Source organism: Salmo trutta, chromosome 15 (genome assembly GCF_901001165.1).
Source record: "Salmo trutta chromosome 15, fSalTru1.1, whole genome shotgun sequence".
Classification (NCBI taxonomy): domain Eukaryota; kingdom Metazoa; phylum Chordata; class Actinopteri; order Salmoniformes; family Salmonidae; genus Salmo; species Salmo trutta.
In genome coordinates this window covers 8,240,057-8,311,512 of record NC_042971.1, presented here as the reverse complement: position 1 = coordinate 8,311,512, position 71,456 = coordinate 8,240,057, and the positions used below count along the sequence as shown (strand labels likewise).

Genomic DNA, 71,456 nt, shown 5'->3' with positions numbered 1-71,456 from the left:
CAGTATACTGATTCTCTGAGAGTGAGGCAGATATATATTATTACTGAATTAAACCTAGCAGTACTACTGATTTCTCTTAGAGTGAGGCAGATATATATTATTACTGTATAAAACCTAGCAGTACTACTGATTTCTCTGAGAGTGAGTTAGATATATATTATTACTGTATTAAACCTAGCAGTACTACTGATTTCTCTGAGAGGCAGATATATATTATTACTATGTTAAACCTAGCAGTACTACTGATTTCTCTGAGAGGCAGATATATATTATTACTGTGTTAAACCTAGCAGTACTACTGATTTCTCTGAGAGGCAGATATATATTATTACTGTGTTAAACCTAGCAGTACTACTGATTTCTCTGAGAAGCAGATATATATTATTACTGTGTTAAACCTAGCAGTACTACTGATTTCTCTGAGAGGCAGATATATATTATTACTGTATAAAACCTAGCAGTACTACTGATTTCTCTGAGAGTGAGGCAGATATATATTATTACTGTATAAATCCTAGCAGTACAACTGATTTCTCTGAGGCATATATATATTATTACTGTGTTAAACCTAGCAGTACTACTGATTTCTCTGAGAGTTAGGCAGATATTATTACTGTATTAAACCTAGCAGTACTACTGATTTCTCTGAGAGGCAGATATATATTATTACTGTGTTAAACCTAGCAGTACTACTGATTTCTCTGAGAGTGAGGCAGATATATATTATTACTGTGTTAAACCTAGCAGTACTACTGATTTCTCTGAAAGGCAGATATATATTATTACTGTGTTAAACCTAGCAGTACTACTGATTTCTCTGAGAGGCAGATATATATTATTACGGTATAAAACCTAGCAGTACTACTGATTTCTCTGAGAGTGAGGCAGATATATATTATTACTGTATTAAACCTAGCAGTACTACTGATTTCTCTGAGAGTGAGGCAGATATATATTATTACTGTATAAAACCTAGCAGTACTACTGATTTCTCTGAGAGTGAGGCAGATATATATTATTACTGAATTAAACCTAGCAGTACTACTGATTTCTCTTAGAGTGAGGCAGATATATATTATTACTGTATAAAACCTAGCAGTACTACTGATTTCTCTGAGAGGCAGATATATATTATTACTATGTTAAACCTAGCAGTACTACTGATTTCTCTGAGAGGCAGATATATATTATTACTGTGTTAAACCTAGCAGTACTACTGATTTCTCTGAGAGGCAGATATATATTATTACTGTGTTAAACCTAGCAGTACTACTGATTTCTCTGAGAAGCAGATATATATTATTACTGTGTTAAACCTAGCAGTACTACTGATTTCTCTGAGAGGCAGATATATATTATTACTGTATAAAACCTAGCAGTACTACTGATTTCTCTGAGAGTGAGGCAGATATATATTATTACTGTATAAATCCTAGCAGTACAACTGATTTCTCTGAGGCATATATATATTATTACTGTGTTAAACCTAGCAGTACTACTGATTTCTCTGAGAGTTAGGCAGATATTATTACTGTATTAAACCTAGCAGTACTACTGATTTCTCTGAGAGGCAGATATATATTATTACTGTGTTAAACCTAGCAGTACTACTGATTTCTCTGAGAGTGAGGCAGATATATATTATTACTGTATAAAACCTAGCAGTACTACTGATTTCTCTGAGAGTGAGGCAGATATTATTACTGTATTAAACCTAGCAGTACTATTGATTTCTCTGAGAGGCAGATATATATTATTACTGTGTTAAACCTAGCAGTACTTCTGATTTCTCTGAGAGGCAGATATATATTATTACTGTATAAAACCTAGCAGTACTACTGATTTCTCTGAGAGTGAGTTAGATATATATTATTACTGTATTAAACCTAGCAGTACTACTGATTTCTCTGAGAGGCAGATATATATTATTACTGTGTTAAACCTAGCAGTACTACTGATTTCTCTGAAAGGCAGATATATATTATTACTGTGTTAAACCTAGCAGTACTACTGATTTCTCTGAGAGGCAGATATATATTATTACTGTGTTAAACCTAGCAGTACTACTGATTTCTCTGAGAAGCAGATATATATTATTACTGTGTTAAACCTAGCAGTACTACTGATTTCTCTGAGAGGCAGATATATATTATTACTGTATAAAACCTAGCAGTACTACTGATTTCTCTGAGAGTGAGGCAGATATATATTATTACTGTATAAATCCTAGCAGTACAACTGATTTCTCTGAGGCATATATATATTATTACTGTGTTAAACCTAGCAGTACTACTGATTTCTCTGAGAGTTAGGCAGATATATATTATTACTGTATTAAACCTAGCAGTACTACTGATTTCTCTGAGAGGCAGATATATATTATTACTGTGTTAAACCTAGCAGTACTACTGATTTCTCTGAGAGTGAGGCAGATATATATTATTACTGTATAAAACCTAGCAGTACTACTGATTTCTCTGAGAGTGAGGCAGATATTATTACTGTATTAAACCTAGCAGTACTATTGATTTCTCTGAGAGGCAGATATATATTATTACTGTGTTAAACCTAGCAGTACTTCTGATTTCTCTGAGAGGCAGATATATATTATTACTGTATAAACCTAGCAGTACTACTGATTTCTCTGAGAGTGAGTTAGATATATATTATTACTGTATTAAACCTAGCAGTACTACTGATTTCTCTGAGAGGCAGATATATATTATTACTGTGTTAAACCTAGCAGTACTACTGATTTCTCTGAAAGGCAGATATATATTATTACTGTGTTAAACCTAGCAGTACTACTGATTTCTCTGAGAGGCAGATATATATTATTACTGTATAAACCTAGCAGTACTACTGATTTCTCTGAGAGTGAGTTAGATATATATTATTACTGTATTAAACCTAGCAGTACTACTGATTTCTCTGAGAGGCAGATATATATTATTACTGTATTAAACCTAGCAGTACTACTGATTTCTCTGAGAGTGAGGCAGATATATATATTATTACTGTATAAAACCTAGCAGTACTACTGATTTCTCTGAGAGTGATTAGATATATATTATTACTGTATTAAACCTAGCAGTACTACTGATTTCTCTGAGAGTGAGGCGATATATATTATTACTGTATAAACCTAGCAGTACTACTGATTTCTCTGAGAGGGAGGCAGATATTATTACTGTAAAACCTAGCAGTACTACTGATTTCTGAGAGGCAGATATATATTATTACTGTGTTAAACCTAGCAGTACTACTGATTTCTCTGAGAGGCAGATATATATTATTACTGTGTGAAACCTAGCAGTACTACTGATTTCTCTGAGAGTCTGATATATATTATTACTGTGTTAAACCTAGCAGTACTACTGATTTCTCTGAGAGGCAGATATATATTATTACTGTATTAAACCTAGCAGTACTACTGATTTCTCTGAGAGGCAGATGTATTTTATTACTGTGTTAAACCTAGCAGTACTACTGATTTCTCTGAGAGGCAGATATATATTATTACTGTATTAAACCTAGCAGTACTACTGATTTCTCTGAGAGGCAGATATATATTATTACTGTATTTAACCTAGCAGTACTACTGATTTCTCTGAGAGTGAGACAGATATATATTATTACTGTGTTAAACCTAGCAGTACTACTGATTTCACTGAAAATGAGACAGATATATATTATTACTGTGTATAACCTAGCAGTACTACTGATTTCTCTGAGAGCGAGACAGATATATATTATTAATGTATAAAACCTAGCAGTACTACTGATTTCTCTGAGAGGCAGATAAATATTATTACTGTGTTAAACCTAGCAGTACTACTGATTTCTCTGAGAGTGAGGCAGATATATATTATTACTGTATAATACCTAGCAGTACTACTGATTTCTCTGAGGCAGATATATATTATTACTGTGTTAAACCTAGCAGTACTACTGATTTCTCTGAGAGTGAGGCAGATATATATTATTACTGTATTAAACCTAGCAGTACTACTGATTTCTCTGAGAGTGAGGCAGATATATATTATTACTGTATAAAACCTAGCAGTACTACTGATTTCTCTGAGAGTGAGGCAGATATATATTATTACTGTTTTAAACCTAGCAGTACTACTGATTTCTCTAAGAGGCAGATATATATTATTACTGTGTTAAACCTAGCAGTACTACTGATTTCTCTGAGAGGCAGATATATATTATTACTGTATTAAACCTAGCAGTACTACTGATTTCTCTGAGAGACTGATATATATTATTACTGTGTTAAACCTAGCAGTACTACTGATTTCTCTGAGAGGCAGATATATATTATTACTGTATTAAACCTAGCAGTACTACTGATTTCTCTGAGAGGCAGATATATATTATTACTGTGTTAAACCTAGCAGTAATACTGATTTCTCTGAGAGGCAGATATATATTATTACTGTGTTAAACCTAGCAGTACTACTGATTTCTCTGAGAGGCAGATATATATTATTACTGTATTAAACCAAGCAGTACTACTGATTTCTCTGAGAGGCAGATATATATTATTACTGTATTTAACCTAGCAGTACTACTGATTTCTCTGAGAGTGAGACAGATATATATTATTACTGTGTTAAACCTAGCAGTACTACTGATTTCACTGAAAATGAGACAGATATATACTATTACTGTGTATAACCTAGCAGTACTACTGATTTCTCTGAGAGGCAGATATATATTATTACTGTATTAAACCTAGCAGTACTACTGATTTCTCTGAGAGACTGATATATATTATTACTGTGTTAAACCTAGCAGTACTACTGATTTCTCTGAGAGGCAGATAAATATTATTACTGTGTTAAACCTAGCAGTACTACTGATTTCTCTGAGAGTGAGGCAGATATATATTATTACTGTATAATACCTAGCAGTACTACTGATTTCTCTGAGGCAGATATATATTATTACTGTGTTAAACCTAGCAGTACTACTGATTTCTCTGAGAGTGAGGCAGATATATATTATTACTGTATTAAACCTAGCAGTACTACTGATTTCTCTGAGAGTGAGGCAGATATATATTATTACTGTATAAAACCTAGCAGTACTACTGATTTCTCTGAGAGTGAGGCAGATATATATTATTACTGTTTTAAACCTAGCAGTACTACTGATTTCTCTAAGAGGCAGATATATATTATTACTGTGTTAAACCTAGCAGTACTACTGATTTCTCTGAGAGGCAGATATATATTATTACTGTGTTAAACCTAGCAGTACTACTGATTTCTCTGAGAGACTGATATATATTATTACTGTGTTAAACCTAGCAGTACTACTGATTTCTCTGAGAGGCTGATATATATTATTTCTGTATTAAACCTAGCAGTACTACTGATTTCTCTGAGAGGCAGATATATATTATTACTGTGTTAAACCTAGCAGTACTACTGATTTCTCTGAGAGGCAGATATATATTATTACTGTGTTAAACCTAGCAGTACTACTGATTTCTCTGAGAGACTGATATATATTGTTACTGTGTTAAACCTAGCAGTAATACTGATTTCTCTGAGAGACAGATATATATTATTACTGTGTTAAACCTAGCAGTACTACTGATTTCTCTGAGAGGCAGATATATATTATTACTGTATTAAACCAAGCAGTACTACTGATTTCTCTGAGAGGCAGATATATATTATTACTGTATTTAACCTAGCAGTACTACTGATTTCTCTGAGAGTGAGACAGATATATATTATTACTGTGTAAAACCTAGCAGTACTACTGATTTCTCTGAGAGTGAGGCAGATATATATTATTACTGTGTTCAACGTAGCATTACTACTGATTTCTCTGAGAGTGAGGCAGATATATATTATTACTGTATTAAACCTAGCAGTACTACTGATTTCTCTGAGAGTGAGGCAGATGTATATTATTACTGTATTAAACCTAGCAGTACTACTGATTTCTCTAAGAGGTAGATATATATTATTACTGTGTTAAACCTAGCAGTACTACTGATTTCTCTGAGAGGCAGATATATATTATTACTGTGTTAAACCTAGCAGTACTACTGATTTCTCTGAGAGTCTGATATATATTATTACTGTGTTAAACCTAGCAGTACTACTGATTTCTCTGAGAGGCAGATATATATTATTACTGTATTAAACCTAGCAGTACTACTGATTTCTCTGAGAGGCAGATATATTTTATTACTGTGTTAAACCTAGCAGTACTACTGATTTCTCCGAGAGGGAGATATATACTATTACTGTGTTAAACCTAGCAGTACTACTGATTTCTCTGAGAGGCAGATATATATTATTACTGTATTAAACCTAGCAGTACTACTGATTTCTCTGAGAGGCAGATATATATTATTATTGTATTTAACCTAGCAGTACTACTGATTTCTCTGAGAGTGAGACAGATATATATTATTACTGTGTTAAACCTAGCAGTACTACTGATTTCACTGAAAATGAGACAGATATATATTATTACTGTGTATAACCTAGCAGTACTACTGATTTCTCTGAGAGCGAGACAGATATATATTGTTACTGTATAAAACCTAGCAGTACTACTGATTTCTCTGAGAGGCAGATATATATTATTACTGTGTTAAACCTAGCAGTTCTACTGATTTCTCTGAGAGTGAGGCAGATATATATTATTACTGTATAAAACCTAGCAGTACTACTGATTTCTCTGAGGCAGATATATATTATTACTGTGTTAAACCTAGCAGTACTACTGATTTCTCTGAGAGTGAGGCAGATATATATTATTACTGTATTAAACCTAGCAGTACTACTGATTTCTCTGAGAGGCAGATATATATTATTACTGTGTTAAACCTAGCAGTACTACTGATTTCTCTGAGAGGCAGATATATATTATTACTGTGTTAAACCTAGCAGTACTACTGATTTCTCTGAGAGACTGATATATATTATTACTGTGTTAAACCTAGCAGTAATACTGATTTCTCTGAGAGGCAGATATATATTATTACTGTGTTAAACCTAGCAGTACTACTGATTTCTCTGAGAGGCAGATATATATTATTACTGTATTAAACCAAGCAGTACTACTGATTTCTCTGAGAGGCAGATATATATTATTACTGTATTTAACCTAGCAGTACTACTGATTTCTCTGAGAGTGAGACAGATATATATTATTACTGTGTTAAACCTAGCAGTACTACTGATTTCACTGAAAATGAGACAGATATATATTATTACTGTGTATAACCTAGCAGTACTACTGATTTTTCTGAGAGTGAGAAAGATATATATTATTACTGTGTAAAACCTAGCAGTACTACTGATTTCTCTGAGAGTGAGGCAGATATATATTATTACTGTTTTAAACCTAGCAGTACTACTGATTTCACTGAAAATGAGACAGATATATATTATTACTGTGTATAACCTAGCAGTACTACTGATTTCTCTGAGAGCGAGACAGATATATATTGTTACTGTATAAAACCTAGCAGTACTACTGATTTCTCTGAGAGTCTGATATATATTATTACTGTGTTAAACCTAGCAGTACTACTGATTTCTCTGAGAGTGAGGCAGATATATATTATTACTGTATAAACCTAGCAGTACTATTTCTCTGAGAGTGAGGCAGATATATATTATTACTGTTTTAAACCTAGCAGTACTACTGATTTCTCTGAGAGTGAGGCAGATATATATTATTACTGTATTAAACCTAGCAGTACTACTGATTTCTCTGAGAGTGAGGCAGATATATATTATTACTGTGTTAAACCTAGCAGTACTACTGATTTCTCTGAGAGGCAGATATATATTATTACTGTGTTAAACCTAGCAGTACTACTGATTTCTCTGAGAGGCAGATATATATTATTACTGTATAAAACCTAGCAGTACTACTGATTTCTCTGAGAGGCAGATATATATTATTACTGTGTTAAACCTAGCAGTTCTACTGATTTCTCTGAGAGTGAGGCAGATATATATTATTACTGTATAAAACCTAGCAGTACTACTGATTTCTCTGAGGCAGATATATATTATTACTGTGTAAACCTAGCAGTACTACTGATTTCTCTGAGAGTGAGGCAGATATATATTATTACTGTATTAACCTAGCAGTACTACTGATTTCTCTGAGAGGCAGATATATATTATTACTGTGTTAAACCTAGCAGTACTACTGATTTCTCTGAGAGGCAGATATATATTATTACTGTGTTAACCTAGCAGTACTACTGATTTCTCTGAGAGACTGATATATATTATTACTGTGTTAAACCTAGCAGTAATACTGATTTCTCTGAGAGGCAGATATATATTATTACTGTGTTAAACCTAGCAGTACTACTGATTTCTCTGAGAGGCAGATATATATTATTACTGTATTAAACCAAGCAGTACTACTGATTTCTCTGAGAGGCAGATATATATTATTACTGTATTTAACCTAGCAGTACTACTGATTTCTCTGAGAGTGAGACAGATATATATTATTACTGTGTTAAACCTAGCAGTACTACTGATTTCACTGAAAATGAGACAGATATATATTATTACTGTGTATAACCTAGCAGTACTACTGATTTTTCTGAGAGTGAGAAAGATATATATTATTACTGTGTAAAACCTAGCAGTACTACTGATTTCTCTGAGAGTGAGGCAGATATATATTATTACTGTTTTAAACCTAGCAGTACTACTGATTTCACTGAAATGAGACAGATATATATTATTACTGTGTATAACCTAGCAGTACTACTGATTTCTCTGAGAGCGAGACAGATATATATTGTTACTGTATAAAACCTAGCAGTACTACTGATTTCTCTGAGAGTCTGATATATATTATTACTGTGTTAAACCTAGCAGTACTACTGATTTCTCTGAGAGTGAGGCAGATATATATTATTACTGTATAAAACCTAGCAGTACTATTTCTCTGAGAGTGAGGCAGATATATATTATTACTGTTTTAAACCTAGCAGTACTACTGATTTCTCTGAGAGTGAGGCAGATATATATTATTACTGTATTAAACCTAGCAGTACTACTGATTTCTCTGAGAGTGAGGCAGATATATATTATTACTGTGTTAAACCTAGCAGTACTACTGATTTCTCTGAGAGGCAGATATATATTATTACTGTGTTAAACCTAGCAGTACTACTGATTTCTCTGAGAGGCAGATATATATTATTACTGTATTAAACCTAGCAGTACTACTGATTTCTCTGAGAGGCAGATATATATTATTACTGTGTTAAACCTAGCAGTACTACTGATTTCTCTGAGAGGCAGATATATATTATTACTGTGTTAAACCTAGCAGTACTACTGATTTCTCTGAGAGGCAGATATATATTATTACTGTATTAAACCTAGCAGTACTACTGATTTCTCTGAGAGGCAGATATATATTATTACTGTATAAAACCTAGCAGTACTACTGATTTCTCTGAGAGTGAGACAGATATATATTATTACTGTGTTAAACCTAGCAGTACTACTGATTTCACTGAAAATGAGACAGATATATATTATTACTGTGTATAACCTAGCAGTACTACTGATTTCTCTGAGAGCGAGACAGATATATATTGTTACTGTATAAAACCTAGCAGTACTACTGATTTCTCTGAGAGGCAGATATATATTATTACTGTGTTAAACCAAGCAGTTCTACTGATTTCTCTGAGAGTGAGGCAGATATATATTATTACTGTATAAAACCTTGCAGTACTACTGATTTCTCTGAGGCAGTTATATATTATTACTGTGTTAAACCTAGCAGTACTACTGATTTCTCTGAGAGTGAGGCAGATATATATTATTACTGTATTAAACCTAGCAGTACTACTGATTTCTCTGAGAGTGAGGCAGATATATATTATTACTGTATAAAACCTAGCAGTACTACTGATTTCTCTGAGAGTGAGGCAGATACATTTTTACTGTTTTAAACCTAGCAGTACTACTGATTTCTCTGAGAGTGAGGCAGATATATATTATTACTGTATTAAACCTAGCAGTACTACTGATTTCTCTGAGAGTGAGGCAGATATATATTATTACTGTGTTAAACCTAGCAGTACTACTGATTTCTCTGAGAGGCAGATATATATTATTACTGTGTTAAACCTAGCAGTACTACTGATTTCTCTGAGAGGCAGATATATATTATTACTGTATTAAACCTAGCAGTACTACTGATTTCTCTGAGAGGCAGATATATATTATTACTGTGTATAACCTAGCAGTACTACTGATTTCTCTGAGAGCGAGACAGATATATATTGTTACTGTATAAAACCTAGCAGTACTACTGATTTCTCTGAGAGGCAGATATATATTATTACTGTGTTAAACCTAGCAGTTCTACTGATTTCTCTGAGAGTGATGCAGATATATATTATTACTGTATAAACCTAGCAGTACTACTGATTTCTCTGAGGCAGATATATATTATTACTGTGTTAAACCTAGCAGTACTACTGATTTCTCTGAGAGTGAGGCAGATATATATTATTACTGTATTAAACCTAGCAGTACTACTGATTTCTCTGAGAGTGAGGCAGATATATATTATTACTGTATAAAACCTAGCAGTACTACTGATTTCTCTGAGAGTGAGGCAGATATATATTATTACTGTTTTAAACCTAGCAGTACTACTGATTTCTCTGAGAGTGAGGCAGATATATATTATTACTGTATTAAACCTAGCAGTACTACTGATTTCTCTGAGAGTGAGGCAGATATATATTATTACTGTGTTAAACCTAGCAGTACTACTGATTTCTCTGAGAGGCAGATATATATTATTACTGTGTTAAACCTAGCAGTACTACTGATTTCTCTGAGAGGCAGATATATATTATTACTGTATTAAACCTAGCAGTACTACTGATTTCTCTGAGAGGCAGATATATATTATTACTGTGTTAAACCTAGCAGTACTACTGATTTCTCTGAGAGGCAGATATATATTATTACTGTATTAAACCTAGCAGTACTACTGATTTCTCTGAGAGGCAGATATATATTATTACTGTGTTAAACCTAGCAGTACTACTGATTTCTCTGAGAGGCAGATATATATTATTACTGTGTTAAACCTAGCAGTACTACTGATTTCTCTGAGAGGCAGATATATATTATTACTGTATTAAACCTAGCAGTACTACTGATTTCTCTGAGAGGCAGATATATATTATTACTGTGTTAAACCTAGCAGTACTACTGATTTCTCTGAGAGGCAGATATATATTATTACTGTGTTAAACCTAGCAGTACTACTGATTTCTCTGAGAGGCAGATATATATTATTACTGTATTAAACCTAGCAGTACTACTGATTTCATTGAGAGGCAGATATATATTATTACTGTATTTAACCTAGCAGTACTACTGATTTCTCTGAGAGTGAGAAAGATATATATTATTACTGTGTTAAACCTAGCAGTACTACTGATTTCACTGAAAATGAGACAGATATATATTATTACTGTGTATAACCTAGCAGTACTACTGATTTCTCTGAGAGTGAGACAGATATATATTATTACTGTATAAAACCTAGCAGTACTACTGATTTCTCTGAGAGTGAGGCAGATATATATTATTACTGTATTAAACCTAGCAGTACTACTGATTTCTCTGAGAGTGAGGCAGATGTATATTATTACTGTATTAAACCTAGCAGTACTACTGATTTCTCTGAGAGGCAGATATATATTATTACTGTGTTAAACCTAGCAGTACTACTGATTTCTCTGAGAGTGAGGCAGATATATATTATTACTGTATTAAACCTAGCAGTACTACTGATTTCTCTGAGAGGCAGATATATATTATTACTGTGTTAAACCTAGCAGTACTACTGATTTCTCTGAGAGGCAGATATATATTATTACTGTGTTAAACCTAGCAGTACTACTGATTTCTCTGAGAGGCAGATATATATTATTACTGTATAAAACCTAGCAGTACTACTGATTTCTCTGAGAGTGAGGCAGATATATATTATTACTGTATAAAACCCAGCAGTACTACTGATTTCTCTGAGGCACATATATATTATTACTGTGTTAAACCTAGCAGTACTACTGATTTCTCTGAGAGTGAGTCAGATATATATTATTACTGTATTAAACCTAGCAGTACTACTGATTTCTCTGAGAGTGAGGCAGATATATATTATTACTGTATTAAACCTAGCAGTACTACTGATTTCTCTGAGAGGCAGATATATATTATTACTGTGTTAAACCTAGCAGTACTACTGATTTCTCTGAGAGTCAGATATATATTATTACTGTGTTAAACCTAGCAGTACTACTGATTTCTCTGAGAGGCAGATATATATTATTACTGTATTAAACCTAGCAGTACTACTGATTTCTCTGAGAGGCAGATATATTGTATTACTGTGTTAAACCTAGCAGTACTACTGATTTCTCTGAGAGGCAGATATATATTATTACTGTGTTAAACCTAGCAGTACTACTGATTTCTCTGAGAGGCAGATATATATTATTACTGTATTAAACCTAGCAGTACTACTGATTTCTCTGAGAGGCAGATATATATTATTACTGTATTTAACCTAGCAGTACTACTGATTTCTCTGAGAGTGAGACAGATATATATTATTACTGTGTTAAACCTAGCAGTACTACTGATTTCACTGAAAATGAGACAGATATATATTATTACTGTGTATAACCTAGCAGTACTACTGATTTCTCTGAGAGCGAGACAGATATATATTATTACTGTATAAAACCTAGCAGTACTACTGATTTCTCTGAGAGGCAGATATATATTATTACTGTGTTAAACCTAGCAGTTCTACTGATTTCTCTGAGAGTGAGGCAGATATATATTATTACTGTATAAAACCTAGCAGTACTACTGATTTCTCTGAGGCAGATATATATTATTACTGTGTATAACCTAGCAGTACTACTGATTTCTCTGAGAGTGAGACAGATATATATTATTACTGTATAAAACCTAGCAGTACTACTGATTTCTCTGAGAGTGAGGCAGATATATATTATTACTGTATTAAACCTAGCAGTACTACTGATTTCTCTGAGAGTGAGGCAGATGTATATTATTACTGTATTAAACCTAGCAGTACTACTGATTTCTCTGAGAGGCAGATATATATTATTACTGTGTTAAACCTAGCAGTACTACTGATTTCTCTGAGAGTGAGGCAGATATATATTATTACTGTATTAAACCTAGCAGTACTACTGATTTCTCTGAGAGGCAGATATATATTATTACTGTGTTAAACCTAGCAGTACTACTGATTTCTCTGAGAGGCAGATATATATTATTACTGTGTTAAACCTAGCAGTACTACTGATTTCTCTGAGAGGCAGATATATATTATTACTGTATAAAACCTAGCAGTACTACTGATTTCTCTGAGAGTGAGGCAGATATATATTATTACTGTATAAAACCCAGCAGTACTACTGATTTCTCTGAGGCACATATATATTATTACTGTGTTAAACCTAGCAGTACTACTGATTTCTCTGAGAGTGAGTCAGATATATATTATTACTGTATTAAACCTAGCAGTACTACTGATTTCTCTGAGAGTGAGGCAGATATATATTATTACTGTATTAAACCTAGCAGTACTACTGATTTCTCTGAGAGGCAGATATATATTATTACTGTGTTAAACCTAGCAGTACTACTGATTTCTCTGAGAGTCAGATATATATTATTACTGTGTTAAACCTAGCAGTACTACTGATTTCTCTGAGAGGCAGATATATATTATTACTGTATTAAACCTAGCAGTACTACTGATTTCTCTGAGAGGCAGATATATTGTATTACTGTGTTAAACCTAGCAGTACTACTGATTTCTCTGAGAGGCAGATATATATTATTACTGTGTTAAACCTAGCAGTACTACTGATTTCTCTGAGAGGCAGATATATATTATTACTGTATTAAACCTAGCAGTACTACTGATTTCTCTGAGAGGCAGATATATATTATTACTGTATTAAACCTAGCAGTACTACTGATTTCTCTGAGAGTGAGACAGATATATATTATTACTGTGTTAAACCTAGCAGTACTACTGATTTCACTGAAAATGAGACAGATATATATTATTACTGTGTATAACCTAGCAGTACTACTGATTTCTCTGAGAGCGAGACAGATATATATTATTACTGTATAAAACCTAGCAGTACTACTGATTTCTCTGAGAGGCAGATATATATTATTACTGTGTTAAACCTAGCAGTTCTACTGATTTCTCTGAGAGTGAGGCAGATATATATTATTACTGTATAAAACCTAGCAGTACTACTGATTTCTCTGAGGCAGATATATATTATTACTGTGTTAAACCTAGCAGTACTACTGATTTCTCTGAGAGTGAGGCAGATATATATAATTACTGTATTAAACCTAGCAGTACTACTGATTTCTCTGAGAGTGAGGCAGATATATATTATTACTGTATAAAACCTAGCAGTACTACTGATTTCTCTGAGAGTGAGGCAGATATATAGTATTACTGTGTTAAACCTAGCAGTACTACTGATTTCTCTGAGAGACTGATATATATTATTACTGTTTTAAACCTAGCAGTACTACTGATTTCTCTGAGAGGCAGATATATATTATTACTGTATTAAACCTAGCAGTACTACTGATTTCTCTGAGAGGCAGATATATATTATTACTGTGTTAAACCTAGCAGTACTACTGATTTCTCTGAGAGGCAGATATATATTATTACTGTGTTAAACCTAGCAGTACTACTGATTTCTCTGAGAGGCAGATATATATTATTACTGTATTAAACCAAGCAGTACTACTGATTTCTCTGAGAGGCAGATATATATTATTACTGTATTTAACCTAGCAGTACTACTGATTTCTCTGAGAGTGAGACAGATATATATTATTACTGTGTTAAACCTAGCAGTACTACTGATTTCACTGAAAATGAGACAGATATATATTATTACTGTGTATAACCTAGTAGTACTACTGATTTCTCTGAGAGTGAGACAGATATATATTATTACTGTATAAAACCTAGCAGTACTACTGATTTCTCTGAGAGTGAGGCAGATATATATTATTATTTTGTTCAACGTAGCAGTACTACTGATTTCTCTGAGAGTGAGGCAGATATATATTATTACTGTATTAAACCTAGCAGTACTACTGATTTCTCTGAGAGTGAGGCAGATGTATATTATTACTGTATTAAACCTAGCAGTACTACTGATTTCTCTGAGAGGCAGATATATATTATTACTGTGTTAAACCTAGCAGTACTACTGATTTCTCTGAGAGTGAGTCAGATATATATTATTACTGTATAAAACCCAGCAGTACTACTGATTTCTCTGAGGCACATATATATTATTACTGTGTTAAACCTAGCAGTACTACTGATTTCTCTGAGAGTGAGGCAGATATATATTATTACTGTATAAAACCTAGCAGTACTACTGATTTCTCTGAGAGTGAGGCAGATATATATTATTACTGTTTTAAACCTAGCAGTACTACTGATTTCTCTGAGAGGCAGATATATATTATTACTGTATTAAACCTAGCAGTACTACTGATTTCTCTGAGATATATATTATTACTGTATTAAACCTAGCAGTACTACTGATGTCTCTGAGAGTGAGGCAGATATATATTATTACTGTATAAAACCTAGCAGTACTACTGATTTCTCTGAGAGGCAGATATATAGTTTATTACTATATTAAACCTAGCAGTACTACTGATTTCTCTGAGAGGCAGATATATATTATTACTGTGTTAAACCTAGCAGTACTCCTGATTTCAGTACTACTGATTACAGCTAGGTAAGCTAGCGCGCTACTCTACCAGCAGCATCCTAGTTATCCAAGCTAGTCGGTACAGCTAGGTAAGCTAGCTAGCTACTCTACCAGCAGCATCCTAGTTATCCTAGCTAGTCGGTACAGCTCTGTAAGCCAGCTAGCTACTCTACCAGCAGCATCCTAGTTATCCTAGCTAGTTGGTACAGCTAGGTAAGCTAGCTAGCTACTCTACCAGCAGCGTCCTAGTTATCCTATCCTCCCTCTCTCGTTGACGGATGCTGGCTACCTCTGTCTGGTTCTCCTCTCTTCACTAGATGGACGGTAACTTTAATGTTTAACCCCTCTGTGTCCAAGGACCAATCTTTTGAATATTATTTTTGGGGCGCCTCAAATAGGCTGGACACATGACATTTTTTTTTATTCTCAGCTGCCTCACCAATGTCTGTAAGTAAATTAATAACTTTTAATTGCTAAATATTTTCAATAGATGGCAGCATAAGACCACGAAACGTCAGTTATTTGCTAACGTTACATGCAGCAATATGATTCCCATAAAATAGCATGCAACCACAGACTATATGTCCCATGATTTTCTAAAATGGTCACTGATTAACATGACTTTAGTTAACTATATATCTCGTATTAGGACTGTGTTGCTTTTGGGAGAGCAACAAAACAGTGACTATAGCAGGTATTGAACCCCGGGTAAATGATCACTACTCAGAACCTCAACCTCAGTATACATACATTATAAAACATCATCTTAATATCTGATATTGGGAGTAAACAACCTCGGAACAGAAAAGACGAGCGCGTCTTCCAGTCCCCCAATAAATGACATAATTCAACCCTCCCGGTTAGTAAATTTACCTCAACATTTGACCTTTAAATTAAATTTACCTCAACATGCCCCTGGCTTGCTCGAGAAGGCAGAGCAGGTCGATGCTGGTTGATGAATTAGAGAATGAATGTACTGGGAAAATACGTTTTTCTCGACCAGAGGTGACTGAATTAATGTTCAGGCTTAATGATTATCGTTATATTAATGAAGTGTAAAACATGAGCATAAAAACAGGTAATAATTAACATGAATCATCGTTATATTACTTCACAGTAATCTGTTAAATGCTTTTTCAGTCCTTCCTCTTGCGTTAGCAGTGTGTAAAGGGACAGAAAGTAGCGTGGGGAGTGGTGGTGTATCCAGGGAGAAAACTAATCTAATCTTCTGAAATTTAATTTGTGGTCTTATGCTCCCATCTATTGGAATTATGTAACAACTGCAGTAGTGCTGAAAAATGTGTTATTCCTTACTAAAGTAGTAATTACTGAGAATTACTAGTTAATTTTATCACTTACAACCATAAAATAACCACTTATACCATAACAAACAATTAAACTGACATAAACCAAAATCCCTATAAATGTAGTTATTTAGTTAATTACCAAATTGAGCCGGTCGGTCACATTTGAGAGTTAGGGAGATATATAGCATTTTGCATAAAAAAACATGATTTTTGTCTCTCTGAAATGAAACCATCAAGTGAAAGATTATAAACAAATCCTTGTCTGTGAGAGATGTAATAATTAATACATAATTTCTTTAAACAATAAAAGATAATAATTAATACATAAACAATAAAGAATAAAAGCTCATTTCTGAAAAGTGATATAAAGCGTTTTGGAATGAAACTCTTCTTATGTTTCCCATCTGAGATCAGAGTAGATGAGAGATGTAATGTTTGTCTCTGTTGTGTTGAAGACCAATCAAGCAGGAGAGACCAGCCTCCCGTGTACCCAGCTGTGTTTCCATGAAGAGTGACAAGTCTATGGAACAACCTATAAACTTTAGAGAGGGAGACTTTTCTACTGAACAAAGGTAAGAAGAACTCATGGTCAGTGAGTTAAACAACACTGTCTCTAGTCATTTCTCCTCTCCCATTTTCACATTTATTGTTGTTGTTTTCATAATCCATAGGCTAATCCTTTAGTCCATTTTCACAGTCCTAAAACAATATTAAACAAACACAATGTTCCCTCCCTGTGTGTGTGTGTGTGTGTGTGTGTGTGTGTGTGTGTGTGTGTGTGTGTGTGTGTGTGTGTGTGGTGTGTGTGTGTGTGTGTGTGTGTGTGTGTGTGTGTGTGTGTGTGTACTCCCTGGTTGATTAGATGTAATCTCATGTTTTGTCCACAGAAACCAACAGGAGATATCAGAGTCAGAGATTCTCATTGGTCAGTCTTCCCAGAGTCAACAAACAGACCTGGACTCTGTATTCAGTGTATGTGATCCTGTTATGAACATTTGTTTTGTTTTCCTCAAGTAAAGTTGATCTGTCAATCATTCATTAATGTGTTAATGAGAAAGCATTTCTTCTCTTGCTTAACTTATTTACTTGATTTATTTCAGTTGCTTGAAGAGAAAATTATGACATTTGTGAAGAACGAGCTGAAGATGTTCAAGAGGATTCTTAGTCCAGAACTCCCAGAAGGCTTTGAGAGTCAGAAGCAGGATGAGGAAGTGGTGGATGCTGAAGATGAGAAGCAGGAGAGCAGTGCCAGAGAGGGGGCTCTGAAGATCACACTGCACGTCCTGAGGAAAATGAACCAGAAGGAGCTTGCTGACACACTGGAGAAATGTAAGATCTGTCTGCCTCATGTTGAATGATGTTTTATAACATTTAAAAGCTGTAGCTAAAGTACAGCTAAAGTAGCTGTGTAACTCAATGATATTGTAGCAGCCTTAACACAACACCTAGTGACCTCATCAAGTAGCAGCAGGGATGTGTTGATTAATTTAGAGAGAGAGACAGAGAACATTAATAATACCATCAATAATTCCAATAATAATATAATCAGTCACACCAGTCTGTAATTCATTATGAAAACATTTATACAGTCAGTTAAGAGAATAAATGATTATAATTTAAAATGTTATAACAGTCCAACAATACTGTAGGCATTAAAACAGACGGAATATTAATATCCTCTGTGTTATTTCTTCATTCAGATGAGCTTGCTGTGATTTGCCAACGTGAACTCAAATCTAATCTAAAGAAGAAGTTTCAATGTGTATTTGAGGGGATCGCTAAACAAGGAAACCCAACACTTCTCAATAAGATCTACACAGAGCTCTACATCACAGAGGGTGGAACAGGAGAGGTCAATAATGAACATGAGCTGAGAGAGATTGAGACAACAACCAGGAAACAAGCAAGACCAGAGACTGCAATCAAATGTAACGATATCTTCAAACCCGTAACTGGACAAGACACAGTTTTCAGAACTGTGTTGACAAAGGGAGTCGCTGGCATTGGAAAAACAGTCTCTGTGCAGAAGTTCATTCTGGACTGGGCTGAAGGAAAAGCAAATCAGGATGTCCAATTTGTATTTTCATTCCCTTTTCGGGAGCTGAATTTGATGAAAGAGGACAAACACACTTTCATTGAACTTCTCTATCACTTCTCAATGGAAACCAAACAATCAAGAATCTCCAACTACAACAAGTACAAAGTTCTGTTCATCTTTGATGGTCTGGATGAGTGCCGACTGCCCCTAGACTTCCAGAAGAACAAGATCTGTTGTGACGTCACAGAGTCAACCTCAGTGGATGTTCTGCTGACAAATCTCATCAAGGGAAATCTGCTTCCCTCTGCTCTCCTCTGGATAACTACCCGACCTGCAGCTGCCAATAAGATCCCTTCAGGGTGTGTTGACCAGGTAACAGAGGTACGAGGGTTCAATGACCCACAGAAGGAGGAGTACTTCAGGAAGAGATTCAGTGATGAGGACCTGGCCAGCAGAATCATCTCACACATAAAGACATCAAGGAGCCTCCACATCATGTGCCACATTCCAGTCTTCTGTTGGATTTCTGCAACAGTCCTTGAACACATGCTGAAACATAAGAGAGAAGAGATGCCCAAGACTCTTACTGAGATGTACACACACCTTGTGGTGTTTCATACCAAACAGAAGAATGAAAAGTATCTTGGGAAAGAAGAGACAGGTCCACACTGGAATAAAGAGAGCATTCTGTCACTGGGAAAACTGGCTTTTCAACAGCTTGTGAAAGGCAATCTGATTTTCTATGAAGAAGAACTGAAAGAGGCTGGCATTGATGTCAATGAAGCCTCAGTGTACTCAGGATTGTGCACACAGCTCTTTAAAGAGGAATGTGGGCTGTACCAGGACAAGGTGTACTGCTTTGTCCATCTGAGCATTCAGGAGTTTCTGGCTGCTGTATATGTGTTCCTCTCATTCATCAACAACAATGAGAATCTAATTGACAAACTGCAAACAAACGACAAGCCTGAAGTTACTTTCTACAAGAGTGCTGTGGAAAAAGCCTTACAAAGTGAGACGGGAAACCTGGACCTTTTCCTCCGCTTCCTTCTGGGCCTCTCACTGGAGTCCAATCAGAAGCACTTACGAGGTCTACTGACAAAGTCAAGAAGCAGCTCACAGAGCCATGAAGAAACAGTCAAGTACATCAAGAAGAAAATTGGGGAGAATCACTCTCCAGAGAGGAGCATCAATCTGTTCCACTGTCTGAATGAACTGAATGACCATTCTCTAGTGGAGGAGATCCAAAGCTTCCTGAGAACAGGAAGTCTCTCAAAACCCAAACTGTCACCTGCACAGTGGTCAGCTCTGGTCTTTGTGTTGCTGACTTCAGAAAAGGAGCTGGATGTGTTTGACCTGAATAAATACTCCAGATCAGAGGAAGGTCTTCTGAGGCTGCTGCCAGTGGTCAAAGCCTCCAGAGCTGCTCTGTGAGTAAATAAAATGACATTTAAGAACTAATCATCAGGAAGAAATATTCAGTTTAGAGAAAAATATGTATTATAATATGTATATAATATTATATTGAATAACATATTGAATAAATGCATTGATTTTAACATTTGTATAACATTATGACCGTACAATTCTAGGAGACGGACGATTAATCTATATGTTGGAGAGAATAAACCAAATGCATCTACCGTTGTCCTTCTACACTACTGTTGTTAATTTAACAGTGTGTTTGTGAAGTCATGATGATCTCTTTGTCAGGCTGTCAGGCTGTGGAGTCACAGAGGAAGGCTGTGCTTCTCTGGTCTCAGCGCTGGAGTCAAACCCCTCACACCTGAGAGAGCTGGACCTGAGTAACAATGACCTGAAGGACTCAGGAGTGAAACTGCTCTCTGCTGGACTGGGGAATCCCCACTGCAGACTGGAGACTCTGAGGTCAGTATTCCTGTAGTTGGTCAACAAGTGATAACTGTTCACCAGATCCACATGTGTTTACCAGACACACATAGTCCACACCATGTGTTTGGACAGTGAAGCTTACAGTTTTAAATTTGGTGCTATGCTCCAGCATTTTGGATTTGAGATAGAATGTTTCATATCAGGCAACAGTACAGAATCTCACCTTTTATTTATTTATTCATATATTTTACCATTTAGAAATGCACTTTCTTTACGTAGTTCTCCCATTTGAAGAAGTCTATAAGTCCTAATTATTTGGCCAAATTCACTGATATTGTATTAAAGTAGTCATAAGTTTAGTAGTTGTACCATATTCCATGCCCGCATTGATTACATCAAGCTTGTGATTCTACAAACTTGTTGAATACATTTGCAGTTTGTTTTGGTTGTGTTTTAGATGTTTATCCTAATAGAAACCGAACGGTGAATAATGTCCCGTCATTTTGGAGTCACTTCACTTGTATTGTCAGTAAGAAGACAATATGTTTCTGAACACTTCTACATTCATGTGGATGCTACCATGATTATGAATAATCATTAATGAATCGTTAATGATGATGAATGAGAAAGTTACTGAGACACAAAGGTCAGAATAAATGCTAACCTCTCCTGTTATTGGTAATGGTGAGAGGTTAGCATGTTTTGTTGTAGCCTCTGTTATTGTAATGGTGAGAGGTTAGCATGTTTTGTTGTATCCTCTGTTATTGGTAATGGTGAGAGGTTAGCATGTTTTGTTGGAGCCTCTGTTATTGGTAATGGTGAGAGGTTAGCATGTTTTGTTGTAGCCTCTGTTATTTCTAATGGTGAGAGGTTAGCATGTTTTGTTGTAGCCTCTGTTATTGGTAATGGTGAGAGGTTTACATGTTTTGTTGTAGCCTCTGTTATTGGTAATGGTGAGAGGTTAGCATGTTTTGTTGTAGCCTCTGTTATTGGTAATGGTGAGAGGTTAGCATGTTTTGTTGTTGCCTCTGTTATTGGTAATGGTGAGAGGTTAGCATGTTTTGTTGTAGCCTCTGTTATTGGTAATCAAATCAAATCAAAATCAAATCAAATTTATTTATATAGCCCTTCGTACATCAGCTGAAATCTCAAAGTGCTGTACAGAAACCCAGCCTAAAACCCCAAACAGCAAGCAATGCATGTGAAAGAAGCACGGTGGCTGGGAAAAACTCCCTAGGAAAAACTCCTGAGAAAGGCCAAAAACCTAGGAAGAAACCTAGAGAGGAACCAGGCTATGAGGGGTGGCCAGTCCTCTTCTGGCTGTGCCGGGTGGATATTATAACAGAACATGGTCAAGATGTTAAAATGTTCGTAAATGACCAGCATGGTCAAATAATAATAATCATAGTAATTGTCGAGGGTGCAACAAGCACGTCCGGTGAAACAGGTCAGGGTTCCGTAGCCGCAGGCAGAACAGTTGAAACTGGAGCAGCAGCATGGCCAGGTGGACTGGGGACAGCAAGGAGTCATCATGCCAGGTAGTCCTGAGGCATGGTCCTAGGGCTCAGGTCCTCCGAGAGAAAGAAAGAAAGAAAGAGAGAATTAGAGAGAGCATATTTAAATTCACACAGGACACCGGATAAGACAAGAGAATACTCCAGATGTAACAGACTGACCCTAGCCCCCCGACACATAAACTACTGCAGCATAAATACTGGAGGCTGAGACAGGAGGGATCAGAAGACACTGTGGCCCCATCCGATGATACCCCGGACAGGGCCAAACAGGCAGGATATAACCCCACCCACTTTGCCAAAGCACAGCCCCCACACCACTAGAGGGATATCTACAACCACCAACTTACCGTCCGAAGACAAGGCCGAGTATAGCCCACAAAGATCTCCGCCACGGCACAACCCAAGGGGGGGGCGCCAACCCAGACAGGAAGACCACGTCAGTGGCTCAACCTACTCAAGTGACGCACCCCTCCCATGGACGGCATGGAAGAACACCAGTAAGTCAGTGACTCAGCCCCTGTAAAAGGGTTAGAGGCAGAGAATCCCAGTGGGAAGAGGGGAACCGACAAGGCAGAGACAGCAAGGGCGGTTCGTTGCTCCAGCCTTTCCGTTCACCTTCACACTCCTGGGCCAGACTATACTTAATCATAGGACCTACTGAAGAGATAAGTCTTCAGTAAAGACTTAAAGGTTGAGACTGAGTCTGCGTCTCTCACATGGGTAGGCAGACCATTCCATAAAAATGGAGCTCTATAGGAGAAAGCCCTACCTCCAGCCGTTTGCTTAGAAATTCTAGGGACAATTAGGAGGCCTGCGTCTTGTGACCGTAGCGTACGTGTAGGTATGTACGGCAGGAACAAATCGGAAAGATAGGTAGGAGCAAGCCCATGTAATGCTTTGTAGGTTAGCAGTAAAACCTTGAAATCAGCCCTTGCCTTAACAGGAAGCCAGTGTAGAGAGGCTAGCACTGGAGTAATATAATCACATTTTTTGGTTCTAGTCAGGATTCTAGCAGCCGTATTTAGCACTAACTGAAGTTTGTTTAGTGCTTTATCCGGGTAGCCGGAAAGTAGAGCATTGCAGTAGTCGAGCCTAGAAGTAACAAAAGCATGGATGAATTTTTCTGCGTCATTTTTGGACAGAAAGTTTCTGATTTTTGCAATGTTACGTAGATGGAAAAAAGCTGTCCTTGAAGCAATCTTGATATATTCTTCAAAAGAGAGATCAGGGTCCAGAGTAATGCCGAGGTCCTTCACAGTTTTATTTGAGACGACTGTACAACCATCCAGATTAATTGTCAGATTCAACAGAAGATCTCTTTGTTTCTTGGGACCTAGGACAAGCATCTCTGTTTTGTCCGAGTTTAAAAGTAGAAAATTTGCAGCCATCCACTTCCTTATGTCTGAAACACAGGCTTCTAGCGAGGGCAATTTTGGGGCTTCACCATGTTTCATTGAAATGTACAGCTGTGTGTCGTCCGCATAGCAGTGAAATTTAACATTATGTTTTCGAATAACATCCCCAAGAGGTAAAATATATAGTGAAAACAATAGTGGTCCTAGAACGGAACCTTGAGGAACACCGAAATGTACAATGGATTTGTCAGAGGACGAACCATTCACAGAGACAAACTGATATCTTTCCGACAGATAAGATCTAAACCAGGCCAGAACTTGTCCATGTAGACCAATTTGGGTTTCCAATCTCTCCAAAAGAATGTGGTGATCGATGGTATCAAAAGCGGCACTAAGATCTAGGAGCATGAGGACAGATGCAGAGCCTCGGTCTGACGTCATTAAAAGGTCATTTACCACCTTCACAAGTGCAGTCTCAGTGCTATGATGGGGTCTAAAACCAGACTGAAGCGTTTCGTATACATTGTTTGTCTTCAGGAAGGCAGTGAGTTGCTGCGCAACAACTTTTTCTAAAATTTTTGAGAGGAATGGTAGATTCGATATAGGCCGATAGTTTTTTATAATTTCTGGGTCAAGATTCGGCTTTTTCAAGAGAGGCTTTATTACTGGCACTTTTAGTGAGCTTGGTACACATCCGGTGGATAGAGAGCCGTTTATTATGTTCAACATAGGAGGGCCAAGCACAGGAAGCAGCTCTTTCAGTAGTTTAGTTGGAATAGGGTCCAGTATGCAGCTTGAGGGTTTGGAGGCCATGATTATTTTCATCATTATGTCAAGAGATATAGTACTAAAACACTTTAGTATCTCCCTTGATCCTAGGTCCTGGCAGAGTTGTGCAGACTCAGGACAATGGAGCCCTGGAGGAATACCCAGATTTAAAGAGGAGTCCGTAATTTGCTTTCTAATGATCATGATCTTTTCCTCAAAGAAGTTTATAAATTTATTACTGCTGAAGTGAAAGCCATCCTCCATTTGCGAATGCTGCTTTTTAGTTAGCTTTGCGACAGTGTCAAAAAGAAATTTCGGATTGTTCTTATTTTCCTCAATTAAGTTGGAAAAATAGGATGATCGTGCAGCAGTGAGGGCTCTTCGATACTGCACGGTACTGTCTTTCCAAGCTAGTCGGAAGACTTCCAGTTTAGTGTGGCGCCATTTCCGTTCAAATTTTCTGGAAGCTTGCTTCAGAGCTCGTGTATTTTCTGTATACCAGGGAGCTAGTTTCTTATGACTGATGTTTTAATTTTTAGGGGTGCAACTGCATCTAGGGTATTGCGCAAGGTTAAATTGAGTTCCTCGGTTAGGTGGTTAACTGATTCTTGTCCTCTGACGTCCTTGGGTAGGCAGAGGGAGTCTGGAAGGGCATCAAGGAATCTTTGGGTTGTCTGAGAATTTATAGCACGACTTTTAATCTTCCTTGGTTGGGGTCGGAGCAGATTATTTGTTGCAATTGTAAACGCAATAAAATGGTGAGAGGTTAGCATGTTTTGTTGTAGCCTCTGTTATTGGTAATGGTGTGAGGTTACCATGTGTTGTTGTAGCCTCTGTTATTGGTAATGGTGAGAGGTTAGCATGTTTTGTTGTAGCCTCTGTTATTGGTAATGGTGAGAGGTTAGCATGTTTTGTTGTAGCCTCTGTAACTTTCTCACTCGTAATTTTTCATGATTGATTTATGATTTGTATTAATCATGGCATCATCAGGATTAATTTAATCGTGTTTAAAAACATGTCATCAAATCTCTTAGACATATGATAAATTCTGTCATCATCCACCATTCAGTTACTGTTGAGCAAGACATAACCCAAAACACAACCAAAACAAACTGCAACTGCAACCAACGAGGTTGGGAACAAATACAAAATGTTTGACTACTTTAATACAATTGGTCAGAATACTTATGACTTCTTCAAATGCGGAGACTAGATACATGAAGCGCTTTTATTTACAATAATAGCTTCACTGTCAAAATAGATATTGTTTGGACTGTGTGTTAAGTTGATGTTTTAAGTCTCCCTATATTTCTGTTACTACGGTGCTATCACTCTGTTATTAGTACGCCTGGGAGTCTCAGTGTTGATGGACCTGGCCTGAGTGCTATGGTAACCATGGTAACCATGTATTGTGGTAATACGGTTCAGTAAACGTTGTTCAACTGGAACATAGTCATTGTGTCATTTTAAGTTAACATTGGTAACAGAGGAGGGTTAATAACTATAATGTGCCACCTCACTTCCACCAGAACAGGTTGTATGAAAGTTGTAAAAATGAACTTGGAATCTGGACACTGGTTGCTAATCTGGACAAGAAAAAGCACTTCGGAGGTATTATCTCTGGAAGGAAGAGCGAGAGATACAGCACTGGAAATATCCCTGGAGGATTTGAACAAGGATGACGGTCTGGGAAATTTGATCAGAGCACTGGATTCTGTGTTTCTTAAAGAAGAGAAAGGCCGTGCCTACGAGGCGTATTCAAACTTTGACAGTCGTACTAGAGACATTTCGGTTGCAATGACGGACAACTTAATGGATTTCGAACAGAGGTACAATAGCAAGTACAACATGGTTCTCCTGGATACAGTGTTACCTTTCAAGTTGCTAGATACTGCCTGTCTGGATGGTAGGGAGCAACAGTTGGCTTTGACTGTGCTGACTTTTGCGTCCAAAAAAATTGGGGTGAAAAGACGTCTGTCGCACCAATGTGAGTGACGTATCATATTACACTGAGCAGCAGAGAAAACACGTCACGTTCTCAAGACAACCAGAAGAGGGCTCCATTGCCCGGCACAAATCCACTGGACAGATATGGAGGAGGTCAACATGTGCTATTTATCAAAGCACCACTGGGTTAAAGACTGTCCTCATAAAAATTAACAAGTTAAACTAACAGAGGAAAATATAAACACAGAGATTGAGCAACATTACATCAAACTAATCTGCTTCTGATACTGAGATCTTTATAGTTGAATCCTTAGGATCTGCTGTGATTGATACTCAATCAATCAATCAAATGTATTTATAAAGCCCTTCTTACATCAGCTGATGTCACAAAGTGCTGTACAGAAACCCAGCCTAAAACCCCAAACAGCAAGCAATGCAGGTGTTGAAGCACGGTGGCTAGGAAAAACTCCCTAGAAAGGCCAGAACCTAGGAAGAAACCTAGAGAGGAACCAGGCTATGAAGGGTGGCCAGTCCTCTTCTGGCTGTGCCGGGTGGAGATTATAACAGAACATGGCCAAGATGTTCAAATGTTCATAGATGACCAGCAGGGTCAAATAATAATAATCACAGTGGTTGTCGAGGGTGATACAGGTCAGCACCTCAGGAGTAAATGTCAGTTGGCTTTTCATAGTCAATCATTCAGAGTATCTCTACCACTCCTGCTGTCTCTAGAGAGTTGAAAACAACAGGTCTGGGACAGGTAGCACGTCCGGTGAACAGGTCAGGGTTCCATAGCTGCAGGCAGAACAGTTGAAACTGGAGCAGCAGCAGGGCCAGGTGGATTGGAGACAGCAAGGTGTCATCAGGCCAGGTAGTCCTGAGGCATGGTCCTAGGGCTCAGGTCCTCCAAGATTTTTATTTTATTTATTTCACCTTTATTTAACCAGGTAGGCAAGTTGAGAACAAGTTCTCATTTACAATTGCGACCTGGCCAAGATAAAGCAAAGCAGTTCGACAACATACAACAACACAGAGTTACACATGGAGTAAAACAACATACAATCAATAATACAGTAGAAAAATAAGACTATATACAATGTGAGCAAATTATGTGAGATAAGGGAGGTAAAGGCAAAAAAGGCCATGGTGGCAGAGTAAATACAATATGGCAAGTAAAACACTAGAATGGTAGATTTGTTATTTGAAGGAAGTTCAAAGTTAAAAATATAAATCATATGGTGCAAAGAGGCAAAATAAATTAAATAAATAAATACAGTAGGGGGAGAGGTAGTTGTTTGGGCTAAATTATAGATGGGCTATGTACAGGTGCAGTGATCTGTGATCTTTTCCTCAAAGAAGTTCATGAATTTATCACTGCTGAAGTGAAAGCCATCCTCTCTCGGGGAATGCTGTTTTTTAGTTAGCTTTGTGACAGTATCAAAAATAAATGTGGGATTGTTCTTATTTTCCACAATTAAGTTGGAATTATAGCATGATCGAGCAGCAGTGAGGGCTCTTCGATACTGCACAGTACTGTCTTTCCAAGCTAGTCGGAAGACTTCCAGTTTGGTGTAGCGCCATTTCCGTTCCAATTTTCTGGAAGCTTGCTTCAGAGTTCGGGTATTTTCTGTATACCAGGGAGCTAGTTTCTTATGACAAATGTTTTTTGTTTTTAGGGTATTGTGCAAGGTTAAATTGAGTTCCTCAGTTAGGTGGTTAACTGATTTTTGTACTTTGACGTCCTCGGGTAGCCTGAGGGAGTCTGGAAGAGCATCTAGGAATCTTTGGGTTGTCCGAGAATTTATAGCCCGACTTTTGATGATCCTTGATTGGGGTCTGAGCAGATTATTTGTGGCGATTTTAAACGTAATATAATGGTGGTCCGATAATCCAGGATTATGAGGAAAAACATTAAGATCCACAACATTTATTCCACAAAACAAAACTAGGTCCAGAGTATAACTGTGGCAGTGAGTAGGTCCGGAGACATGTTGGACAAAACCCACTGAGTCGATGATGGCTCCGAAAGCCTTTTGGAGTGTGTCTGTGGACTTTTCCATGTGAATATTAAAGTCACCAAAAATGTGAATATTATCTGCCATGACTACAAGGTCCGATAGGAATTCAGGGAACTCAGTGAGGAACGCTGTATATGGCCCAGGAGGCCTGTAAATGGTAGCTATAAAAAGTGATTGAGTAGGCTGCATAGATTTCATGACTAGAATCTCAAAAGACGAAACGTCGTTTTTTTTGGTGTAAATTTACATTTGCTATCGTAAATGTTAGCAACACCTCCGCCTTTGCGGGATGCACGGGGGGTTTGGTCACTAGTGAAACCAGGGGGTGAGGCCTCATTTAACACAGTAAATTCATCAGGCTTAAGCCATGTTTCAGTCAGGCCAATCACATCAAGATTATGATCAGTGATTAGTTCATTGACTATAACTGCCTTGGAAGTGAGGGATCTAACATTAAGTAGTCCCATTCTTAGATGTGAGGTATCACAATCTCTTTCAATAATGGCAGGAATGGAGGAGGTCTTTATTTCAGTGAGATTGCTTAGGTGAACACTGCCATGTTTAGATTTGCCCAACCTAGGTCGAGGCACAGACACGGTCTCAATGGTGATAGCTGAGCTGACTACACTGACTGTGCTAGTAGCAGACTCCACTAAGCTGGCAGGCTGGCTAACAGCCTGCTGCCTTGCCTGCACCCTATTTCATTGTGGAGCTAGAGGAGTTAGAGCCCTGTCTATGTTCGTAGATGAGATGAGAGCACCCCTCCAGCTAGGATGGAGTCCGTCACTCCTCAACAGGCCAGGCTTGGTCCTGTTTGTGGGTGAGCCCCAGAAAGAGGGCCAATTATCTACAAATTCTATCTTTTGGGAGGGGCAGAAAACAGTTTTCAACCAGCGATTGAGTTGTGAGACTACTGTAGAACTCATCACTCCCCCTTACTGGCAGGGGGCCAGAGACAATTAATCGATGCCGACACATCTTTCTAGCTGATTTACACACTGAAGCTATGTTGCGCTTGGTGACCTCTGACTGTTTCATCCTAACATCGTTGGTGCCGACGTGGATAACAATATCCCTATACTCTCTACACTCGCCAGTTTTAGCTTTAGCCAGCACCATCTTCAGATTAGCCTTAAAGTCGGTAGCCCTGCCCCCTGGTAAACAGTGTATGATCGCTGGATGATTCGTTTTAAGTCTAATACTGCGGGTAATGGAGTCGCCAATGACTAAGGTTTTCAATTTGTCAGAGCTAATGGTGGGAGGCTTCGGCGTCTTAGACCCCGTAACGGGAGGAGGAGAGACTAGAGAAGGCTCAGCCTCTGACTCCGACTCGCTGCTTAACCAGAGAAACTGGTATTCCACACACAGCAACCATTGTTGGATGAGCAGGAAAATCCAAAGGAAAACACCAGAACTGGTCCAACTTGCAGTACTCTGAACCAGCTACACTTTCGGGTACAACAGGGTCAGCTGACCTGTAACTTATCAGGTTTCAACCAATGGAAAATAGCGAAAAACAGAATGACATACAAAATGATGATGTACTTGAAACAAAGGACTTGTCATTTGACTCAGCTAAACTAGATGAGCTCAGTAATTGAAGGAAACATTGAGTGTTTGAGTGTTTGAGGAAATCAAAGACATTGGCCAAAAATGTGTCTCAACAAGGTGGGTGTGTACACTTAAAGAACTGGAATAGTGCCAAAAGCACATCTAGAGGCTAGAGGTTTAGAGGAGCTGGCTGCTAAGCAACTCCCAAAAGACTCATCTAGTGGCTAGAGGTTTAGAGGAGCTGGCTGCTAAGCAACTCCCAAAAGACTCATCTAGTGGCTAGAGGTTTAGAGGAGCTGGCTGCTAAACAACTCCCAAACGACTCATCTAGAGGCTAGAGGTTTAGAGGAGCTGGCTGCTAAACAGCTCCCAAACGACTCATCTAGTGGCTAGAGGTTTAGAGGAGCTGGCTGCTAAACAGCTCCCAAAAGACTCATCTAGTGGCTAGAGGTTTAGAGGAGCTGGCTGCTAAACAACTCCCAAACGACTCATCTAGTGGCTAGAGGTTTAGAGGAGCTGGCTGCTAAACAACTCCCAAACGACTCATCTAGTGGCTAGAGGTTTAGAGGAGCTGGCTGCTAAACAACTCCCAAAAGACTCATCTAGTGGCTAGAGGTTTAGAGGAGCTGGCTGCTAAGCAACTCCCAAAAGACTCATCTAGTGGCTAGAGGTTTAGAGGAGCTGGCTGCTAAACAACTCCCAAACGGCTCATCTAGAGGCTAGAGGTTTAGAGGAGCTGGCTGCTAAACAGCTCCCAAACGACTCATCTAGTGGCTAGAGGTTTAGAGGAGCTGGCTGCTAAACAACTCCCAAACGACTCATCTAGTGGCTAGAGGTTTAGAGGAGCTGGCTGCTAAACAGCTCCCAAAAGACTCATCTAGTGGCTAGAGGTTTAGAGGAGCTGGCTGCTAAACAACTCCCAAACGACTCATCTAGTGGCTAGAGGTTTAGAGGAGATGGCTGCTAAACAACTCCCAAACGACTCATCTAGTGGCTAGAGGTTTAGAGGAGCTGGCTGCTAAACAACTCCCAAAAGACTCATCTAGTGGCTAGAGGTTTAGAGGAGCTGGCTGCTAAACAACTCCCAAAAGACTCATCTAGTGGCTAGAGGTTTAGAGGAGCTGGCTGCTAAACAACTCCCAAACGGCTCATCTAGAGGCTAGAGGTTTAGAGGAGCTGGCTGCTAAACAACTCCCAAACGACTCATCTAGTGGCTAGAGGTTTAGAGGAGCTGGCTGCTAAACAACTCCCAAACGACTCATCTAGTGGCTAGAGGTTTAGAGGAGCTGGCTGCTAAACAACTCCCAAAAGACTCATCTAGTGGCTAGAGGTTTAGAGGAGCTGGCTGCTAAACAACTCCCAAAAGACTCATCTAGTGGCTAGAGGTTTAGAGGAGCTGGCTGCTAAACAACTCCCAAACGACTCATCTAGAGGCTAGAGGTTTAGAGGAGCTGGCTGCTAAACAGCTCCCAAACGACTCATCTAGTGGCTAGAGGTTTAGAGGAGCTGGCTGCTAAACAACTCCCAAACGACTCATCTAGTGGCTAGAGGTTTAGAGGAGCTGGCTGCTAAACAACTCCCAAAAGACTCATCTAGTGGCTAGAGGTTTAGAGGAGCTGGCTGCTAAGCAACTCCCAAAAGACTCATCTAGTGGCTAGAGGTTTAGAGGAGCTGGCTGCTAAACAACTCCCAAACGGCTCATCTAGAGGCTAGAGGTTTAGAGGAGCTGGCTGCTAAACAGCTCCCAAACGACTCATCTAGTGGCTAGAGGTTTAGAGGAGCTGGCTGCTAAACAACTCCCAACGACTCATCTAGTGGCTAGAGGTTTAGAGGAGCTGGCTGCTAAACAGCTCCCAAAAGACTCATCTAGTGGCTAGAGGTTTAGAGGAGCTGGCTGCTAAACAACTCCCAAACGACTCATCTAGTGGCTAGAGGTTTAGAGGAGATGGCTGCTAAACAACTCCCAAACGACTCATCTAGTGGCTAGAGGTTTAGAGGAGCTGGCTGCTAAACAACTCCCAAAAGACTCATCTAGTGGCTAGAGGTTTAGAGGAGCTGGCTGCTAAACAACTCCCAAAAGACTCATCTAGTGGCTAGAGGTTTAGAGGAGCTGGCTGCTAAACAACTCCCAAACGGCTCATCTAGAGGCTAGAGGTTTAGAGGAGCTGGCTGCTAAACAGCTCCCAAACGACTCATCTAGTGGCTAGAGGTTTAGAGGAGCTGGCTGCTAAACAACTCCCAAACGACTCATCTAGTGGCTAGAGGTTTAGAGGAGCTGGCTGCTAAACAGCTCCCAAAAGACTCATCTAGTGGCTAGAGGTTTAGAGGAGCTGGCTGCTAAACAACTCCCAAACGACTCATCTAGTGGCTAGAGGTTTAGAGGAGCTGGCTGCTAAACAACTCCCAAACGACTCATCTAGTGGCTAGAGGTTTAGAGGAGCTGGCTGCTAAACAACTCCCAAAAGACTCATCTAGTGGCTAGAGGTTTAGAGGAGCTGGCTGCTAAACAACTCCCAAAAGACTCATCTAGTGGCTAGAGGTTTAGAGGAGCTGGCTGCTAAACAACTCCCAAACGACTCATCTAGAGGCTAGAGGTTTAGAGGAGCTGGCTGCTAAACAGCTCCCAAACGACTCATCTAGTGGCTAGAGGTTTAGAGGAGCTGGCTGCTAAACAACTCCCAAACGACTCACCGACATGCACCTCAGAGTCACTCAGACTGCTGCTGACAGTGATCTGCCAGAAACAATGGTAACTTAATTCCATAGACATCAAATCTGCATTTTTGCAGGGAACAGAGCATCAAGGGACATTCACATCTGACCTCCGCCTGAAGCTAAGGGTGAAGGAACACTGTGGAAACTAAACAGGTGTGTATATGGCCTGGCAGGTGCATCACTATACTGGTACAGCAAAGTCAAGGCAACAGTGCTGAGTACAGGTGGAAACTAAACAGGTGTGTGTATGGCCTGCCAGGTGCATCACTATACTGGTACAGCAAAGTCAAGGCAACAGTGCTGAGTACAGGTGGAAAAATGTCACAAGTGGATCCTGCAGTTTTCTATTGACTTGACTGGAGTTACTTGGCTGTCATGTTGATGACTTCATCTGGGGTGGCTCACAGACCTTTGCTACAACTGTGATTCCACACCTCAAAGCTGTTTTCCTGGTCGACCACAAAGGAGCAGCTTGCTGACTGTCTGACTAAAAAGGGAGTATCCAGTCTTGTGCTCCTAAAGGCACTCAGTATTTGAAAGTGGGAGCTTGACTAATACAAATATAAACTGAGTCACACAACCCATTTGTAATGAGGAACTTAAATAATACTTGGGACATTTCATTATTTAGTTGTTTTATTTGTCTTTAAAGAAAAGTGGGAGATTGTTAAGTTCATGTTTTAAGTCTCCCTATATTTCTGTGCTATCACTCTGTTATTAGAACGCCTGGGAGTGTCACTGTTGATGGACCTGGCCTGAGTGTCGTGGTAACCATGGCAACCATGTATTGTGATTATTAGAACACCTGGGAGTGTCAGCGTTGATGGACCTGGCCTGAGTGTCATGGTAACCATGGCAACCATGTATTGTGATTATTAGAACACCTGGGAGTGTCAGCGTTGATGGACCTGGCCTGAGTGTCATGGTAACCATGTATTGTGGATATTAGGGTGCCTGGGAGTGTCAGTGCTGATGGCTCGTTACCTGTATAAAAGACACCTGGGAGCCAGAAATCTTTCTGATTGAGAGGGGGTCAAATACTTATTTCCCTCATTAAAATGCAAATCGATTTATAACATTTTTGACATGCGTTTTTCTGGATATTTTTGTTTTTATTCTGTCTCTCACTGTTCAAATAAACCTACCATTAAAATTATAGACTGATCATTTCTTTGTCAGTGGGCAAATGTACAAAATCAGCAGGGGATCAAATACTTTTTTCCCCCACTGTAAATCTGATACGTCACTGTCTGTTTTCTGACTATTACTGCTTTTTAAACTGGTCTGGTCAGTCTACTCAAATATTTGTACAATTAATGTTTCTATCTACAAGCAATAATTAGATAATTTGTCATTTATAAAAACGATACATTCATTCATTTATGAATAGATATGGCATGTTTCAGGACGCTAATATATCTGAATATGTTAAAAAATATACTGCCACTATTTTCACCACCAAAGAACAGCAGTGTGATTTTAATATGATTTGACTCTTTGCAGGCTGTCAGGCTGTGGAGTCACAGAGGAAGGCTGTGCTTCTCTCGTCTCAGCTCTGAAGTCAAACCCCTCACACCTGAGAGAGCTGGACCTGAGTAACAATGACCTGAAGGATTCAGGAGTGAAGCTGCTCTCTGCTGGACTGGAGGATCCCCACTGCAGACTGGAGACTCTGAGGTCAGTATTCCTGTAGTTGGTCAACAAGTGATAACTGTTCACCAGATACACATGTGTTTACCAGACACACATAGTCCACACCATATACCGTTTAGAAATGAAAGCACTCTATGTATGTAGTTCTCCCATTTGAAGAAGTCTTAATTATTTGGACAAATTCACTTATATTGTATTAAAGTAGTCATAAGTATAGTATTTGGTCCCATATTCCATGCCTGCAGTGATTACATCAAGCTGTGATTCTACTAACTTGTTGAATGCATTTGCAGTTTGTTTTGGTTGTGTTTTAGATGTTTTTCCTAATAGAAACTGAATGGTGAATAATGTCCTGTCATTTTGGAGTCACTTCACTTGTATTGTCAGTAAGAATAGAAGATATTTCTGAACACTTCTACATTCATGTGGATGCTACCATGATTATGAATAATCATTAATGAATCGTTAATGATGATGAATGAGAAAGTTACAGAGACACAAAGGTAGGAATAAATGCTAACCTCTCCTGTTATTGGTAATGGTGAGAGGTTAGCATGTTTTGTTGTAGCCTCTGTTATTGGTAATGGTGAGAGGTTAGCATGTTTTGTTGTAGTCTCTGTTTTTGGTAATGGTGAGAGGTTAGCATGTTTTGTTGTAGCCTCTGTTATTGGTAATGGTGAGAGGTTAGCATGTTTTGTTGTAGCCTCTGTTATTGGTAATGGTGAGAGGTTAGCATGTTTTGTTGTAGCCTCTGTTATTGGTAATAGTGAGAGGTTAGCATGTTTTGTTGTAGCCTCTGTTATTGGTAATGGTGAGAGGTTAGCATGTTTTGTTGTAGCCTCTGTTATTGGTAATGGTGAGAGGTTAGCATGTTTTGTTGTAGCCTCTGTTATTGGTAATGGTGAGAGGTTAGTATGTTTTGTTGTATCCTCTGTTATTGGTAATGGTGAGAGGTTAGCATGTTTTGTTGTAGACTCTGTTATTGGTAATGGTGAGAGGTTAGTATGTTTTGCTGTAGCCTCTGTTATTGGTAATGGTGAGAGGTTAGCATGTTTTGTTGTAGCCTCTGTTATTGGTGATGGTGAGAGGTTAGCATGTTTTGTTGTAGCCTTTGTTATTGGTAATGGTGAGAGGTTAGCATGTTTTGTTGTAGCCTCTGTTATTAGTAATGGTGAGAGGTTAGCATGTTTTGTTGTAGCCTCTGTTTTTAGTAATGGTGAGAGGTTAGCATGTTTAGTTGTAGCCTCTGTTATTGGTAATGGTGAGAGGTGAGCATGTTTTGTTGTAGCCTCTGTTATTGGTAATGGTGAGAGGTTAGCATGTTTTGTTGTAGCCTCTGTTATTGGTAATGGTTAGAGGTTAGCATGTTTTGTTGTAGCCTCTGATATTGGTGATGGTGAGAGGTTAGCATGTTTTGTTGTAGCCTCTGTTATTGGTAATGGTGAGAGGTTAGCATGTTTTGTTGTAGCCTCTGTTATTGGTAAGGGTGAGAGGTTAGCATGTTTTGTTGTAGCGTCTGTTATTGGTAAGGGTGAGAGGTTAGCATGTTTTGTTGTAGCCTCTGTTATTGGTAATGGTGAGAGGTTAGCATGTTTTGTTGTAGCCTCTGTTATTGGTAATGGTGAGAGGTTAGCATGTTTTGTTGTAGCCTCTGTAACTTTCTCAATCATTATTATTCATGATTCATTCATGATTTGTATTAATCATGTTCTCATCAGGTTTCATTTAGTAGTGTTTAGAAACATGTTATCTACTCACTTAGACAGAAAATTATCCAGTCATCATCATTATCCAGTCACCATTTTATTATTGGTCAAAACACAACCAAAACAAACTGCAAATGCAAACAACTAGTTTACAACCAAACACTAATCTTTTGACTACTTTAATACACTATAAGTGAATTGGTCAAAATACTTATGACTTCTTTAAATGGGGGAATAGATACATAAAGTGCTTTTTTTCTCTAAATGGTGAAACATAAATGTATGTAAATATCCTCAAATAAAAGGTGACATTATATACTGTCACCTCATATGAAACATTTGATCTGAAATCCAAAATGTTTGAGTTTAGAGCCACATTTAAAATGTTATCTTCACTGTCAAAATAGATATGGTGTGGACTGTATACTCAATACAATCTAAATCTGATACCTCAATGTCTGTCTTTTGACTGATACTGCTTTTTAAACTGGTCTGGTCAGTCTACTCAAATATTTGTACTATACATGTTTCTATCTGCATGTAATATTATGATCATTTATAATAATGATGCATTCATTAATTTATACATAGATATGGCAGGTTTCAGGACACTGATATATCTGAATATGTTGAGGAAAATGTACTGCCACTATTTTCACCACCAAAGAATAGCAGTGTGATTTTAATATGATTTGACTCTTTGCAGGCTGTCAGGATGTCTAGTCACAGAGGAAGGCTGTGCTTCTCTGGTCTCAGCTCTGGAGTCAAACCCCTCACACCTGAGAGAGCTGGATCTGAGTAACAATGACCTGAAGGATTCAGGAGTGAAGCTGCTCTCTGCTGGACTGGAGCATCCTCACTGCAGACTGGAGACTCTGAGGTCAGTATTCCTGTAGTTGGTCAACAAGAGTGATAACTGTTCACCAGATCCACATGTGTTTCCAAGGCACACATAGTCCTCACCATATGTGTTTGGACAGTGAAGCTTACAGTTTTAAATTTGGTGCTATGCTCCAGCATTTTGGATTTGAGATAGAATGTTTCATATTAGGCAACAGTACAGAATGTCACCTTTTATTTGAGGGAATTCATACATATATTTTACCGTTTCGATGTGAATAATGATGAATAACAAAGTTATAGAGCCACAAATATCAGTATAAATGCTAATCTCCTCTGTTATTGGTAATGGTGAGAGGTTAGCATGTTTTGTTGTAGCCTCTGTTATTGGTAATTGTGAGAGGTTAGCATGTTTTGTTGTAGCCTCTGTTATTGGTAATGGTGAGAGGTTAGCATGTTTTGTTGTAGCGTCTGTTATTGGTAATGGTGAGAGGTTAGCATGTTTTGTTGTAGCCTCTGTTATTGGTAATGGTTAGAGGTTAGCATGTTTTGTTGTATCCTCTGTTATTGGTAATGGTGAGAGGTTAGCATGTTTTGTTGTAGCCTCTGTTTTTGGTAATGGTGAGAGGTTAGCATGTTTTGTTGTAGCCTCTGTTATTGGTAATGGTGAGAGGTTAGCATGTTTTGTTGTAGCCTCTGTTATTGGTAATAGTGAGAGGTTAGCATGTTTTGTTGTAGCCTCTGTTATTGGTAATGGTGAGAGGTTAGCATGTTTTGTTGTAGCCTCTGTTATTGGTAATGGTGAGAGGTTAGCATGTTTTGTTGTAACCTCTGTTATTGGTAATGGTGAGAGGTTAGCATGTTTTGTTGTAGCCTTTGTTATTGGTAATGGTGAGAGGTTAGCATGTTTTGTTGTAGCCTCTGTTATTAGTAATGGTGAGAGGTTAGCATGTTTTGTTGTAGCCTCTGTTTTTAGTAATGGTGAGAGGTTAGCATGTTTAGTTGTAGCCTCTGTTATTGGTAATGGTGAGAGGTGAGCATGTTTTGTTGTAGCCTCTGTTATTGGTAATGGTGAGAGGTTAGCATGTTTTGTTGTAGCCTCTGTTATTGGTAATGGTGAGAGGTTAGCATGTTTTGTTGTAGCCTCTGTTTTTGGTAATGGTGAGAGGTTAGCATGTTTTGTTGTAGCCTCTGTTATTGGTAATGGTGAGAGGTTAGCATGTTTTGTTGTAGCCTCTGTTATTGGTAATGGTGAGAGGTTAGCATGTTTTGTTGTAGCCTCTGTTATTGGTAATAGTGAGAGGTTAGCATGTTTTGTTGTAGCCTCTGTTATTGGTAATGGTGAGAGGTTAGCATGTTTTGTTGTAGTCTCTGTTTTTGGTAATGGTGAGAGGTTAGCATGTTTTGTTGTAGCCTCTGTTATTGGTAATGGTGAGAGGTTAGCATGTTTTGTTGTAGCCTCTGTTATTGGTAATGGTGAGAGGTTAGCATGTTTTGTTGTAGCCTCTGTTATTGGTAATAGTGAGAGGTTAGCATGTTTTGTTGTAGCCTCTGTTATTGGTAATGGTGAGAGGTTAGCATGTTTTGTTGTAGTCTCTGTTATTGGTAATGGTGAGAGGTTAGCATGTTTTGTTGTAGTCTCTGTTAATGGTAATGGTGAGAGGTTAGCATGTTTTGTTGTAGCTTCTGTAACTTTCTCAATCATCATTTTTCGTGATTCGTTCATGATTTTTCTTAATCATTTCATCATCAGGATTCATTTAGTAGTGTTTAAAAACATGTTATCTACTCACTTAGACAGAAAATTACTCCAGTCACAATCCACCATTTTAATATTTGGCAAAACACAACCAAAACACAACCAAAACGCAACCAAAACAAACATGCAAGTGCAATCAACGAGTTGAGTCACAAGCTTAAAATGTAATCATTGTGTTCAAGGAATATCAGACCAAATACTAAAAGTTTGACTATGACCATTTGAAATGGGGGGACTAGATACATAAAGTGCTTTCATTTCTAAATGGTGAAACAGATATGTTTTAAAATACCCTCAAATAAAATGTGACATTATATACTGTCACCTCATATGAAACATTTGATCTGAAATCCAAAATGTTGGAGTATAAAGCCACATTTAAAATGTTATCTTCACTGTAAAAATAGATATGATGTGGACTGTATACTCAATACAATCTAAATCTGATACCACACTGTCTGTCTTTTGACTGATACTGCTTTTAAACTGGTCTGGTCAGTCTACTCAAATATTTGTACTATACATGTTTCTATCTGCATGTAATATTATGATCATTTATAATAATGATGCATTCATTAATTTATACATAGATATGGCAGGTTTCAGGACACTGATATATCTGAATATGTTGAGGAAAATGTACTGCCACTATTTTCACCACCAAAGAATAGCAGTGTGATTTTAATATGATTTGACTCTTTGCAGGCTGTCAGGCTGTGGAGTCACAGAGGAAGGCTGCGCTTCTCTGGTCTCAGCTCTGGAGTCAAACCCCTCACACCTGAGAGAGCTGGACCTGAGTAACAATGACCTGAAGGATTCAGGAGTGAATCTGCTCTCTGCTGGACTGGGGAATCCCCACTGTAAACTGGAGACTCTGAGGTCAGTATTCCTGTAGTTGGTCAACAAGTGATAACTGTTCACCAGATCCACATGTGTTTCCAAGGCACACATAGTCCTCACCATATGTGTTTGGACAGTGAAGCTTACAGTTTTAAATTTGGTGCTATGCTCCAGCATTTTGGATTTGAGATAGAATGTTTCATATTAGGCAACAGTACAGAATGTCACCTTTTATTTGAGGGAATTCATACATATATTTTACCGTTTCGATGTGAATAATGATGAATAACAAAGTTATAGAGCCACAAATATCAGTATAAATGCTAATCTCCTCTGTTATTGGTAATGGTGAGAGGTTAGCATGTTTTGTTGTAGCCTCTGTTATTGGTAATTGTGAGAGGTTAGCATGTTTTGTTACATCCTCTGTTATTGGTAATGGTGTGAGGTTAGCATGTTTTGTTGTAGCCTCTGTTATTGGTAATGGTGAGAGGTTAGCATGTTTTGTTGTAGCCTCTGTTATTGGTAATGGTGAGAGGTTAGCATGTTTTGTTGTAGCCTCTGTTATTGGTAATAGTGAGAGGTTAGCATGTTTTGTTGTAGCCTCTGTTATTGGTAATGGTGAGAGGTTAGCATGTTTTGTTGTAGCCTCTGTTATTGGTAATGGTGAGAGGTTAGCATGTTTTGTTGTAGCCTCTGTTATTGGTAATAGTGAGAGGTTAGCATGTTTTGTTGTAGCGTCTGTTATTGGTAATGGTGAGAGGTTAGCATGTTTTGTTGTAGCCTCTGTAACTTTCTCACTCATTATTATTCATGATTCATTCATGATTTGTATTAATCATGTTATCATCAGGATTCATTTAGTAGTGTTAAGAAACATGTTATCTACTCACTTAGACAGAATATTAATCCAGTCATCATCCACCATTTTAATATTGGGAAAAACACAAAACACAACCAAAACAAACTGCAAATGCAACCAACATTACGACCAGATACTAAACTTTTGACTACTTTAATACACTATGAGTGAATTGGTCAGAATACTTATGACTTCTTCAAATAGGGGGACTAGATACCTGAAGTGCTTTTATTTTACTAAATGGTGAAACAGATATGTATTAAAATACCCACAAATAAAAGGTGACATTATATACTGTCACCTCATATGAAACATTTGATCTGAAATCCAAAATGTTGGAGTTTAGAGCCACATTTAAAATGTTATCTTCACTGTCAAAATAGATATGGTGTGGACTGTATACTCAATACAATCTAAATCTGATACCTCACTGTCTGTCTTTTGACTGATACTGCTTTTAAACTGGTCTGGTCAGTCTACTCAAATATTTGTACTATACATGTTTCTCTCTCTACAAGCAATACTTTGATAATTTGTCATTTCTAATAATGATACATTAATTTATGAATAGATATGGCAGGTTTCAGGACACTGATGTATCTGAATATGTTGAAAAAAATATACTGCCACTATTTTCACCAACAAAGAATAGCAGTGTGATTTTAATATGATTTGACTCTTTGCAGGCTGTCAGGCTGTCTAGTCACAGAGGAAGGCTGTGCTTCTCTGGTCTCAGCTCTGAGGTCAAACCCCTCACACCTGAGAGAGCTGGACCTGAGCTACAATCACCCAGGAGACTCAGGAGTCAGACTGCTCTCTGCTGGACTGGAGGATCCACACTGCAGACTGGAGAAACTCAAGTATGTAGAGGGTTTATGTCAATGTTCATATCAGACATGTTTGACTTTTCAGGCTAGTTAAGACAAACATTCTGACCACCACTTGGACAAAGTTATATGCTGACTGTGTGTGTGTGTGTGTGTGTGTGTGTGTGTGTGTGTGTGTGTGTGTGTGTGTGTGTGTGTGTGTGTGTGTGTGTGTGTGTGTGTGTGTGTGTGTGTGTGTGTGTGTGTGTGTGTGTGTGTGTGTGTGTGTGTGTGTGTGTGTGAGTGTGAGTTCAGGTGTATCCATCAATGACTGTCTGTTCTTCTGCTTACCGCTACAGTGTGGAACATGGTGGAGAGAACAGAATGAAACCTGGGCTTAGAAAATGTGAGTGTTGACTGCTGTGAAGAATATGACTAAGAATAAGTCTTAATTCAAGTTAAGTCAAAGACCACCATCATTACTGACTTGGTCATATTAAATGTCACCTGTTGTTCTACGGAAACAGAAATCAGGGACACCAAAGTTTACAAAGAGTTGATATGACAATGTGTGTGTGTGTGTGTGTGTGTGTGTGTGTGTGTGTGTGTGTGTGTGTGTGTGTGTGTGTGTGTGTGTGTGTGTGTGTGTGTGTGTGTGTGTGTGTAATTAATGCGAATAAGTGTGTATTATATTACCATACAGTATAACATATGATCATTCAACAAGTCTCAAGTTACCTTAACTTCTCCTTTTGATACCTAGAAACATCTACATTAAATGAATTAGTGAAAAGTTAGTTAACATTCTAATGTGAATGATGATGATTTCTAATATTGTGTCTGGTTTCATCCATCAGATGTCTGTGATCTTAAACTGGACCTAAACACAGTAGACAGACACCTCTCTCTGTCTGAGGAGAACAGAAAGGTGACAGGTAGGAGAGAGGAGCAGCAGTATCCTGATCACCCAGAGAGATTTGAGGACTGTAGACAGGTGCTGTGTAGAGAGGGTCTGACTGGGCGCTGTTACTGGGAGGTAGAGTGGAGTGGGTACAGGGCTGGTATAGGAGTGACATATAAAGGAATCAGCAGGAGAGGAAGGGGTGATGACTGTTGGTTTGGATGGAATGACAAGTCCTGGAGTCTGATCTGCTCTGACAACAGATACTCTGCCAGGCATAATAATAACTCCACTAACATAGACGTCCCCTCCTCCAGCTCCCACAGAGTAGGAGTGTATCTGGACTGGTCAGCCGGCACTCTGTCCTTCTATAGAGCCTCCTCTGACACACTGACCCACCTGATCACATTCACCTCCACATTCACTGAGGCCCTCTATCCAGGGTTTTGGGTTTGGGATGATGGCGACTCTGTGTCGCTGAAATAATAACCTGACACACACACACACACACACACACACACACACACACACACACACACACACACACAGGAAACACACCGGACACACACCGGACACACACACACACACACACACACACACAGTGACACACACACTGGACACACACACTGGACACACACACTGGACACACACACACTGGACACACACACACACACTGGACACATACACACAACATACTTACTCCTCAGTGTCAATAATAACATGACACACACACACACACGCACACACTGGACACACACACGCACACACACTGGACACAAACTGGACACGCACACACTGGACACAGACACACACACGCACTGGACACACACACACACACACACACACACACACACTGGACACACACACACTGGACACACACACACACACACACTGGACACACACACACTCAACACACACACTGGACACAAACACACACTAGACACACACAGGACACACACACACATACACACACACTGGATACACACACACACACACACACACAGAACACGTACACTGGACACACACACACATTCTGAACACACACACACACACACACACTGAACACACACACACTGGACACACACACACTGGACACAAACTGGACACACACACATACACACACACATACACACACATACACACACACATATACACACACACTGAACACACACACACTGAACACACACACACTGAACACACACACACACTCAACACAGACACTGGACACACACACACACACACACACACTGGACACACACACTCAACACAGACACTGGGGATACACACACACACACACACTGGACACACACACACACACACACAACACACACTGGAAACAAATTAGACAAACACACACTCAACACACACACTGGACACACACACACACTAGACACACACAAACACACAGGACACACACACACATACACACACACTGGATACACACACACACACACACACTGGACACACACACACACTAGACACACACAAACACACAGGACACACACACACATACACACACACTGGATACACACACACACACACACACACACACACACACACACTGGACACAAACTGAACACAATCACTGGACACACACACACACACACTGGACACACACACACACACTGGACACACACACACACACACACAAGCACACTGAACACACACACACACACACACAAGCACACTGAACACACACACACACACACACACACACTGGGCACAAACTCACACACTGAAACACACACACACTGGACACACACACTGAAACACACACACACTGAACACACACACACACACACTCACTGGACACACACACACGCACACACACACACACACTGAACAAACACACACTCTGGACATACATACACACTCTGAACACACTCTGAACACACACACACACTCTGAACACACACACACACTGAAACACACACACACACACACACACTGGACACACACACACTGAACAAACACACACACTGGACACAGACACACACACACACACACACACACACACACACTGGCCACCCACTCAAACTGGACAAACACACAAACACTGGGCAAACACACTGGACACACACACTGGAAACACAAACACACTGGAAACACACTGGACAAACACACACACTGGAAACACACACACACTGGACACACACACACACTCACTGGACACACACACACACTCACTGGACACACACACACACTCACTGGACACACACACACGCTTGACACACACACGCTTGACACACACACGCTTGACACACAAACTGGATACACACACACAAACACACTGGATACACACACTCACACACACACACACACACACACACTGGATACACACACACACACACTGGATACATACACACACACACACTGGATACACACACACAAACACACTGGATACACACACACACACACACACTGGATACACACACACACACACACACACACACACACACACTGGATACACACACACACACACACACACACACACTGGGATACACACACACACAGACACACTCTGGACACAAACACACACACTGACACACATAAACACTGACACACACATACACACTGAACACACACACACACACTGAACACACACACACACACACACACACACACACACTGACACACATAAACACTGAAACACACACAATTGACAAACACACACTGGACACTCACACGTGTTAAATCAGTTTCTGGACCACAGGTTCTAGAACAGCTTCTATCCCAGTTCTATCAGCCTGTTAAATCAGTTTCTGGACCACAGGTTCTAGAACAGCTTCTATCCCAGTTCTATCTGCCTGTTAAATCAGTTTCTGGACCACAGGTTCTAGAACAGCTTCTATCTCAGTTCTATCTGCCTGTTAAATCAGTTTCTGGACCACAGGTTCTAGAACAGCTTCTGTCCCAGTTCTATCTGCCTGTTAAATCAGTTTCTGGACCACAGGTTCTAGAACAGCTTCTATCCCAGTTCTATCTGCCTGTTAAATCAGTTTCTGGACCACAGGTTCTAGAACAGCTTCTATCCCAGTTCTATCTGCCTGTTAAATCAGTTTCTGGACCACAGGTTCTAGAACAGCTTCAATCCCAGTTCTGTCTGCCTGTTAAATCAGTTTCTGGACCACAGGTTCTAGAACAGCTTCTATCCCAGTTATATCTGCCTGTTAAATCAGTTTCTGGACCACAGGTTCTAGAACAGCTTCTATCCCAGTTCTATCTGCCTGTTAAATCCGTTTCTGGACCACAGGTTCTAGAACAGCTTCTATCCCAGTTCTATCTGCCTGTTGAATCAGTTTCTGGACCACAGGTTCTAGAACAGCTTCTATCCCAGTTCTATCTGCCTGCTAAATCCGTTTCTGGACCACAGGTTCTAGAACAGCTTCTATCCCAGTTCTATCTGCCTGTTAAATCAGTTTCTGGACCACAGGTTCTAGAACAGCTTCTATCCCAGTTCTATCTGCCTGTTAAATCAGTTTCTGGACCACAGGTTCTAGAACAGCTTCTATCCCAGTTCTATCTGCGTGTTAAATCAGTTTCTGGACCACAGGTTCTAGAACAGCTTCTATCCCAGTTCTATCTGCCTGTTAAATCAGTTTCTGGACCACAGGTTCTAGAACAGCTTCTATCCCAGTTCTATCTGCCTGTTAAATCATAAACCTAAACTGTTGTCATCAGACTATTACAACATGACTGAAACTTTTGGTTCCTTTTCTGATCTTTTACCACTTTGCATTTGGTGGTAAAATGCAAAGTGATATATATTTTACTGTTTGTGTTTGTACCTTATTTAGGGAGGACAGGCTTGTAATGGCTGGAGTGGAATAAGTGGAATGGTATCAAACACGTGGTTTCCATGTGTTCCATTTCATTCACTCTGTTCCAGACATTATTATGAGCCGTCCTCCCCTCAGCAGCCTCCTCTGGTATGTACTGTCCTGTATGTGAGAGATCCAACAAGGAATTACAATGTATGTATGTATTACTTTTAATACCTGCAAATGGCAAATAAACTACTGGAACTCCTTATGAATGTCTGCAGCCGACAAGAGGTGAAAATATTACCGGAATATTCTGCAAAACTCAATCCACCCAAAACAACATGCAGTCTTTCCACAAGACTCCCATGAAGTTATAGTGTGACGTTATGAGTCGACGTTAAAGTAACATTCTCACAACATACTGCACTTGTTTTATCCTGTTTTAGATGTATCCTCTGTTTAAACATTTAAACTCTTACAATAACACTGTTAAAATACCAATGTGATCATTTCTTGTCTTTTATGTTGGAAAAACTAATTGTACAATTGGGTTGTGGGTTCGATTCCTACAAAAAAAAATGTATGAAATGTATGCATTCACTACTGTAAGTTGCTCTGGATAAGAGCGTCTGCTAAATGACTAAAATGTAAAATGTAATTCATGACAATAAATGACAACCTGCCTCCCAGTCGTCCCCTCCTTATCTTTACAAGGCTGCAGAACATGCAAGCTAGTGATGTGGGGGTTCTCTCATAACCCTCAGTCCCCAGGTGGGTAGATGGCAGGTTGAATAAAGAGAAGCTAGTGTTGTGGGGGTTCTCTCATAACCCTCAGTCCCCAGGTGGGTAGATGGCAGGTTGAATAAAGAGAAGCTAGTGATGTGGGGGTTCTCTCATAACCCTCAGTCCCCAGGTGGGTAGATGGCAGGTTGAATAAAGAGAAGCTAGTGATGTGGGGGTTCTCTCATAACCCCCAGTCCCCAGGTGGGTAGATGGCAGGTTGAATAAAGAGAAGCTAGTGATGTGAGGGTTCTCTCATAACCCTCAGTCCCCAGGTGGGTAGATGGCAGGTTGAATAAAGAGAAGCTAGTGATGTGGGGGTTCTCTCATAACCCTCAGTCCCCAGGTGGGTAGATGGCAGTTTGAATAAAGAGAAGCTAGTGATGTGGGGGTTCTCTCATGACCCTCAGTCCCCAGGTGGGTAGATGGCAGGTTGAATAAAGAGAAGCTAGTGATGTGGGGGTTCTCTCATAACCCTCAGTCCCCAGGTGGGTAGATGGCAGGTTGAATAAAGAGAAGCTAGTGATGTGGGGGTTCTCTCATAACCCTCAGTCCCCAGGTGGGTAGATGGCAGGTTGAATAAAGAGAAGCTAGTGATGTGGGGGTTCTCTCATAACCCTCAGTCCCCAGGTGGGTAGATGGTAGGTTGAATGAAGAGAAAGTTAGTTCAGTTTGATCTTATTAAAGACAACTGTATCATTTTTTTTATTCATTTTGACATATTGTTTGGGACCAGTTGTTTTGCTCTGTTTGAAGGCTGTCAGCTTCTTGTCAGGAGAATCACTTAGCCTTTCAACTAATTTTCAAATGATAGGATGCCTATTTTAAAACACTTTCTCTACATTTCAAGATGGCAGTTAGTTAATTTTGAGCATATCAAAGACAGCTGCAACTTTATTTTATTAATTTTCACCGTTTTTTTTTTTACCCAAAATTATTCTAAGTCCACAGTCTCTGTCATTGAACTATGTTGAGCCGTGTGCCTGGTGATTGAACAGGTTACCAGGTGTGTTTTTGAATATAGTTCTTAATGGCTTCAGTGGTGTGCTGGGGTCCATTGCTTGCTAAGGGGGAACCTCCCACCCGGGTTCAGCCAACAGGGGGCGCACCCAACCCCTCTAGTAAAACTGAATGTCTCTCTCTCTCTCTCAGGCTATGAAAAAAGCCCCACCTCCTCTCGCTCAGCCATTCTAACAGTGGAAGCCAGGATCTGTGAGAAACTATGATAATAAACTGTGAACAATAATGAAGCCATGTTTGTCTGTGTGAGTGAGGATTTATTATTGAATTGTGTGATAACTTTAATTCTGTGATAACTTTATGTAATACATCCTCTGTTTCCTAACTGAATAAACATTTTAAGATAGCAGTTGGTTCAGTCTGATCATCTCATGTACTGTTGGAACTTTATTTTAATCCTTTTTCACTATTTTTATTTTTATTTTTTTTATGACAAATTCCAGAGCCTCTGTATACATTTTTACACATTTTTCCCCCTCTCTCTACTTTGTACAATGACAGAGAAAGTGGGACTCTGTCGTTTTTTCTGACAAGTTCTCTCATTGATCTCAGGTTCAGCCACCAAGGGGGTCACCCACCCTCCATGAAAACTTTCATAGGCTCTCTTTCACTCAGTAATCATGTAACAAGTGGACAGGCTCCCAGAGGCAGGGCAATCAAAGGCTCCAAGTCACTGAAGTGCCCATCAGCCCAGCCATTGTTATTATTCCTACCAGCCGTTCTACAGTCCCTGAAGCGGGTTGATTAGTAGGTTGGAACCCCGTTACAACAGACACTTTACAATGACGCAACAATCAGCGTTTGAGCTGGACACGCTCGTTTAGAACGCTTGTTTAGAACGCTCATTTAGAACACTCTTTTAGAACGCTCTTTTAGAAAGCTCGTTTAGAACGCTCGTTTAGAACACTATTTTAGAACGCTCGTTTAGAAAGCTCGTTTAGAACCCTCTTTAAAACGGACAGTTACCAATGACGCAACAATCAGCGTTTGAGCTGGACACACTTCTTTCAGAAACTATTTACACAAAACACACAGTCCTTACAAAGTTTATCTCCTGAATGTGAGCAGTTTATTTTTGGATGCAAATGGTTCAGATATTCACAGAAGTATATATATATATATATATATATATATATATATATATATATAGCACAACACAATCATCCTAACCGGAAAAAATGTAGGCTACATTTGTCGTAGCGCTAACTGAGGAAAGATTGACCCAACACAAGCAGTCATATTTTCTAACTCTCGGCTGACGTAAACTACAATATGAATTAGCTAATTGCAATTACTATGTATAATTAATCTGGGGGACTGGGGATTGTAGGCTGGGGAGACTGGGGATTGTAGGCTGGGGAGACTGGGGATTGTAGGCTGGGGGACTGGGGATTGTAGGCTGGGGAGACTGGGGATTGTAGGCCGGGGGGACTGGGGATTGTAGACTGGGGAGACTGGGGATTGTAGGCCGGGGGGACAGGGGATTGTAGACTGGGGATTGTAGGCTGGGGGGACTGTGGATTGTAGGCTGGGGGGACTGGGGATTGTAGGCTGGGGGGACTGGGGATTGTAGACTGGGGATTGTAGGCCGGGGGGACTGGGGATTGTAGGCCGGGGGGACTGGGGATTGTAGGCTGGGGAGACTGGGGATTGTAGGCCAGGAAGACTAGGAGAGACAGAGAGAGATAGAGGTAACACTGGCCTCTATGTCCTCAACCTGGTACTACAACACAAGGCAAAACTGACTTGAACCATTTCAGGGAAATTGGTCTCACCTTTGTTGAAAGAGCGTTTCTCCACTGTTGCCCTCTGCTATCCTCCCTTCAGTGTACTCCTTTTTTCTTCCCAAAGACAAACTTCTCTTTTTGGAGAAAGTGGTAATGTCCCTCTCCTCTCTCCTCCCTTTGGAGCAATTGCTGCCCATCTCTTTCTCTCAAGCCTCAATCTACGGAACATGAGTGAACTCATGAAAACATATTTTTGTATTCTTCAGAAGTCCAAATGTCTAAAACGCCAAATGTGTACTGAACCTTACCAAATTAAAGACAATTGCTGTTACCTAGAAAACAGTTACAAATATATTTTACTCTTTTATGTATTTCAAATCCATTCGAGTTTGATAAATTGTCAATAACACTTGACTTTCTGTTCCACCACATCAGTAGCACCTAAATATTTGGTTCCACAAAGATTTATTTCAGAAGTTATTCCAAAACAAACATAATATATTGTAATTATTGAAAGAAGATCCTTATCTTTCTGGTAATGGACATTTACTGCGGCGTCACAGTCATGTCGTCCGAGTTTGGCTGGTGTAGGTTGTCAATGTAAATTAGAATTTGTTCTTAACTGACTTGCCTAGTTAAATAAAGGTTAAATAAAAATAAATGTTATTGTGTGTGAGTGAGTGAGTGAGACACAGACAGACAGACAGACAGACAGACAGACAGACAGACAGACAGACAGACAGACAGACAGACAGACAGACAGACAGACAGACAGACAGAGAATGAAACAGAATGAAACAGAATGAGAACCCCTATCCTAGAGTGAGAATGAAAATGAAAGAGAACCCCTCCCATCCTGGCAGATGTTTATCTTAGTCTCAGAGCACAGTAGGACTGTAAGCAAACAATCTCTACAAAGGCCCCAACAGCACAGAGTTCCAGATGGCTCATTGTTTGGCTTTTTATATTCTATTTGATGTATTTTAAGTGAGCAGATACTATTTCTCTGGGTAGAAAATACTGTTCCTTTTCCAACATTCACTGTTTTTCTAAGTTTACAAAACACATTTCCTCAGTATTCCTCTAACTGCTGACAAACAGGATGCCGCTTATTTCCTGTTCCAACAACACCTACTCTCCTCTCAACCCCAGACTGTCGCCATGCAATTTCTTTCCCCAAAAGCTCTCTTACATAGGCAGCATTCACATTTCCTCTACCTCAAGGTCTAATTAACATTTCAATTCCTGATCAAATTATAGTTGTGTCACATTTTCCCACAGCACGCACTCGCTCACTAAAGTAAAAAAACTGAACAAACACATCGGCTTCCCCGTGGCTCAGTTGGTAGAGCATGGTGTTTACAACACCAGCATGGTGTGTTATACATACTGGCCTTCCCTGTGGCTCAGTTGGTAGAGCATGGTGTTTACAACGCCAGCATGGTGTGTTGTACATACTGGCCTTCCCTGTGGCTCAGTTGGTAGAGCATGGTGTTTACAACGCCAGCATGGTGTTTACAATGCCAGCATGGTGTTTACAACGCCAGCATGGTGTTTACAACGCCAGCATGGTGTTTACAACGCCAGCATGGTGTTTACAACACCAGCATGGTGTGTTATACATACTGGCCTTCCCTGTGGCTCAGTTGGTAGAGCATGGTGTTTACAACGCCAGCATGGTGTGTTATCCATACTGGCCTCCCCCGTGGCTCAGTTGGTAGAGCATGGTGTTTACAACGCCAGCATGGTGTGTTATACATACTGGCCTTCCCTGTGGCTCAGTTGGTAGAGCATGGTGTTTACAACGCCAACATGGTGTGTTATACATACTGGCCTCCCCCGTGGCTCAGTTGGTAGAGCATGGTGTTTACAACGCCAGCATGGTGTGTTATACATACTGCTAGACGACTAAAACAAAACAAACATCCAGCATATTTAGGGCTGGATAATTTCTCAGTGTGAATTACTAAGAAGAATTAATTAAAAAGAGAAGGAGAAGTTCCAACAGTAGCGAGGTGTCCGTCATTTACATTCTAGTCATTTGCATACATTTCATTTCATGCATTTTTTTTTCCCCCCCTGTGGGAATGGAACCCACAACCCTGGCGTTGCAAACACGAAGCTGGCGTTGCAAACACCATGCTCTACCAACTGAGCCACAGGGAAGGCTAGTAGCTAGGTTTCCATCAGTAGCTAGGTGTCCATCAGTAGCTCTGATGGACACTCTGGTCTTGGCATGTGTGCTCTAGCCAAAAGCTCTCAGATACAGTGCTGGTAGGCTACCTACATTATGAGATTATTATGGATAACTTGTAAAAGGGCAGCCATGCATCGATCATAATATCACCAGAATAAGACCCTCAATATTTATTGGAAAGGAGCATCAAGCTCATCATCTGCACTTTCACCACCCTGTGAATTTCATCTTAACTTATTTCATCTGTAGAGTAATAAACTAGATGGTTTCCCAAGTTGTAATGGGAGGACCCATTCGATATGAGGGTTATTATATCAATATTTGCGCATAAAGGAATTTCCACCGCCATTTCTCGCAAAATTAACTTTACAGACACAAAATGATCCCACCATGTTGAATGAACAAATTGTCTGTCGGCATTTATAAAAGTGTACGGGTGTGGCACAGATTAGAACATCTTTGGGTGTGGTGCGATAACCCGAGCCGTTGGAATACAATAGTGTGCAACTGGAGCCCGGAATTCGGGGCGTTCCTGTATGGGGGGTGATAAGAGACATATATAAGCCTAGGCAACCGTACCACCTGACATGACACCAACGCCTTACTAATGGGGGGTGATAAGAGACATATATAAGCCTAGGCAACCGTACCACCTGACATGACACCAACGCCTTACTAATGGGGGGTGATAAGAGACATATATAAGCCTAGGCAACCGTACCACCTGACATGACACCAACGCCTTACTAATGGGGGGTGATAAGAGACATATATAAGCCAAGGCAACCGTACCACCTGACATGACACCAACGCCTTACTAACGTCTGCGGGACGAATTACAGAGTATATGACTATCACCAATAGGCTTAAACAATGTGGTAACACATGTCTTCAGTTCAGAATAGTCTCTAAGAGAAAACACGATGTGTGTCTGATACACACGAGCTTGGTAGCAAGTTCTCAAAGTTTGAACAAATTCACTGTCCTTTTAACCATATTCAAGCAGAAACTCACGCCCAACCTGAATGAAGACTTCTTTGCACTTTGCTAGTTATAACAAAAGGCAGGAAAACAGCCAGATTCGAATCTAATCAACTCAATGTAAGTAACGTGAGCTAGCAATCTAAATCCAAAAACAGCTTCAATTATTTATTCCTATTTAACAATATTTTAGAAGGCTTACATCAGCCTGCCTAGTCAGCTAGCCAGACAGTTATGTTTAGCCAACGTTAGCTAGCTAGCTAATTGTTTTTATAGCTTTCATTTTGTATGTAACGTTAGCTTGTACTTAAATGGCATCTCTCGAGGAGATGTTATTTTATCTTTCCAACCAGGCAAAGTACTATGAAGGCACCAATGATCTCGACAAGAAGCACAACATTCGTAGGGGTCAGAAATTCACTATTCAAGGAAGGCACCAGTTCGCTTCTATTACATGACTGGAAGGATTTAGCTATGAACAACCATTTTTCAAAAACCATTAACTCTCTAGGTAGTTGGTCATCTAGAAGTTGCTAGCTATACATTTGTCATCTTGAGGTTTCTAGCTATAAGTTAACTCAGATCAATCAAATTGACAGGTCTAAGCATTTTTTTTATTTAACCTTTATATAAACTAGACAAGTCAGTGAACTAGGCAAGTCAGTTAAAAGACCAAATTCTTATTTACAATGACGGCCTAGGAACAGTGGGTTAACTGCCTTGTTCAGGGGCAGAATGACAGATGTTTACCTTGTCAGCTCGGGGATTCAATCCACCAACCTTTCGGTTACTGGCCCAATGCTCTAACCAGTGCAGGACATTAAGCACAAGGAGGAGATAATCCAGACCTTCTCAGAACCATTGTCTCCAAGCTGCCTTCAAAGCTCAGGGAGAAGTGGAGATCAGCTGTGTGGGATTTTCAGGATCAACACAGCAGAGGAACAAAGTCTGAAGACTTTGTGGAGAAGCAGGCCTGAATTGCATTGGATCCAGTATTCTTTTAAACCTTTTTTATATTCATAAGTATATTGAGTTTTTTTTAAACACAATATACTTGCAGTGAAGCCGCTCAACAACTACATCATATTGGTCATCTAACAGACTCCCATCCAGAGCGACACACAGAGGCAACCAGGGTCAACGCCCTGCTCAAGGGCACGTTGACAGATCTCCCACAGGGTCAAAAACGGGGACCCGAACCAGCAATCCATTAGCAACTGGCCCAAGCTCCCAACCGCCAGGCCACCAGCCCTCCAAGATCCCCCCCACAGTTCCCCAAGAGCTGCCCCTCAACCATCCAAGACAGCCCCCCCAAAGAAAAATAAAATACTATATATATATATATATATTCCATTCCCCACCCCAAGATCTCCACCCCCTCATTCACCAACAACCAACAAAATGAACAAAAGAGAAAAAAGAGAAAGACAAAGGAAAACAGAAAACAACCATCCAAAAAACAAAAGACATCCAGGACAACAAAAATCATAACAGCAAGGCAAACTGAATATGTTGTGCATGTATGGCACTATTTACATGTGTGTGTGTGTCTGTGTATGTGCACATGTGTGCATTTGAATGAGAGTGTGTGTATATACATGTGTACAAACACCTGCACGGCATCAGCCTCAGACAAACCAACATTAGCTGTAACAACACTGCCCCTCAGTGTCATTCAAACTGGCTTTTTGTTATGTTTATTTTGACTTTATGTTTTATACTTTTATTTTTGACCGTCATTCTATCCCGTACCCTGCAACTCCACTCCCACTTGTCTCAGCTTCCCTCAGCCCATCCCACCTATCTCTGCAGGCCAGCCTCTTCGGATTTCTACGCAACATATATCTTTCAATGATGATGTGATGTTTAACATTGTCACGCCCTGACCTGAGAGAGCCTTTTTATGTCTCTATTTAGGTTTGATCAGGGTGTGATTTGGGTGGGCATTCTATGTCTGTATTTCTATGTTGGGGATTGCTTTGTTTCGGCCGGGTATGGCTCCCAATCAGGAACAGCTGTACATCGTTGTTGCTGATTGGGAGTCATACTTAGGCAGCATTTTTTTCCTTTGGGTTTTGTGGGTAGATGTTTTCTGTTTAGTGTGTTAGGATACCTGACAGGACTGTTTGGCTGTCGTCTGTTTTTCTTTGTGAAGTGCCTTTTTCATCTAAAATAAAAGATGAACAAATTCCACGCTGCACCTTGGTCTACTACTTCAGACAGCCGTTACAAACATACAATTTCTATCGAATATAATCTACAGAATGCGTATTGAAGATAAATACTTTTACGAGGAGTATTAGTAATTGACTGACCCGGTCTCTCCAGATCTCCTAACAGTACTATTTCTAGGGTCAATTTTAGATCAATGCTTTGCATTTTCAGCCATTCCTGAACCTGAGACCAGAAACAGGCTACCTGAGGGCAATACCAAAATAAATGGTCTATTGAATATGTAGTCTCACAACAAAATCTGCAGAGCTTTGATGATTGATTTGATGATATGCCCCAAATATTCAACATTTTGTTGGTAGCAAGAATTCTAAATAATAATTTCAGCTCAAACCACGAAGTCTTGAATCGTGCGTCGTTTTATATATCAACTCATACACCTTGTACCATGGAATCGGTACAACAAAAATCTCTTCCCAACTATTTTACAATATGTATGGCACAGCTGTCAACATCCTGGTCCTCAAATGAAACTGGTATACTTTCCTATTTATGCCATTTTTATTCCTCCGCCAGTTTTGATCCTTTAAATTGGTCAGACAGACCAGTTCCCTACATCCTCCCGCTGCCACCTGCCTCCTCCATTTTTGGGGTAATGCTGTAATCAATTGGTTGTAATCTTGGATTGAACAGACCTTCCCAAACAATTCTGATAACTCTATGAAGGACATAACTCTACCATTCCAATTTACAATATAATTTAAAAACAGAATACCCTTTTCAAACATCTTTCCCATAAATACAGGTATTTTATCAACCAGCACATTTGAGTTCAGCCATAATATTTGTTTTATCTTTTCAGGGGGGATGAAATTGAAATTGTAGCCAGCTCTGTAATGCTTGATTGAAAATGAGATACTTTGAAAAAAGTATAATTCTCAATTAATTGAAAATGAGACATGGCAATCTGCACAAAGGCAAAAAGGCCATTTTTAAACAATGGATGAGCTTTTCTTAGTAATCTACTGGAGAACCATTTAGGGTTCAAGTAAAACTGTTGAATAAGTTAAGCTTTTAGAGAGAGGGTTTAGTGCTTTTATATTTAATAATCTCAACCCACCCAAATCATATTCATTATATAGATAGTCACGCTTTATTTTGTCTGGTTTAGCATCCCAGATAAAGAAAATGTTTTTTTGCTCATTGGATTTGAAAAACAAATCATCAGGAGTAGCAGGGGCATAAACTGAGATAAGACTAAGGAGTTAATCAGGGCATTTTTCCATAAATAGACTAGTATTTACCTCTCCATGGTTGCAGGATCTAATCTATTTATTGTTTCTGGTCATGTGACATAAACCTTGTTTATAGTGTTCTTTGCATGTTTGTTACAGATGATGTCTACTCTCTGCAGAATCACATGCTCTGTTGATGTAAAAAATAATAATTGTACCTTTATTTAACAAGGCAAGTCAGTTAAGAACAAATTCTTATTTACAATGACGGCCTAGGAACAGTGGGTTAACTGCCTTGTTCAGGGGCATAAACAACAGATTTTTACCTTGTCTGCTTGGGGATTCAATCTAGCAACCTTTCGGTTACTGGCCCAACACTCTAACCACTAGGCTACCTGCCTCCCCTCCACTCTAACCACTAGGCTACTTGCCACCCCTCCACTCTAACCACTAGGCTACCTGCCTCCCCTCCACTCTAACCACTAGGCTACCTGCCGGCCCTCCACTCTAACCACTAGGCTACCTGCCACCCCTCCACTCTAACCACTAGGCTACCTGCCACCCCTCCACTCTAACCACTAGGCTACCTGCCACCATGCCCCCATCTGTGTTGGACATTGTGTTCTTCATAGAGGCTACAGTTTTTATATGATTTTATTTAATAACATGACTTTTGGTCTCTTGGTTTCTCAGTGAACTGGCAAAGCAGCTTGTCACTGGGACATGGACTGAAACAACTGACCTGAACTTTATTAAACTTTATTAGCATTGAGTGGTTTTTGCATTCAATGTTATTATTTGATTTCAAATATTTTGTTGCATATTTTGTAACTGTAACTGTTAACTCTTGAAACAGGGACTTCCTGGAACCATAAAGCAGTGATTGTGGTGTCTTTATGCTCATGGTCAGATTTCACTGTTCTAGTATCATCATTTTTTACTAACATACATTTATAATGAGTAATTAACATTATGTTTTACTAACATACATTTATAATGAGTTATTAACATTATGTTTTACTAACCTACATTTATAATGAGTAATTAACATTATGTTTTACTAACCTACATTTATAATGAGTAATTAACATTGTGTTTTACTAACCTACATTTATAATGAGTAATTAACATTATGTTTATTCATTATTGTCACGACTTCCGCCGAAGTCTGTCCCTCTCCTTGTTCGGGCGGTGTTCGGCGGTCGACGTCACCGACCTTCTAGCCATCACTGATCCACTTTTCATTTTCCATTGGTTTTGTCTTGTCTTCCATCACACCTGGTTCCAATCCCATCAATTACATGTTGTGTATTTAACCCTCTGTTTCCCCTCATGTCCTTGTCGGTGATTGTTTGTTGTATGTAATGGTGCATTTATGCTCTGGTGTGCGACGGGTTTTGTACCCACTTCCTTTATTTTGTATATGTTGGTTTTCGGAATTTGCGAGCACTTATTAAACAATTCCGTTTATATCAAGTTCGTTCTCCTGCGCCTGACTTCCCTGCCGCCAACACGCACCCTTTACAATATGTTTCACTAACATACATTTATAATGAGTAATTAACATTGTGTTTTATTCATTATGTGTTTTCTTTCCAGTACACATGATATTTTGCCACAGACACTCCATTTGATTACTTGATCGTAAGTGGTATTATGTCAAATACAGAAAAGGTATTAATTTAGTATTTACAGATGCTCAAAATGAGCAATTGGAAATACATTGTGACTGTTCTCGTCCTTCAGCCTGATATACCTGGTCTGAGGAGATGGTGGTGTGTGGTCCTTCAGCCTGGTCTGAGGAGATGGTGGTGTCTGGTCCTTCAGCCTGGTCTGAGGAGATGGTGGTGTGTGGTCCTTCAGCCTGGTCTGAGGAGATGGTGGTGTCTGGTCCTTCAGCCTGGTCTGAGGAGATGGTGGTGTCTGGTCCTTCAGCCTGGTCTGAGGAGATGGTGGTGTCTGGTCCATCAGCCTGGTCTGAGGAGATGGTGGTGTCTGGTCCTTCAGCCTGGTCTGAGGAGATGGTGGTGTCTGGTCCTTCTGGGGAACCTGGAGCTGGACAGGTACAATCTGTTATTTGAATAAAAGTCAATGTCTTTGGAAGATTATCCCAAGTGATATTTAATTTTGAAGTGTTGGTACTTTTTTCCTGAAAATATCCAGGCATGGCAGAAGGCTTGTCCACTGGATAGACTAAGGCAAGGCTTTGTTAAGGGGGATCTCCAGCATAGATTACGAATTTAACGGAAAAGGAGACATGAGGAAGTCACCCAAGTAAGTGTCATGTCATGAAGTTGGTCATTTCTGATAACGAAACCATTTGGAAAATATGACATTATGTCCTGTTCCCAAATGTACTAGTTAAAGGTTTTAGACTACAGTATGTTATAACTATAACTAAAATGGTGGCATGATTTTTACAAACAGCATCAAATATACACTACATGACCAAATGTATGTGGACACCTGCTCACCGACCATCTCATTCCAAAATCAAGGGCATTAATATGGAGTTGGTCCCCCCTTTGCTACTATAACAGCTGCCACTCTTCTGGGAAGACTTTCCACTAGATGTTGGAACATTGCTGCTATAACAGCCTCCACTCTTCTGGGAAGGCTTTCCACTAGATGTTGGAACATTGCTGCAGGGGGACTTGCTTCCATTCAGCCACAAGAGCATTAGTGAGTCCGGGCACTGATGTTGGGTGATTAGGCCTGGCTCACAGTTGACATTCCAATTCATCCCAAAGGTGTTCAACGGGGTTGAGGTCAGGGCTCTGTGAAGGACAGTCAATTACTTCCACACCAATCTCGACAAACAATTTCTGTATGGACCTCGCTTTGTGCACAGGGACATTGTCAATCAGAAATAGGAATGGGCTTTCCCCAAAATGTTGCCACAGTTGCCAGCACAGAATAATCTAGAATGTAATTGTATGTTGTAGCGTTACGATTTCCCTTCACTGGAACTAAGTGGACTAGCCCGAACCATGGAAAAACAGCCCCAGACCATTATTCCTCCTCCACCAAACTTTACAGTTGGCAGTATACGTTGGGGCAGGTAATGTTCTCCTGGCATCCACCAATCCCAGACGTGACAGTCGGACTGCCAGATGGTGAAGCGTGATTCATTACTCCAGAAAATGCGCTTCAGCACTTGGCTGCCCCGTTCTGTGAGCTTGTGTGGCCTACCACTTCACGCTTGAGCCGTTGTTTCTCCAAGATGTTTCCACTTCACAATAACTGCATTTACAGTTGAAAAAAAAAATATATATATATATACACACACACACTAGATATACAAAAGTATGTAGAACTGCGCATGTGCAGGCCGTCAAACCAAAGACACTCCTTCGATATAAAGTCGTTTTTGACTAAAATAATAACGTGTCAGTTTGTCTCTTTCACGAAGTTCAAATACTTAAGACATTGGCTGGAATCTGGGTTTTGCCTTTAGATTTAGAGAAAATGTACAACTAAGGAGGAATTTTTCACTTCTGACTTCTCAAACCCCAAATCACAGCATCGGTCTACTTCCTACAGTCTGCTTCCCCAGCGGTCCCAGTAGACTCGGGATGTTGGTCTCTGGGTTTAGGAATTCTGTTATGTCATTTCCTCATGAAGTTGAAAGGAAGTTTGTGGGCTAATGCACGTACAAAAGGGATGTTGAAACTGTGGCGCACATTTCTCAGCAACATTAGAAGTCGGGTAAAAGTATTGATTTGAAGGAAAGACGAGCAGACTGGTAAGTCTAGAAGCTACTTACACACTATTATAAAGTTAGGTCGTAGTCAGACATTTAATAGCCAAGAGTAGGTTTGATCTATGATCTCTTATCATCATGGGTGTAGTGCTGAGGAGCGCGAGGGAGCACTTTCAATTTGAGAATACAATAAACATTATTCTGATCACTTCTAAATAAATTATATTTAATTACCAGGTAAATGGTAACGTTACTGTTACAAAAAAAAACTGATTTCTAATAAGATATTAGCACGGTTAGCTGAAGCTGAATAGTCAGAACAAATTGGAGGATGGATTTTATGCATCTTCTAAAACAGGGCTCTCCGATCCTGTTCCTGGAGAGATACCATCCTGTAGGTTTTCATTCCTATTCAAAACTAGTCACCTGATTAAAATAATTAGTTGGTTTCTAAGATAAATCAGGTTAGTTACAACTGTGGTTGGAGTGAGACCCTACCGGAGGGTAGCGCTCCAGGAACAGGGTTGGAGTGAGACCCTACTGGAGGGTAGCGCTCCAGGAACAGAACTACCTTAACAGTGACATATTATTATTATTATTATTATTATTATTATTATTATTATTATTGTTGTTGCTGTACTGTCTAGAACTACCTTAACAAACAGTGACTTATTATTATTATTATTATTATTATTATTATTATTATTATTATTATTATTATTATTGCTGTACTGTCTATAACTACCTTAACAAACAGTGACTTATTATTATTATTATTATTATTGTTGTTGTTCTGTCTAGAACTACCTTAACAAACAGTGACTTATTTTTATTATTGACAGTTACCATGGAGATGAAATGTCACAACTACATGTTCATGTGATGCTTTAAATCACCTGACTGTTTCTATATGTCTGTTAGTAAATGTTTCATAAGAGATAAGAGATAATTAATAAATGACAACAATTGACATTAAAGAATGACTGTGTTATCCAACATGTTGGTTGTGGTTCTCTGTTTAGGGGTCAGTGCTCTAAAATGAGTCTCTCTGGGGAACATGACACCAAAGCCAAGAGGTGAGATGACAATTTTTTAAATAATTATTAAGAGTTTATTTCCAAAATGCATCACATTTGTTTTTTCATCAGAAATGGTTGCTTATGGGTACCTTCAATATTACTGTTCTCAGATTTTCAATTAATAGATTTTTGATGGGTATATCTTTTTTCAATTATTATTACTATTATTTCTGCATGTCCTCTTTTTCAAGATGTGGCCGATTTCAACAGAATACTAGATTTTTTATTTTTTTTACGACATCTTGTTTTTAAATGGCTGCTGGAAATTAGATATGCATCAATCTTCATTCAAAGGCATCAAATTGAGTGAATGCTGCGCAGGTTCACTGAGTTGCAAACCAAATGGATTACTGCAACTCGCTGTTGGCGGGGCTCCCTGCCTGTGCCATTAAACCCCTACAACTCATCCAGAACGCCGCAGCCGTCTGGTGTTCAACCTTCCCAAGTTCTCTCACGTCACCCCGCTCCTCCGCTCTCTCTACTGGCTTCCAGTTGAAGCTCGCATCCGCTACAAGACCATGGTGCTTGCCTACGGAGCTGTGAGGGGAACGGCACCTCCGTACCTTCAGGCTCTGATCAGGCCCTACACCCAAACAAGGGCACTGCGTTCATCCACCTCTGGCCTGCTGGCCCCCCTACCTCTGAGGAAGCACAGTTCCCGCTCAGCCCAGGCAAAACTGTTCGCTGCTCTGGCACCCCAATGGTGGAACAAGCTCCCTCACGACGCCAGGACAGCGGAGTCAATCACCACCTTCCGGAGACACCTGAAACCCCACCTCTTTAAGGAATACCTGGGATAGGATAAAGTAATCCTTCTAACCCCCTTAAAAGATTTAGATGCACTATTGTAAAGTGGTTGTTCCACTGGATATCATAAGGTGAATGCACCAATTTGTAAGTCGCTCTGGATAAGAGCGTATGCTAAATGACTTAAATGTAAATGTAAAATGTCTAGCTCATTGATTTGTGGATCTGACACAGTTGCTACTTCAGATTATGAGCCTGGCAGGTGTCGTGAATGAGTTATGTAGTACCCACAGAAGGCCACAGGGAGGAGCAAGAGAGATATAAACCCATACTGTTTTTTGCCTAAAAAACCCTAAACCTAACAATCAATCAAATGTATTTATGAAACCCTTTTTACATCAGCAGATGTCACAAAGTGCTGTACAGAAACTCTAACCCTACGTATAACCTATTTAATCCTGAACCCTAATTCTAGGGTAGGGTAGCCTAGAACAGTTCTAGAAACTATTTTAGTACTAAATAGCATTTTGATTATTTTGTTAACCAAAATCTATCTAATCATTTTGCTTTTATTGTTTTGTTATTTGATTACATTTACTATTTGTAAGGCAGAACACTTGATTAACAAGACACACTAGTTTAATTTTCAAAATGTGTTTTGAACTTGGTGACCTGGTGACCTCTATGTGAAAGTCCAGTAATTGGGATAGATGGGGAAGGTTTGAGACTGATCTAAGGAATTAATGGGAAAAATACACTTTATTTCTCAGCTACCTCACCATGTCTGTATGTGAATGAATAGCTTTTAATTGCTAAATATTTCCAATAGATGGCAGCATAAGACCACGAAGCATCAGTTATAGGCTACAAGCAGCAATATGATTGACATAAAATAGCATACAACCACAGACTATATGTCCCATGATTTTCTGAAATGGTCACTCATTACTTTAGTTAGTTATATATCTGGTATTAGGCCTGTGTTGCTTTTGGGAGAGCAACAAAAATAGTGACTATAGCAGGTATTGAACCCTGGGTAAAATATCACTAGTCAGAACCTGAACCTTAGTATAACATTACATGCATGATAAAAAAATCTTAATATCTGATATTGCGAGTAAACAACCTCGGAATAGAAAAGACAAGAGTGCGTCTTCCAGCCCGCCAATAAATTACATCATGCAACCCTCCCGGTTACTAAATTTACCACAACATGCCCCTTGGCTTTTGAAATAAAAACAGGTAATAATAAACATGAATCATCATTATATTACTAAACAGTAATCTTTTAAATGCTTTTGCAGTCTTCCTCTTGCGTTAGCAGTGTGGAAAGGACAGACAGAAGCCCACACAGGAGTTTTCCTATGAGGGGGAGTGGTGGTGCATCCAGGGAGAAAACTAAACTGATCTTCTGAAATGTCATTGTGGTCTTATGCTGCCATCTATTGGAATTATGTAGCAACTGCATTAGTACTGAATAATGTGTAATTCCTTACTAATGAAGTAATTACTCAGAATTCCAAATATACAATCTTCTAGTTAATTTAATCACTTACAACCATAACCACTTATTCCATAACAAACAATTAAACTGACATAAACCAAAAACACCATACATTTAGTTAATTTAGTTAATTACCAAATTGAGCCGGTCGGTCACATTTGAGAGTGTGTCAGGTTCGTCGTAAGGATGGGATCAAACTGCAGCGGGAATGTGAATCATCTTCTTGAATGTATTAAAGAAATGAACACTGAACAAAAGCACGACGAAAAACAGTCCTGTAAGGTGCTCAGACTATACACGGAAAAACTACCCACAAAACCCATGGAAAAACACCCCCAACTAAATAGGACCTTCAATTAGAGGCAACGAGAAACAGCTGCCTCCAATTGAAGGTCAACCCAATAAACTACACATAGAAATATAAGAACTAGAACAAACATAGAAATATATTAACATAGAACATAACCCCCCCAAAAAACGAAACACACAAAACAAACACACCACTGCCACGTCCTGACCAACTGCAATAACAAAATGACCCCTTTTCTGGTCAGGATGTGACAGAGTGAGGCAGATATATTTTTGTCTCTCTGAAATGAAAGCATCAAGTGATAGATTTTAAACAAATACCTGTTTGTGAGAGCTGTAATGTTTGTCTCTGTTGTGTTGAAGTCCAATCAAGCAGGAGAGACCAGCCTCCCCTGTTCCCAGCTGTGTGTCCATGAAGAGTGACCGGTCTATGGAGCCACCTATGAAGTTTAGAGAGGGAGACTTTTCTACTGAACAAAGGTAAGAAGAACTCATGGGTCATGGTCAGTGAGTTAAACAACACTGTCTCTAGTCATTTCTCCTCTCCCATTTTCCCATTTCTTTTGTTGTTTTCATAATCCATAGGCTAATCCTTTTATCCATTTATATAGTCCTAAAACAATATTAAACAAACACAACGTTCCCTCCACGTGTGTGTGTGTGTGTGTGTGTGTGTGTGTGTGTGTGTGTGTGTGTGTGTGTGTGTGTGTGTGTGTGTGTGTGTGTGTGTGTGTGTGTGTGTGTGTGTGTGTGTGTGTGAACTGTAATCTCATGTTTTGTCCACAGAAACCAACAGGAGAGATCAGAGTCAGAGATTCTCAGTGGTCAGTCTTCCCAGAGTCATCAAACAGACCTGGACTCTATATTCAGTGTATGTGGTCCTGTTATGAACATTTGTTTTTGTTTTCCTCAAGTAAAGTTGATCTGTCAATCATTCATTAATGTGTTGATGAGAAAGCATTTCTTCTCTTGCTTAACTTATTTACATGATCTATTTCAGTTGCTTGAAGAGAAAATAATAACATTTGTGAAGAACGAGCTGAAGATATTCAAGAGGATTCTTAGTCCAGAACTCCCAGAAGGCTTTGAGAGTCAGAAGCAGGATGAGGAAGTGGTGGATGCTGAAGATGAGAAGCAGGAGAGCAGTGCCAGAGAGGGAGCTCTGAAGATCACACTGCACGTCCTGAGGAAAATGAACCAGAAGGAGCTTGCTGACACACTGAAGAACTGTAAGATCTGTCTGCCTCATGTTGAATGCTGTTTTATAACATTTAAAAGCTGTAGCTAAAGTACAGCTAAAATACTGTGTAACTCAATGATATTGTAGCAGCCTTAACACAACACTTAGTGGCCTCATCAAGTAGCAGAAGGGATGTGTTGTGTTGATTAATTTAGAGAGAGAGAGACAACATTAATAATACCATCAATAACACCAATAATATTATAATCAGTCACACCAGTCTGTAATGCATTATGAAAACATTTACACATTTATACATTCAGTTAAGAGAATAAATGATTATAATTTAACATTTTATAACAGTCCTACAATACTGTAGACATTAAAACAGACGTAATATTAATATCCTCTGTGTTATTTCTAGATTCAGATGATCCTGCTGTGATTTGCCAACATGAACTCCAATCTAATCTAAAGAAGAAGTTTCAATGTGTATTTGAGGGGATCGCTAAACAAGGAAACCCAACACTTCTCAATAAGATCTACACAGAGCTCTACATCACAGAGGGTGGAACAGGACAGGTCAATAATGAACATGAGCTGAGACAGATTGAGACAACAACCAGGAATCAAGCAAGACCAGAGACTGCAATCAAATGTAATGACATCTTCAATGGATGAGTGCCGACTGCCCCTAGACTTCCAGAAGAACAAGATCTGTTGTGACGTCACAGAGTCAACCTCAGTGGATGTTCTGCTGACAAATCTCATCAATGGAAATCTGCTTCCCTCTGCTCTCCTCTGGATAACTACACCGACCTGCAGCAGCCAATAAGATCCATTCAGGGTGTGTTGACCAGGTGACAGAAGTACGAGGGTTCAATGACCCACAGAAAGACGAGTACTTCAGGAAGAGATTCGGTGATGAGGACCTGGCCAGCAGAATCATCTCACACATAAAGACATCAAGGAGCCTCCACATCATGTGCCACATTCCAGTCTTCTGTTGGATTTCTGCAATAGTCCTTGAACCCATGCTGAAACATAAGAGAGAAGAGATGCCCAAGACTCTGACTGAGATGTACACACACCTTGTGGTGTTTCATACCAAACAGAAGAATGAAAAGTATCTTGGGAAAGAAGAGACAGGTCCACACTTGAATAATGAGAACATTCTGTCACTGGGAAAACTGGCTTTTCAACAGCTAGAGAAGGGCAATCTGATTTTCTATGAAGAAGACCTGAAAGAGGCTGGCATTGATGTCAGTGAAGCCTCTGTGTACTCAGGATTGTGCACACAGCTCTTTAAAGAGGAATGTGGGCTGTGCCAGGACAAGGTGTACTGCTTCGTGCATCTGAGCATTCAGGAGTTTCTGGCTGCTGTATATGTGTTCCTCTCATTCATCAACAACAATGAGAATGTAATGAACAAACAGCAAACAAAAGACAAGTCTGAAGTTACTTTCTACAAGAGTGCTGTGGATAAAGCTTTACAAAGTGAGACAGGAAACCTGGACCTGTTCCTCCGCTTCCTTCTGGGCCTCTCACTGAAGTCCAATCAGAAGCACTTCCGAGGTCTACTGACAAAGACAAGAAGCAGCTCACAGAGCCATGAAAAAACAGTCAAGTACATCAAGGAGAAGATCAGGGAGAATCCCTCTCCAGAGAGGAGCATCAATCTGTTCCACTGTCTGAATGAACTGAATGACCATTCTCTAGTGGAGGAGATCCAAAGCTACCTGAGATCAGAAGGTCTCTCAAAACCCAAACTGTCACCTGCACAGTGGTCAGCTCTGGTCTTTGTGTTGCTGACTTCAGAAAACCAGCTGGATGTGTTTGACCTGAAGAAATTCTCCAGATCAGAGGAAGGTCTTCTGAGGCTGCTGCCAGTGGTCAAAGCCTCCAGAGCTGTTCTGTGAGTACATAAAATGACATATGAGAACTAATCATAAGGAACAAATATTCTGTTTAGATAAAAATATGTATTATAATATGTATATAATATTATGTTGAATAACATATTGAATCAGATATTCAATCTAGTATTACAATATGACCATACAATTCTAGGAGACGGAAGATGAATTTATATGCTGTTTGAGAGAATAAACCAAATGCATCTGCCATTGTCCTTCTACACTACTCGTTAAATTAACAGTATGTTTGTGAAGTCATGATGATCTCTTTGTCAGGCTGTCAGGCTGTGGAGTCACAGAGAAAGGCTGTGCTTCTCTGGTCTCAGCTCTGAGGTCAAACCCCTCACACCTGAGAGAGCTGGACCTGAGTAACAATGACCTGAAGGATTCAGGAGTGAAGCTGCTCTCTGCTGTACTGGGGAATCCCCACTGTAAACTGGAGACTCTGAGGTCAGTATTCCTGTAGTTGGTCAACAAGTGATAACTGTTCACCAGATCCACATGTGTTTACCAGACACACATAGTCCACACCATATTTGTTTGGACAGTGAAGCTTACAGTTTTACATTTGGTGCTATGCTGCAGCATTTTGGATTTGAGATAGAATGTTTAATATTAGGTGACAGTACAGAATGTCACCTTTTATTTGAGGTTGGTGAGAGGTTAGCATGTTTTGTTGTATCCTCTGTTATTGGTAATGGTGAGAGGTTAGCATGTTTTGTTGTATCCTCTGTTATTGGTAATGGTGAGAGGTTAGCATGTTTTGTTGTAGCCTCTGTTATTGGTAATGGTGAGGTCAGCATGTTTTGTTGTCTCTGTTATTGGTAATGGTGAGAGGTTAGCATGTTTTGTTGTAGCCTCTGTTATTGGTAATGGTGAGAGGTTAGCATGTTTTGTTGTATCCTCTGTTATTGGTAATGGTGAGAGGTTAGCATGTTTTGTTGTAGTCTCTGTTATTGGTAATGGTGAGAGGTTAGCATGTTTTGTTGTAGCCTCTGTTATTGGTAATGGTGAGAGGTTAGCATGTTTTGTTGTAGCCTCTGTTATTGGTAATGGTGAGAGGTTAGCATGTTTTGTTGTAGCCTCTGTTATTGGTCATGGTGAGAGGTTAGCATGTTTTGTTGTAGCCTCTGTTATTGGTAATGGTGAGAGGTTAGCATGTTTTGTTGTATCCTCTGTTATTGGTAATGGTGAGAGGTTAGCATGTTTTGTTGTAGCCTCTGTTATTGGTAATGGTGAGAGGTTAGCATGTTTTGTTGTAGCCTCTGTTATTGGTAATGGTGAGAGGTTAGCATGTTTTGTTGTAGCCTCTGTTATTGGTAATGGTGAGAGGTTAGCATGTTTTGTTGTAGCCTCTGTTATTGGTCATGGTGAGAGGTTAGCATGTTTTGTTGTAGCCTCTGTTATTGGTAATGGTGAGAGGTTAGCATGTTTTGTTGTAGTCTCTGTTATTGGTAATGGTGAGAGGTTAGCATGTTTTGTTGTAGCCTCTGTTATTGGTAATGGTGAGAGGTTAGCATGTTTTGTTGTAGCCTCTGTTATTGGTAATGGTGAGAGGTTAGCATGTTTTGTTGTATCCTCTGTTATTGGTAATGGTGAGAGGTTAGCATGTTTTGTTGTAGCCTCTGTTATTGGTAATGGTGAGAGGTTAGCATGTTTTGTTGTAGCCTCTGTTATTGGTAATGGTGAGAGGTTAGCATGTTTTGTTGTATCCTCTGTTATTGGTAATGGTGAGAGGTTAGCATGTTTTGTTGTAGTCTCTGTTATTGGTAATGGTGAGAGGTTAGCATGTTTTGTTGTATCCTCTGTTATTGGTAATGGTGAGGTCAGCATGTTTTGTTGTCTCTGTTATTGGTAATGGTGAGAGGTTAGCATGTTTTGTTGTATCCTCTGTTATTGGTAATGGTGAGGTCAGCATGTTTTGTAGCCTCTGTTATTGGTAATGGTGAGAGGTTAGCATGTTTTGTTGTAGCCTCTGTTATTGGTAATGGTGAGAGGTTAGCATGTTTTGTTGTAGTCTCTGTTAATGGTAATGGTGAGAGGTTAGCATGTTTTGTTGTAGTCTCTGTTATTGGTAATGGTGAGAGGTTAGCATGTTTTGTTGTAGCCTCTGTTATTGGTAATGGTGAGAGGTTAGCATGTTTTGTTGTAGTCTCTGTTATTGGTAATGGTGAGAGGTTAGCATGTTTTGTTGTATCCTCTGTTATTGGTAATGGTGAGGTCAGCATGTTTTGTTGTAGTCTCTGTTATTGGTCATGGTGAGAGGTTAGAAAATAAAGGAAAGCCGCACACTCTAAGAGCTCAGATGCAAAAATTTTAATAACCAACGTTTCGACAGCTAAGCTGTCTTCATCAGGGTCTTCATCAGGGAAACGTTGGTTATTAAAATTTTTGCATCTGAGCTCTTAGAGTGTGCGGCTTTCCTTTATTTTCTAGTGTTCTGCTCCGCTAGCCAGCACCTCGCCTTTATAGGTGTGCGTTTCTTTTTTCTAGATCATGGTGAGAGGTTAGCATGTTTTGTTGTAGCCTCTGTTATTGGTAATGGTGAGAGGTTAGCATGTTTTGTTGTAGCCTCTGTTATTGGTAATGGTGAGAGGTTAGCATGTTTTGTTGTAGCCTCTGTTATTGGTAATGGTGAGAGGTTAGCATGTTTTGTTGTAGCCTCTGATATTGGTAATGGTGACAGGTTAGCATGTTTTGTTGTAGCCTCTGTTATTGGTAATGGTGAGAGGTTAGCATGTTTTGTTGTAGTCTCTGTTATTGGTAATGGTGAGTGGTTAGCATGTTTTGTTGTGGCCTCTGTAACTTTCTCACTCATTATTATTCATGATTCATTCATATTCTTACTCATGGCAGTCTCAGGCTTGATGTAGTAATTGTGTTCAAAGAATATGGGACCAAATACTCAACTTTTGACAACTTTAATTTACTATAAGTTAATTAGTCAGAATACGTATGACTTCTTCAAATAGGTTGGACGAGATACATAAAGTGCTTTTATTTTTTCTAAATGGTGAAACAGATATGTATGAAAATATCCTCAAATAAAAGGTGACATTATATACTGTCACCTCATATGAAACATTTGATCTGAAATCCAAAATGTTGGAGTTTAGAGCCACATTTAAAATGTTATCTTCACTGTCAAAATAGATATGGTGTGGACTGTATACTCAATACAATCTAAATCTGATACCTCACAGTCTGTCTTTTGACTGATACTGCTTTTAAACTGGTCTGGTCAGTCTACTCAAATATTTGTACTATACATGTTTCTATTTGCAGGCAATACTTTGATAATTTGTCATTTTTAATGATGATACATTCATTTACGAATATATATGGCAGGTTTCAGGACACTGATATATCTGAATATGTTGAAAAAAATATACTGCCACTATTTTCACCACCAAAGAATATCAGTGTGATTTTAATGTGATTTGACTCTTTGCAGGCTGTCAGTCTGTCTAGTCACAGAGGAAGGCTGTGCTTCTCTGGTCTCAGCTCTGAGGTCAAACCCCTCACACCTGAGAGAGCTGGACCTGAGCTACAATCACCCAGGAGACTCAGGAGTCAGACTGCTCTCTGCTGGACTGGAGGATCCACACTGCAGACTGGAGAAACTCAAGTATGTAGAGGGTTTATGTCAATGTTCATATCTGACATGTTTGACTTTTCAGGCTAGTTAAGACAAACATTCTGACCACCACTTGGACAACATTTTATGTTACTGTGTGTGTGTGTGTGTGTGTGTGTGTGTGTGTGTGTGTGTGTGTGTGTGTGTGTGTGTGTGTGTGTGTGTGTGTGAGTTCAGGTGTATCCCTCAATGACTGTCTGTTCTTCTGCTTACCGCTACAGTGTGGAACATGGTGGAGAATACACAATGAAACCTGGACTTAGAAAATGTGAGTGTTGACTGCTGTGAAGAATATGACTAAGAATAAGTCTTAATTCAAGTTAAGTCAAAGACCACCATCATTACTGACTTGGTCATATTAAATATCAACTGTAGTTCTACAGAAGCAGAAATCAGGGACACCAAAGTTTACAAAGAGTTGCTTTGACTGTGTGTGTGTGTGTGTGTGTGTGTGTGTGTGTGTGTGTGTGTGTGTGTGTGTGTGTGTGTGTGTGTGTGTGTGTAATTAATGTGAATAAGTGTGTTTTATATTACCATACAGTATAACATATGATCATTCAACAAGTCTCAAGTTACCTTAACTTCTCCTTTTGATACCTAGAAACATCTACATTAAATGAATTAGTGAAAAGTGAGTTAACATTCTAATGTGAATGATGATTTCTAATATTGTGTCTGGTTTCATCCATCAGATGTCTGTGATCTCACACTGGACCTAAACACAGTAGACAGACGCCTCTCTCTGTCTGAGGAGAACAGAAAGGTGACATGGAGAGAGAAGCAGCCGTATCCTGATCACCCAGAGAGATTTGAGGGCTATAGACAGGTGCTGTGTAGAGAGGGTCTGACTGGGCGCTGTTACTGGGAGGTAGAGTGGAGTGGGGGGGCTGATATAGGAGTGACATATAAAGGAATCAACAGGAGAGGAGGGGGTGATGACTGTTGTCTTGGATACAATGACAAGTCCTGGAGTCTGTTCTGCTCTGACAACAGTAACTCTGCCTGTCATAATAATAATACCACTATCATAGATGTCTCATCCTCCAGATCCCACAGAGTAGGAGTGTATCTGGACTGGCCAGCCGGCACTCTGTCGTTCTATAGAGCCTCCTCTGACACACTGACCCACCTGATCACATTCACCTCCACATTCACTGAGCCCCTCTATCCAGGGTTTAGGGTTTATGATGTTGGCTCTTC

The 71,456-nt window shown here is 39.5% G+C and overlaps 1 protein-coding gene and 1 long non-coding RNA gene across 2 annotated transcripts; both read left to right on the top strand.

Moving 5' to 3' along the window:
* Positions 1-18,293: 18,293 nt before the first annotated feature.
* On the top strand, positions 18,294-42,845 carry LOC115149621 (NLR family CARD domain-containing protein 3-like; the record flags this gene model as incomplete). The annotated part of the gene is made up of 5 exons (XM_029692573.1): positions 18,294-18,513; positions 18,885-20,649; positions 34,445-34,618; positions 39,605-39,728; positions 42,273-42,845. Coding segments are annotated over 5 exons (2,802 nt in total), but the record flags the coding sequence as incomplete, so codon positions are not given.
* A 15,316-nt stretch (positions 42,846-58,161) lies between these two features.
* LOC115148420 (uncharacterized) lies at positions 58,162-58,420 on the top strand. Its single transcript, XR_003866666.1, has 2 exons — positions 58,162-58,244; positions 58,345-58,420. It is a non-coding gene; the product is annotated as an uncharacterized LOC115148420 (long non-coding RNA).
* The last annotated feature ends 13,036 nt before the right edge of the window (positions 58,421-71,456 follow it).